Genomic DNA, 72089 nt, shown 5'->3' with positions numbered 1-72089 from the left:
TGTGTTTTTCATGATCACTCAAATTTGATGGAAATTATAAAAAAAATTCTTAATTTTTCTTTCACAGTGCCTAAAATAGAGCCTAGGAGAAAGGGGTATGTTTAAGTTCAATGAAGGTTAGTTCCTTTAATGAAGGACAGTGGAGAGGTGTACTTTGGTAAACATTTTGTCATATTTGTTCATCTATGTCCTCTCCTTACTGTCCAACTGAAAAGCAGTCTACTATTTCTTTCTGTACCCCTCTTCTAGAAGGTCCAGCTGCCACGTGTAATGCTACAGTATTGTATATTCTGCTTTGTAGACTAGAACATGGACCATTTTATGACTCGTGGATGATATCTATTTAACATGCTCCCTACCTTTGGTGAGAGGCCATATGGCTGATGTTATGGGTAGGAAGCCTTTGAAAAGTGGCCTGCCAAGTGGCCATGCCAGCTCTGAGGGGTGATTGTGACTGCCCGCTGACTCTTGCAATGGGGGTGCCAGTAGGCAGCAATAGAAATAATAATCAGCTTTCATGCCATGGGAAATCAGACCACCTGTCACATTTACCACATGTGCTGTGATTTGCTAACTTCTGACCTAAGGAATAATCAATTCTAGGATCCAAAAACTCATGTGCTAATTTTATCCCTATCATATTGCCCACTCAATCAGTTCAGAGAAGCTACAAATATTACTGAGATAACACCTTTAAAAATACTTTGAATTATGGAAAAGAATACTATACTAAAAAAAGATATTTCACAATAATCCATATCACAGCTTCCACAATCATTGAGAGTTTTTTTTTTTTTAATGTTTTGTACCAATGGTAATGACCATTAACTAAGATGGTGATGTACTGGAAAGACCATTGGATTCAGACCCAGAAGTTCTTGGTTCAAGTCTTGACTCTGATATTGACTAGTTATTGGCCCAGTCACATCATCTAGTTTGGGGTTCAGTTTCTCATTTTAAAAATTAGGAGGTTAGGCTAGATGACATCTAATGTTCCTTCCCATTCTAATATTCTGTGTTTCTGTGTACAATCAAAATCCCTGGTAATCTACCTCACTGATTGAAAGCTAATTGAAAATTTGGCAGCTTCAGCAGGGATGTACACTTACACTTTTGTTGATTTGTTAATAAATGTTTATTAAGCACCTGGGTGCTGTCCATTTTGGGAGCCTTTAGACTAGTGCTGGGCAGAAGCATCACTCCCAGTGGGAAGGTAGCAAATTTCGCTATTATGGAAACAGCTGTAGCTAAACCTATTTGACCATATTGTATGCATATTCTTCTATTCAGAAAGAGGTAATTTCAGAGAAACCTATTGTGGCATAAACCGATGGAAAGTGAAATGATTAGAAGTATAAGAGTAATTTTCACTAGGACAGCAATATTATAAAGAAAAGTCACTTTAAAAAACTTAAGAACTATTATCAATGCCACCATATTACCTATATCCCCCAAAAGAGGTGATGGATTCAAGATAGAGACTGAATATTTTTGAACATGGCTACGGTGGGGAATTTGTTTGCTTAACTATGCTTATTTGCTAGAAAGGCTTTTTTTCCTCTTTCTTTTTCTTGTTGCTTAATTGAAGGAAGTGAAACTGGAGAAGGAGATTAGCAATAATGGTACCCAAAAAGGGCTATTGAACTGTTTTTGGGTAGCTATGTGATTCAGTGGATAGAGTGCTGGGCCTGGAGTCAGGAAGACTCCTTTTCTTGAGTTCAAATCCAGCCTCAGACATTATACTAGTTGTGTGACTTTGGGCAAGTTACTTAACCCTATTTACTTCAGTTTTTTCATCAATAAAATGAGCTGGATAAGAAAATGATAAAATACTCCAGTATCTTTGCCAAGAAAACCTCCAAAGGGGTCATGAAGAATCAGACATGACTGAAGAGCAAATACGCAACAAATAACATTCAAACATTTAAACATATATATGGCAGAGAACTCAAGGAAAGTCAGAAGGAATCACAGATAAGCAGGTCAGTTTTGAAAGTAATGAGTAGAATTTATTGTATTCTTTTTTTAAAAAGGGAATTAGAAAAAAATAGAGATTCATAGTTTCCTATAGAATCTTCTTTCTGTGTTCTATTATATATATGGGAATGTTCTTTTTGAGGGGATTTAGTTCAGAATATAAAAAGAAAAAATCATTCCCCTCAGGAGCATGTATCCAGTATTAAAGTTAATGTTACTATCAATGATGATGATGGTGATGATGACATATGTGACTTATTCCTGTACATTTTTTAATGAAAGACTGGGAGAGGCAAATATAGGACACTTGGAAAGGACTGATCTAATAAAGAGAGGGAAGTTTTAGGGAAGTCTATTCATTGGGTCAATTTTCCTATTCCTTAGCTACTGAATTTCCAATGAAGCTGGACTAAGACCTTAGTCCATGCAGTATGACATAGACTTATGAAATAAGAATGAATGATGCATGCATATGTATATATGTGTAAATATGCATATATGTATGCAAACATGTATGCATATGTGTGCATATACATATACATATGTGTATATATTCCATATATGGGTAACTGGGGCTTATATTTATCACACAAATAAAACTGAACTTTATTGACCAAAAAAAAAATTCTAGTTGTATGAAAAGATAGAGCTGGCACGCTGAATCAAGTAAGACCTGGGTTTAAATCCTAGCTCTAACTCTTACTAGTCATGTAACCATGAGAAAGTCATTTAACCTCTCCAAGCCTCAGTTTCCTGAGCTACAAAATGAGGATAAATGCAAAACCAAGCTCATAGGACTATTGTGAAGAAAGTACTTTGGAAATCTTAAAATGTTACATAAGTGTGTTATTATTCATTAAAAACAAATAACAACACTGAAATACTACAATAGAAAAATAGTAAACCTAACTTCTAGTACTAACTTGCCAGTATGTGACTTCATAAAAATACAAATAATTTATTATGACACTTTCATTAGAAGTAGAAGTTATAGAAGTAACAGCAGTTGCTGATGTAGTAGTAGTAGCAGCATTAGTGGTAGTAGTTGCCTTGAAGTTGGGAAGACTGGGTTCATGCTGCCTACAACATATATTACCTATATGACTATAGTTGTTATTATACCTTTGAATGCTCTAAGTAGTATTCTAGAATTGTCATTCTATATTGGTCAAGAAAAATCTATATATCAGGTGCTCAACATGTTGATAAAACCATATGCCCTGAAATTATCATCATCATCATGATTGTATCATACTTGTATAGTGCTTCTGCTCAAGCATTTTACTGGGAAGAGCCTTTCTCTATCCATATTTCCTTATGGAGTTGTATAATTCCTAAGACAAGGAAATTGATTTAAAAAAGTGTGAAGTGCCCTACTCTTTGTTCTGCCACTGGTGATACATCCTAATGATGTAAGAACTAACTTTGTCATGGATACTTATTGACCCCTTAATGCCATATTGATACCATAGACCAGGGCTTCTCATTACCCTTTTTACAGGGGACTGATGGAGAATTTTTGAATTTAAATAGTTATGGAAAGAAAGACTACAGAGACATAGATTTGCTATCCTGGAGATGGGTCTTAATCATATACCCCAGGGATGGCAGCAGACAGAGATAACAAAGATCTTATTCAAACTCTGGAGCTATGGGAGCTAGAAATGAGAAATGAAGGTCACTCAAAGCATGAAACAATAATAATATAAACAAATCCAGATCTTCATTTCATGTCCCCTTTAGCTCAAGATCTATGAACTTACCTAAAGAAAATCCACTAATTTTTCCCTAGTTCATTGAGTATATGGATTGTAGAGGTCTAAGGCAATACTCTAATGTCCCTCAGCTCTTTATTCACTTAGGGGGTAGGGTGTGTGGAATGGATTAAATTCTACTGGGAAGCAACTGTTTAGATCCTTGGGGGAAATGGTATTAATCAGAGAAAAAGTTGTTTGATTCTCTAGCAAGGCTGAGTGCTTTCTCCTTTTGAGGCTCACCTATGGTTGGACTGTAACTCTGAAGCAGTATGTGTATCAGTGAGGAAGATAGTGGTCCACCAAGAAGGGAAACATTATTTGTAGGATTGAGGATCAGTGGATTTTCTGGTAGAGTTAGATAAAACCAATCCTATATCCTTTGTCTTTTTAGTAGTATATGAAGGCTCTTTATGTGCACCTCAACTATTCAGTGCTGATGGATCCATGTTGATTAGCAATAAGGGCATGATCCTGGAGAGATGAGCTGAATAATTCCATAGTATTCTCAACACACTGCCATCAATCAAGGCTGAAGCCGTTGACCATATACCCCAGCTTGAAGTCAATTCCTCTGTAGTCAAACTTCCAACTGAAGAAAAAGTTTTGAATAAAATTAGGCTCCTTTCATGTGGTAAAACACCTGAGGCTGACTCCATTCCAGCTGGGATTTACAAGATAGGGAATCATTTGTTCATACAAAAGCTGACTGAAATTTTCCAGGTTATATGGCAAGAAAAAGTCTTTCCAGGAGTTCAAGGATGCACCCATTGTCCATCTCTATAAAGGTAAAGGAGATAGATCAATTACAGAGGGGAGCAGCAGCAGGGGTAGTGGCGGTGACTATTTTTGGAGCTCTAGGCCCACAGATTGTGGGGTGATTGAGTGGCTGACAGTATGCCCCCCACCCTCACTGGAAGCAGAGATCTACCTTGACAAAGAGCTCAAAAGTCAAGTAAATGGCTGGGTAAATGAGCAAAAACTGGAAAACAGAATCAGACTATAGAATCTTACTTTGGTGACAAGGAAAACCAAAATATACAAATAGAAGGCAACAAAGTCAAAGTTCCTACATCCAAAGCCTCCAAGAAAAATATGAATTGGTCTAAGGTCATGAAAGAGTTCAAAAAGGATTTTGAAAATCAAGTAAGAGAAGTAGAGGAAAAATTGGGAACAGAAATGAGAGTGATGCAAGAAAATCATGAAAACTAAGTCAGCTACTTGCTAAAGTAGACCCCAAAAATGCTGAAGAAAATAGCACCTTAAAATAGACTAACCCAAATGGCAAGAGATACAAAAAAGCCAATAAGGAGATGAATTCCTTAAAAAACAGAATTAGCCAGATGGAAAAGGAGGTCCAAAAGCTCATTGAAGAAAACAATTCCTTAAACATTAGAATGGAGCAGATGGAAACTAAAGACTTTATGAAAAATCAAGAAATTATAAAACAAAACCAAAGTAATGAAAAAAATAGCAGACATTGGAAAAACAACTGATCTGGAAAACAGATCCAGGAGAGACAAGTTAAAAATTATTGGACTACCTGAAAGGCATGATCAAAAAAAGAGCCTGGACAGTCACAGATGGGTCTCTCTCTTAGTCACTGCTGGCAAGATTCTTGCCAGAGTCCTCCTTAATAGGTGGCTCATACACCAGAAAGATGGTCATCTCTCTGAGAGCCAGTGTGGCTTCAGAAATGGCTGGGAAATGGTCTATATGGTGTTTGCTGCCCAACAACTCTAGGAGAAACTTCAGGAGCAGAACAAAGGTCTGTACACAATGTTTGTAGATCTGAATGAGGCCTTTGGTACAGTCATAAGTGAGGGCTTATGGAAAATTTTGGCAAAATTTGAGTCCTAGGGAAATTTATCAGTATTATACAATTAAGGATAGTATGCTTGGGGGGGTTCTAGATGATGGACAATGCTCTCAGGCTTTCCCAGTCACCAATGGAGCAAAGTAGGGCTATGGACTTGCTCCTGTGCTTTATAGTATGATGTTTTTAGCAGTGTTGTTAGATGCCTTCAACAAGGATGAAAATGATATCAAGGTTAGCTACCTCACTGATGGAATATTATTTAACTTGAAAAGTCTACAAGCCTAAAGTGGAGGGAGAGTTGGTTCATGAGTTTTTGGTTGCAGAAGATTGTGCACCCCATACAGCCTCTACGGCTGAGATGAAACAAAATGTGAATTGATTCTCTGCCTCCTATGCTAATTTTGGCCTAACAATTAACACCAAGAAAACACAGGTTCTCCACAAGCCACCAACACATCATCTGTACATGGAACCATCAGTTACAGTAAATGGAGAAATATCGAATGCTATGAATAAGTTCACTTATCTTGGCAATATACTTTCCAGGGACTTACACATAGAAGTTGATGCACACATTGCCAGAGTTAGCTTAGTGTTTGGGAGGCTCTGAAGGAAAATGTGGGAGAGAAGAGGTATTAGACTGTCTAACAAACTGAAGATCTTCAGAACCATCGTGCTGACCTTATTTTATGTTTTTGAAACCTGTACAGTATACTGTCCATGAAACTAAATCACTTCTATTTGAATTGTCTTGGGAAGATTCTAAAGATCACCTGACAAGATAAAGTACTGGACACTGAGGTTCTTTCTTGAGCTAAACTGTCAAACATTCAGACTCTACTGCAGACAGCACAACTTGATTGGCTGGGCATATTGTTCGAATAGCAAATATATATCTGCCTAACATTCTGTTTTATGGAATATTCACACAAGGCAAGCACTCACATAGAGGTCAGAAGAGGCAAAATAAGGACATGCTGAAGGTCTTTCAGAAGAACTTCGGAATCATGGGAGACACTGACAAAGGACATGCAACATGGTATGCCTGTATCAAAGAAAATGCTGTGCTCAGTGAGCAAAGCAGAATTGCAGTAGCTTAAAAGAAATGTGAGATGCTCAAATTCAGAGACATCTCCACCCCAAATGTTCATGTGGACTATTTGTGCCTGACCTGTGGTAGAGCCTTCTGAACTTATATTGGTCTAATCAGCCACAGTTGGATACACTGTAACCTGATTCGAATATAGTGATGCCATTTTGGTCCTCTTTGAGAACAAAGGACAATAACCAGCCAACCAAACAATCCAACTAAACAAACAAACAATCAAACAAACAACCTACCAGTAATATTTGTATGAGAGCTGAGAGCCTTTTTCATGTTTTCTTCTCCTTTTTTGGGGGGGTGGGGGAAGCCTGGATATAATCCAAATTCATATGTTCTTAGAGTGACTATCTGGGTAGGAGAACAATCCAAAGAGTTTCTTCTCATTGAGAAGCCTCCCAGATTGAACTCTTATTTATGTAACCTCTAAATTTCAGTTCCGAACTATAGTTTATACATTCCGAGCCATAGTTTATACATAAACTAAGAAATTTGGATTAGATGTCCATTCAAATCCTTTCTCATTCCAAATTGTTTACAATTCTAATCTATTGTTACAATAGAAATGTCCCAGTAATTTGACAATTATTCACAATTATCACCTCAAAGAGGATGCTAAGACATAAGGGTTCCCCTGTTCCCTGAGGAGGTCAAATAGTAGATGTGAAAAATCCCATTCACTGAGGTCATTGGATTTATTTTGATATTCCCCAATTTCTACATGTTCTTTACTTTCTCTGCCAAAAACAATCTCCTCTGTAAAATGAACTAAGATGGTCTCTTTGACTTTCCAACTCTAAGATTTTATTGTGGTTATTACCTATTCTTAAGATACTTGACATATGTTAACAAATTTTTTAAAAAAAGAGAGCGAAGATATTTTCCAGAATTGATCTTAGCATGATTTGTGAAAATAAATGACAATTGAAGAAATAAAGAAATGCGGACTTTTTTTAATTGCATGAGGAACTTCAAAGTTGAATGCAGGAAGAAGGCAGGATGTGGTTCTATTTGTTTAAAATTGTTTAACTGTTCAGGTCCAAAGGGTAATATGAATACCAAAAGGAATGACTTCCAGGAGGAAAAGAAACTTTTGATGGTTGGCCTAATAAAATTAAACTACATATGAGCGAAACTAAGTTCTAATATGGTTCCAACATTGCTCTGCACAGATCCCGCTAGCTGGATGATCTCCAGGGCTCAGGGCTATATTCAATGTAAGTGCCATGTGTCATCTGCAAACCAGATAGTTGCTGTGTGGGAAAGACACATTAGCTTGCTTGGATCGGTTACTACCGCAAGATGCACTAGTGATTCATTTCCTCCCAAATGGATACTTTTATTTTGATGCACTGGGCTTTAAATGCTTGGTTTCAAATGGACCAGGGAGGTATTAAGGACGACTGGGTGATGAATGCTTTACTCTAAACAGGTCACATTTTATCAGGTTGTTTGTGTCACTGAAAATCACTGCTCTCCTAAATGGATTATATTTTTACTTTGAAATCCTTTTAAGTGAAAAGGAAGTGGCAAGCAAGTGTAGCTAAAGCCCTTGGGCTTGAGGACTACCTGGCCTTTAACACTCAAATGCATGGGATCCTTTTTTGATATAGTCTATGAAAGGTAAATGTACCCTGGATTTTCCACAAAAATGTGAAACCTCAACATCAGAGGTCTATCTCTTTGCACTTGGGCAGATGTTTCAGCCTTGTATTCTGCATCCTTAGATTTAGGGCCTCACAAAGAGTTAATACAGCTTGTTTGGCATCAGATATCTGTATAATGAGCTTTTACTGAAGTAATTAAAATTTGTTTATAATTAATACAGATGAATTGGTTTCTGCACAATAATAGTTAGGAGATTAACAAAGGCCACATTTTGGCAACAGGACTACATTCTTTTCCAAGTGCTGTGGGACTTTATCCAATGAATGTCTGTCCAATCCGGCTGACTCTTCAGAGATGCCATATGGCAGAGCTATGCATTACGGTGTTTTTTTTTTTTCTAAAAGGCAGCCATATGACATAACTGATCTTCAAAACGTTGTCAGAAGGCATTACCTAGGTAGGCTGTGAGCTGCTTTCCAAAAACTTAGCAAGCACAGGGGCTATTAATTATGAGCAAAAGGAATGTGCGGGCACACGCTGGAAACTTGGCATTCTTTCCTCTCTAGTCGCAGCTGATCATTTCTCAAGCCATCCTTGCTTGGAAAGCAAGTTTTCCCCCTCCCCCTCTCAATATGAAATGAAAAAACTTAACAAATTCTCTCTAAAACATTTATGCACCCATTCCATTGTCAAAATGACCAATCAATTGGCTTCCAACTAGCTTTTTTGTTGTTGTTGTTTAAATTTCATGTTGCATTCTCTCACCATACTCGATGCTTTTCTAAGAATAAAAAAATAAACTGAGATTATATAAGAAAAGACTTACATTTGAAGTCTTATAAATGATTTAGGTACTAGGAGGCAGCATGAAACAGTAGGGAAAAAAATGGCTTTGCAGTCAGAGGATCTGTGTTCAAAACTACTTGGGTAACCTTGGGCCAGGTACTTAACATCCCTCAATCTAAGCATCCTTATCTATAAAATCATACCTGAGGTCCCTTTTGTCATTGATTCTGTGATGTTGCTGAGGGTACAAGAGAGTCGGGTTACTGTGCTGGCATGTTGATCTGAATATGACTTCTGGAATAGCCATAGTTTAATTCAATTCATTAAGCATTTATTTATTAGGTGCCTACTCTGTGCAAGGTACTGGGGCTAAACCCCACAGATACAAGCTGATCACAGATATGAGACAATAGTAGGGAAGAAAAGAATGCAAGGATTATTTTTCAGATTTCACAGAAAATCAGTCTGCATAGGGAACAATGCCTAATTTTTTTTTAAACCTACCATTAACATTTTTGTAGGTGCCACCACTTGGCTGAAGTAGGTTTTATTTTTAAGCATACTGTATTGAAATTTGCAAACTCCCTGGAATCACAGACAGAACAAATAACATCACCAATTCCTTCTCTATCACTTGTAATTTTAATGTATTAAGAATCATCAGTTTCAAGAACTAGGTGAATCATGTCAAGGGCTGAATTATCATTTGAATTCTGTCTCCTGGCTTCCCTTGCTTCTCTGTTTCTATTGGGGCATTCTAGGAATTTGCTTAACTAGTGACAGCCTTCTCTACTCTATGATGTTGTGACTTCAGAGATGTGGGGAAGGCCTTATGCTCAAGAAACATTTTCTTTTAGTAGATGGAGGGTGTTGGAAAGACCACTGGTAGAGCATTATTTTATAAGCTTTTGATCATTGTTAAAATGAAAAAAAAAAAACCTTAGTAAAATAGCTCTCTCTAGTCATTCAATTTTAACAGATAAGACTTTAAATCAGGGTTTTTAAAGCTTTTTTTGTGTGTCATAGCAATCTACTAAACCTTATGACCCCTTTCTCAGCATAATATATTTAAATACATAAAATAAAACATATAGGATTATAAAGGAAACCAGTTCATTGAAATATAGTTATCAAAAATTAAAAAAAGAAAAACACATGTTCAGGGACCTAGGCATTAAATGCCTCCTCTGAGTGAGGCTTGTTTATAATTCTTCTCTTCAAGACTTAAAATGTCTTTCTGTTTAAGTTTGCTTAATGTTATAAAAAGGGATTGACTATATCTTCAGTTACTCCACATGAGACTCAGTAGCTACACAGACAAAAAAAAAGTATCTTGCCTTCAAGGAGCTTATGCTCTATTAGGGGAGGGGGAGCATAATTAGACCACAAATATTTATCCCTTGGCCTGAACCAAGAATATGAGTTCAGGGTTAGATAGCAGGGTGACAAAGAACCACTAGTAGTGTGTGGAGGTAAGTAGAGGAAAGAACTATCAGTCATTCAGTCAATTATTATTTGGGGTGTAGGGTATGTTCAGGGAGGATCAGTGCCTTGGTGTGATGGCTGCTGAGTCCTTTTTGGGCTTTTTCCACCTTTGGTGTTCACCTTTTCCACCCAACTGTGGCTCCAAGAAGTTGCATCATGTGCAGTGGCCACACCCTGGGAAACCATTTTGGCAGATGGGCCAAACCAGGTTGAGGGTAACCAAGAGGTCTCAAATCCATTGGTGAGTTAGGGGAATGTCTACCCCAAGCATATGAAGACTTCATCTGGTGGAATGGGCAGATGAGAACAATTTGTTACAACAGCCATGAAGACTGCTGAAGCAGGCGATGTAGAGTGCTTAGACTTTGGCTAGACACTGAAGACACCAAGGTCATCCATTGCATCCTGAGCCATCATTGGTCATCTTGACTCTGTCCTGCCACTAGACTATGATGGATCTGGAGGAGAGAGAGGGAGGCTGACAACTTCGTGCAATTCTGTCTCACTTAAATCCAATTTACACATGAATCAAAAGATGTGGTAGAGCATTCTGAGCTTGTATTGGTTTGATCAGCCACAGTTGGACACACTGAAGCTTTACTTTATCATGGTAAGATCATTTTGTTCCTCCTCGAAAACGAAGGGCAACAACCAACCAATTGCCTGCTTTGTACCAGACACTGTGCTAAGTGCTGAGGATTCAAAAATAACAAGATATGGTCCCTGATCGCAAAGAGCTTACAACTGAATGGGGGAGACAACAAACAAATACATACAAAGAAAGCAAATTACAGGATGAATAGGAAATAATTAACAAAGAGAAGGCACTAGAATTGAGGGGTTATGGAAGGCTTCCAGTAAAAGATGAGATTTTGGTTGGAATTTAAAGGAAGACAAGGAGGTCACTAGTCAGAACAAAGGAGAGAGAGCATTCCAGGTAAAGGGGCAGTCAGAGAAAATGCCTAGAACCAAGAGATGCAGCATCTTGGTTGTGGAACATACAGGACACCATTGTCATTGGCTCGAAGAGTACTTGATGGGTAGGGGAATAAGGTTGGAAAGGTAAAAGAGAGGGCTTAAGTTATGAAGGGTTTTAAATAGCAAAATTTTGTATTTTACTTTGTAAGTGATAGGGAGTTACTTGAGTTTCCTGAATAAGGAAGTGACATAATATGATCTTTGTTTTAAGACAGTCACTTTAGTGTCTGAATGGAAAATGGATTGGAGTGCAGAGAGACTTGAGGCAGGCAGACCCATCAGCAGGCTATTGTAGTAGTCCATGTTTGAGGTTGGGGGCAGGGAAGAAGCATGCACCCGGGTGATGATCGTGTTAGAAGAGAGAAGAGGGCAAATTTAAAAGATGCTGTAAAGGTGAAATCGACAGGTCTTGGCAACAGATTGAATGTGGAGGATGAGAGATAGTGAGGAGTCCAGGCTGACTTCTAGGTTGAAACCAGAGAGACTGGAGGATGATATTGCCCTTTATGGTAATAGGGAAGGCAGGATGGAGGTGAGGGGGTGTGTGTGTGTGTTTGTGTGTGTGTGTGTGTGTGTGTGTGTGTGTGTGTGTGATGGTTTCCAGGGGAAAAGACAATGAATTCTCTTTTGGACATATTGAGTTTAATACTTCTACTGGACATCTAGTCTTGAGATGTCTAAAAAGGACTTGGAGATACAAGATTGGAGGTCAGCAGAGAGACTGGAACAGGATAGATAGATTTAAGCACAGAAATAGTAATTACATTTACCGGAGCTAATGAGATCACCAAGTGAAGCAGTATAGAGGGAGAAGAGAGAAAGAAAGAGCCAAAAAGAACTCAGGCAGTTGTGGGTAGAGAAACCCCATTTCCCCATCTTGACATTTTACCCTAGGCCTTGATAGTTTAGACATACTTGCTACCACTTAATCTAGTCTATCACATGTTTCAAAAGTTCTATACTGGCTATATATTCTGAGACTTGTTCAAGTCTTGCCAGTTTGGATGATAACTTCTCAAAAGCTTCTTGCTGTGTGTGAACATTTTTTGTCTCTGTATGGAAGTTTTGTGAGCAGAGAGGAAGTTAGGAATGAGACACATTGGACAGAAAAGTGACAGAGAAGGAGGCTAGGTGGTGGTATACTGGAAAGAACATAGTTTCTGGGGTTGGAGGAACTGCATTAAAATCCTCCTTCTGATATTCACTGAAGGTATTACTTTGGGCAAGATATTTCATTTATTCCAGCCTCAGTTTCCTCATCTGTAAAACCAGGGGTTTGGTTCAGATGACCTTTGAGGTTCCTTCAAGTTCTAAATCTATTATACCAAGATTTATAAAGGTGAACTTTATGTTGATCTTTGACATCTGGTACTTGGTGAATACATTTTATTAGCATCCCAAATTGTAAGAGATCTTCAAATGGAAGCTTTCAGCTGCAACTGACAGTAGGGCCAAGATTTCTAAAGCACTGGCACTATGCCTAGCACATAGTAGGTGTTTAATGGATAGTTAGATTGGACTCAATTGAAACCAACAATAAAAACTATAAAAAAGGGATAAGATGATTTAGTTCATAGCCTATATTTACAACTTGGAGGGACCTCAGAGACCATTTGGTCCAATCTCATTTTACTCATAAAGAAACTGAGAATCAGAGAGGTTAAGTTCATGGTCACACAGATAAGCAGGGGTCAGAGGTAGGATTTGAATTGAGGTCTTCATGATTCCAAGTCAAAAAATCTATACATTTTACTGTAGTGACTCTTTAACAACTTATGCCATGCACATATGAAGTAACATAGGCGATCGTATTAAGCGATATATTGTATGTTACTAGTAGTTTCTTGGAAAAGATATTGGAGTGGTTTTTTTTTGAACTGGTTTCCTTCTGTTTCCTTATCCAGTGAATTAAAGGAAACTGAGGTTAAATGACTTGCCTGGGGTCACACAGCTGAGACTGGATTTGAGCTCAGGTCTTCCTGATTCCAAATCCAGCACTCTATCCATGAAGCCACCTAGCTACCTTTCTCTTTCTTTACTTGTAAAACATGCCAGAAGCAAAACAGTAAAGTCAGCATTGTTTTTGTCCCTTCCAATTTCATTTCTATAATTTCTCTACCTCTTGCAACCTTTCTTTTTTCCTATCTCAGGTTCTCACTTCTTCTACAAGTTTGCATTTCCTCAAAATGCTTCATATCCCAAATTATCCCTCAACCTCTCCTTCCCCTAATCGTAACAAACTCAATAAAAAAAATCCTATATTCTCATTTGTGGATCTCAGTCAATAGGAAATCAATCTGATTAAAATAATACACTCTTCCTTGTGAATGACAGGTAGACTTGCACCTTTCAGGTTGCATTTACTACAAAGTGAAACTTCTTAACCAGGAAAAATTGTATATTTATTTCAATATAATTGGTTTCCTTTGTAATCCTATATTTTTTAATGCTTAAAAATATTATTCTGAAAAGGGGTCCTTAGGTTTCAACAGAATCCAAAGGTGAATCTTTGACCCGCAAAAGATTCAAGAACCCATTCATCAATTGGCCAATGGCTGAACAAGTTGTAGTATGTGATCATGATGAAATACTAGATGATTTTAGAAAAAGCATGGGTAGATTTGCACAAAATAATGAAGAGCAAAATGAGCCTAACGGAGAGAACTTTGTATACAATAACAATATCCATATACACATATGCACATACTACATGTCTAGAATGGTGTATGCATATACACATACATATATACACATGTATACATATATACATATATGCATATATAAATGTGTGTATAGATATATATGTCTATATATATATATATACACACACAAACATATTTGTGTCTAATGGCAGCCATCTTGCGGGGGATGGAAGATAGAGAGGAAAATAAAAGGAATTTACATGATAACTTCATTATATATTTAAAAGAAATAGCAATTTGCCCATAATGGGTTTACAGTTTCATGTACAATCATCTTTTCCCCCTCATTCTACTATGTTAAGGAAATGCTTATTTTATTTCTTAAGTTCAGAATAAAATATGTTTTTTAAAAAGAACCCTTACTTTCACTAAGTCTCTAATCTTTATCCCCTTTACCTACTCTAGGGAGCAGTCAATAGCCCTCCCCTGAACCACCCTAACCTACCAAAGGAGATTAATATATAGAATTTAGAAATTGCTTTATAATTTTCTAAGTATTTTCAAACAAATTACCAATGTATAATTTTTAATTAACAAATTATTTTATTTAATCCTCACAACATATCAATGATGTGACATTGAGCAAGTCACTTAAGTTCCCTTGGCTTCAGCTTTCTCATCTGTAAATAATATTGGATATCCTGTGAGACCAATAGCTCTCTGATCTGATGATCCCTATGAAGAAAGCTGGACAGGGATTATCATCCCATTTCACAGAAAAAGAAACAGGATCTGTAAAGCTAAGTGACATGTCCAACTTCACGGGGATAATTGTGTCATTTACAATTTAGTACAAGTTACTTTTCTGCCAGCTTGAGCTCAGAAATGATGGTGGAGGTGGAACCAGGATTAGCTACCAGGTGTTCTTGATTCTAGACAAATGTTTTTTCAAAGTACCACACTGATTTTCTGAGGAAGACTCAGCTACCTGTTACTTCCTTTTAAAATAGTTGCCTAATGTCACCTCTGTGTTCAGCAAGGCAAAGTGAAAAATAAAATCAAAACTGTGGTATAAGCTAATGTTTAAGGGAGTTTCATGTGCTTTGTTTTGTTCCATTTTATCCAGTATTGGTGCATGCTAAAATCTTCATTCTTGGTAGGATTTTTAGTGAGACAATAGGATTTCCCTACTATGATGGTAAATGTATGATTACACATTCATAAATTCTTGCTAGATCTGTTTTTTTTAAATTGAAAAGCAAACATGCTAAGCTTTTTATGCTGATTGATGCAGGCGGTCCCAGTGTGCCCTCAAAGGTTGTATGAGATGGAGGTTGAGGCATGGACAAAGGGATTCAGAAAATTGCATGCATTCTTTAATTATAGAACTCTTTGCACCTGCATTTTTTGGGGTGGAGATCAAGAAATATTGAAAATGTGCATATGCTGCTGAGGTTCTGAGAAAATGAAAAATAAGAAAATTGTAAAGGCAAAAAAGAAAAGCCATTTTATCCCACCATTATACTACATGTGAATCTTCCCTGAAATGAATGAGGCATTTAGCACAGAAAGATGTTCATGTACAAATAGAATAGGTGGATTAATTACAGCACATTTACTACCAATTCATTTTTTTTAATACTGACTACAGTGATTTAAGCATTCAAAAAACTAAGCACTCACACAAACTGTGTCTCCCGAGACCATGTGCTTTGTGCTGATCAATAATTATTCTGTTAATTATGGAGATATAGGGGAAAATTAGGCTATTTATAATTCTGTGAGCACAAGGAGCACTCTTCAAGGCTTAAAATGTCTTTCTGTTTGGGTTTGTTTAATGCTCTGAAAGGTGATTAGACCACATCATCAATTAATCTTTTGATAAATGTGGCTTTTTCAAGCCAAGCAAATTTGAATATCTGGAATAATTTTTTTAAGTGAAATTATTCCACATCAACATGACTTCTCTCTGAGTTCCAAACATTGCTTAAGCATTTTCTTTAAAGGATTCATCCAATAAACATCCTGAGCATCCCTGATATGATACTGTAGAAGAAGAGGTAATACTGTAGAAAGTACACTGGCTCTGGACTCCAAGAACTTAGGTTCAAGTTTTCCCACTGATGCCTACTGTCTGTGTGTACAGTCTTCCTGGCTCAGTTTCTTTTCAATCCCTTCCTTTTTAAAATGAGGAGGGTTAGCCTCTAATGTCCCTTCTAGACCTTAATCTATGATCCTACAAGTGCAGGTTCAGAGGTGGAAGGATCTCAGATGCCATATAGTCTGAACTTCTCATTTTACAAATGAGGAGACTGAGTCTTTGAGAGGTGATTTGTCCAAGGTAAGTAGATGTCAGAGGCAGGACTTGTACCTGGGTCTACCTGCCTCTAAGACTCACACTCTGTCCACTACCCCCAGCAGCTACAGAGGTTTTGATGTTCTCTTGTCATTATTCTCCTTTGAACAGACACATGTACAACAACATTCTTACAGATGCATGTATATATCAATTTCTAGTGATTTCAGTTTGAAAGGAGTAAAAATGAAAAGAAAACCATTGGCAGTCCTAGGACCTTTTGCATTCTTCAGGCCTGTAGTAAGAGCATAATGTTTTTAGATACATGACTTCTATTAACAGCTAAAACTCTTCACAGTTCAGAAAATTAAAAGGTCAGTGTGTTTGGTGAAACTGACAGCTTTAACTCTGCCCAATCAATGCCCAGCACTTTTATTCTGCTCACAGATTGTTATAACTCAAAAACTGCTAGTAAATAGAATTCTTTTTTTTTAAGACTTTAGCTTTCTCTTTTTAATTCTGCCTGAGCAATAACTTCTATAAAGTCTCTCCTCTAGAACTACTGAATGACTTAGGATAAAACAGAGGGGGAAATGTGCTTCTCTGCATTGAAACTGCCAGCTTCTGTAAGAATATTTAAAACCTCATTTAAAACACATAAGCATCAAAACATTTGAAAAACAAGCTTATACTCTTATTTCCTCCAGTCCGCCAGTTGCTTTAAGAAGGAAACGTCAGACGTGAATACATCTACATATCTGAAAGTATGCAACAATTTCATTTTAGGGATATCCAAGATGTATATCATCGTTTGCTCTGACCCCTCAGCAGCCTGACTTGCCAGGATGGTTTGCAGATGGCATAACATGTCATGACACTCACATGGCTTCCTTTTGAGCATTCTGCCCTCATTGTTTCCTTTCAGAAAATAATTTTCAGTTTCAGTTGCCCAACAAAACTTTGCATGTTAGGCAATATGTTATGTGTGTAATCTTTTATTGTTAGGTACTAAAATTAAGCTGATTCTGGCATGAGGATCACCATTTTCTATGCAGCAAGCCTTCAAAGTTAAATTGTTCTTTGCTTTTGATTTCTAAGGTCCTTCTCCCTGACAAAATTAACAAACATATGGAAATAGAATCTTACATTATTTCATGTTAAACCTCCTGCCTCTGGGTCTTTGTATAAGCATCCCTCCTGGAATCTGGAATGCACTCCCTTCTCAAATCAGCCTCCTAGATGTGAGAGAACAGAATCAGAAATCTAGAGCTGTGGGATGGAGTCAAGATGGTGGAGTAGAAACAGGGACCAGCTAGAGCTCTCTCCCCAAACCACTCAAAAAAATCTGTAAAAATGACTCTAAACAAATTACAGAGCAGCATAAGCTACAAAATGACAGACTGAAGCAAATTGCCAGCCAAAGACAATCTAGAAAGTTGATGGGAAGAGTCTATTTACTAGACTGGGAACAAGCACAGTTTGTCATGAGTCTCTCCAGTGTGGATGGAGTGGGAACAAGCCTTAGAGGACTGAATTAGAGGTGGCTGATGTGGCTTCCAGAGTTCTCAACCCACAAATGCTAAAGACAGCTTCAAAAGTCACTGGGAAGGGTCACTCACCTGGCTGATGGTCCTAGCCCCAGCCCCAGGGCAGCTAAAGCCACTGCTTAAGTTGAGGTTGCTTCTGGAGACATACATTTAACAATGCTCAAAAGTCAAGTATTTGACTGGGAAAATGAGAAAATGGGAGAAAAAGAAACAGACTATAGATTCTTACTTTCTTGATGAAGAGGTATTTTCTTATAGCATTGGTGACAAGGAAGATCAAAACATACAGCCAAAAGACAACAAAGTCAAAGCTCCTGCATCAAAAGCCTCTAGGAAAAATATGAATTAGTCTCAGGCCATGAAAGAGGTCAAAAAGGATTTTGAAAATCAAGTAAGAGAAGTAGAGGAAAAATTGGTAAGAGAAATGAAAGTGGTACAAAAAAATCATGAAAAATGAGTTAACAGCTTGCTAAAGGAAACCCCCCCCCCCCACCAAAATGCTGAAGAAAATAACACCTTTATTAGACTAATCCAAAAGATAAAAGAGGTCCTAAAAGCCAATGAGGAGAAGAGTGCCTTAAAAAAGCAGAATGGGCCAAATGGAAAAAGATGTCCAAAAGCTCACTGAAGAAAATAATTCTTTAAAAATTAGAATGGAGCAAATAGAAACTAATGACTTTATGAGAAATCAAGAAATTATAAAGCAAAACCAAAAGAATGAAAAAATAGAAGACAATGTGAAGTATCTCATTGGAAAAACAACTATGGATCCAGGAGAGATAATTTTAAAATTATTGGACTACCTGAAGCCATGATAAAAAAATAATAAAAACTTAGACATCATCTTCAAGAAATTATCAAGGAAAACTGCCCTGATATACTAGAACCAGAGGGTAAAATAGAAATCTAAAAAATGTAGTGATCACTTCCTGAAAGAGATCCCAAAAGGAAAACTCCTAGGAATATTGTAGCTAAATTCCAGAGTTCTCAGGTTAAGGAGAATATATTATAAGAAACCATAAAGAAACAACTCAAGTACTGTGGAAACACAGTCAGGATAACACAGGATTTAGCAGCTTCTGCACTAAGGGATCACAAGGGCTTGGAATAAGATATTCCAGAGGTCAAAGGAGATAGGATTAAAACCAAGAATCACCTACCCAGCAAAATTAAATATAATACTTCAGAGGAAAAAGTAGAATTTCAATGAAATAGAGGACTTCTAAGCATTCATGTTGAAAAAACCAGAGCTGAATATAAAATCTGACTTTCAAATACAAGAACTAAGAGAAGCATGAAAAAGTAAACAGGAAAGAGAAACCATAAGGGACTTATTAAAGTTGAACTGTTTACATTCTTACATGGAAAGATGATATTTGCAACTCATGGGACCTTTCTCAGTATTAAGATAGTTGGAAGGAATATACACACACATATGTGTGTATATACATATATATGTACATGTGTGAGTATATATACATATATGTGTATACGTATATATATGTGTATATGTGTGTATGTATGTGTATGTGTGTGTATATATAGAGAGAGACAGAGGGCACCAGGTGAGCTGAATATCTAATATCTAAAAAAGAAAATTAAGGGTTGAGAGAAATGTACTAGGAGAAAGAGAAAGGGAGAGGTAGAATGTACTTGATCATCTTATATAAAAGAGGCAAGAAAGAACTTTCACAATGGAAGAGAAGAAGGGGAAGGTGAGAGGAAATAAGCCAGCCTTCTTTTCATTGGATTTAGCTTCAGGAGGGAGTAACATACACAATCAATTGGGCATGGAAGTTTATCTTACCCTACAGGAAAGCAGGGGTGAAGAGCATAAGATGGGGGGATAATAGAAGGGACAGCAGATTGGGAGAAGGGGTAATTGGAAGCAAACACTTTTGCAGAGGGACAGGTCAAAGGAGAGAACTGAAAAAATGTAGGGCAGGACAGGATAGAGGGAAATATAGTTAGTCTTTTACAACATGACTGTTATGGAGGTCTTTTGCATGACCCCACATATATAACCTGTATCGTATTATTTGCATTCTTAATGAGGGTGGGTTGGGAGGAGGGAAAGGAGAGAAAGTGGAACTCAAAGCTTTAAAAATGAATGTTAGAGGTTGTTTTTATATGCAACTAGGAAATAAGATATACAGGCAATGGGGTATAGAAATCTATCTTACCGCATGGGAAAATAGAAGGAAAGGGAATAAAGGGGGAGGGTGATAGAAGGGAAGGAAGATTGGAGAAGAGGGCAATCAGAATATATGCTGTCCTGGGAGGTATGGGGGAAATGGGGAGAAAATTTGAAGTTCAAAATTTTGTGGAAGTGAATGTTGAAAACTGAAAATAAATAAATTTATTTAAAAAAAGAAATCTAGAGCTGTAAGGGAACCTTATATGATCTCTGGATCATCTAATCCAACTCCCTTGTTTTAATAATGAGGAATTTGAGGAAATCACTTCATATTATTGTGTACATGCTTTATATCTATTTTCCTATATATAGATAGATACAGATAAAGATATAGATGATATATAGATATATACATAGATGTAGACTTGGATATAGATATAGTTATGTATATAGGTATATGGAGAGATATAGATGTGGATGTCCAGTGGCAGAAGTAGAGGTATAGATGGGCAGCTAGATGGTACAGTGAATAGAGTCCTGAGCTTGGAGTCAGGAAGACCCATCTATGTGAGTTCAAAGCCAGCCCCAGACACTTACTAGCTGTGCAACCCTGAGCAAGTCACCTGTTTGTCTCACTTTCTTCATCTGTAAAATGAGCTGCAGAAGGAAATGGTAAACCGTTCTATTATTTTTGCTAAGAAAGCCCTAAATGAGGTCACGAAGTATCAGACGTGATTGAAAAATGACTGAACAACAACATGGACATAGGTTTAGACTTAGATATATACATAGGTAAAGATGTTGACATAGACAATGATGTAGATATAGGCATAGAAATAGTTATAGATATAAGTATAGATAAAGGTATAGATACAGACAGACACAAGTATAGATATAGGTATAGGTATATAGTATAGACATAGACTGGGCATAGACATAGATATTGTTATAGATAGTCATAGTCATAGATATAGAAATGGGTATAGACATAGACCTAGATATAGTATAAATATGGAGGTAGGCAAAGACATAGATATAGGTATAGACATAATTGTAGTCATAGACATAGATAGAAATACCCCTAATAGACTTAGGGCAGTATGGTATAGTGATTAGTGTACTGAATTTGGAGGTATGAAGTGATAGGGATAAAGACAGGGACAGGGATCAGGACTAGATCTTTGCTTTCATTGATATAGGATACTCTCAAATAAAGAATTTCCCTCTATTAGCTAGGTGGCATAGTGGATAGAGTGCTAGACCTGCAGTCAGGTAGACCTAAGTTCAAATTCAGCCTTAGTCACTATTTGGGCAGGTCACTTAACCTCTGCTTCACTTACCTCATCTATAAAATGGCAATAATAATAGTACCTGCTCCCAGGATTATTGGGAGTCTAAAAGGAGATAATATTCATGAAGTACTTTGCAAATCTTAAAGTGTTATGATTATTACCAGTGCAGGTAAGCAACTTCTCTGCAATGTAAAGTTTTATAGGGCATCAAGAAGTTTAATGTTTCCTGTAGGGTCCCAGAACCAGAATATGTGAAACTTGAACCCAGGTCTTGGCTTTGAGGTCAGACACTTGGTAGCTATGTCACCACAGATATTTCACTTAATTTGTCTGAGCCTCTTTTGTAAAATGGAGATAATAGTATCTGTGGGCAATGATCCCACTGTGTTGTTGTAAGGAATAGTGGATATATGAAGTGCTTTGCAAATTTTAAAGGGCATATAAATGTCAATTATTATTAAGATACACTCCTTGAGAGATGGGACTGTTTAGCTTTTGTCTTTTAGCTTTAGTGCTTAGCACAGGTCCTGGCACACGGTTTAACAAATGTTTGTGGAATTGGATTTAATTATCTGACACAACACCACTCAGAGATGCTACCTCTTCAGACGGTCAAAACAGGCAGTCTCCTGTAATCTCTTTAGGAACAAGGAAAGCTTTTAGTGAAAGTTCTCATTGAAAATCTTAAGAGAGGTTTTCTCTAAACAAACATGATGACAAGCCACTGCTAAAAGGTTGCAACTGTGAAGTGTTGGTGGGATAAATAAACACTTATTTTAGTTGCTTTCATCCCAAGGATCCCAGCGTGCTTTTCAATCCCAGAGATCATTTCATCCTCCACTGAAACACAGTCTAGGGTGAAATGTTTAACAGTGCACAGCAAGTGAGGAATGCCATAACCCAGTGACATTTCAGAAGATGGTGAAACTAAGGATGCTGAGCAAGAACAGAAATATGACCTGAACAGAGACAATATGCCTCCATAGAAACTTCTGGAGGATATTTATAAAACTCACTCTTTCTGTTTCTACCAAAGTCATGGATCTGGTTTCAAACAGAAAATTTTGTACAGAAGATAGTGTCATAGAGTGTCATATCTAGGAGGGATCTTTCAGATTGTCTAATACAATTCTCTTATTTCCACAGTTGAGGCAAGGAGGGCATATGACTTTCCTAATGTACCACAGATAGATAATAGCAGAGCAGAGATGATGACAAAAAAGGAAAATGACAAATGATGACAAAAAAAGAGGAAAACAGGTATGTTAGTGCAATGTGGGTAGAGTTGCTTCAGCCATTTTGGAGAACAATTTAGAACTATTCTGAGAAAGTTATTAACCTGTGCACGTACCCTTTTATCTCTCTCTACTGCTATTGGAACTACATTATTAAAAATCAGAGAGGAAAAGCACCTAAGTGTACCAGCATATTCATAGCAGTTCTTTTCATGAGAACAAGAAACTGAAAACTAAGAGAATGTCCTCCTTTTGGAGAACAGCTAAACAAATTGCAGTGTAAGAATGCAGTGGGATATTATTGTGCCATTAGAAATGATGAAAATTACAATTTCAGAAGAAACTAGGAAGATCTTTATGAATAGTTGAAGAGTGACCAGAGGTAGGAGAACAATGTGTAATGTACAATGATAACAATATAGAGAAAAATAATTTTTAAGACGTTAGAACTCATCAACATAATAATGAGAGAGGTGATGAAATTAAAATGATGAAAGAGACATATTTTCAGACATGAGTAATGTGGGAATTTGTTTTTGCTAGACTTTGTATGTATGTATATATATATATATATATATAGAGAGAGAGAGAGAGAGAGAGAGAGAGAGAAAGGAATTTGTTTTTCACTTTTAAAAAATGTGCTCAATTGTAAGGTGTTGGAACAGATTAACAAAAAGAAATACTTGCTACTCAAAAAATTATGAAGAAAAACCTAAATACTTAAAAAAGTGACCTGAGTTATCAATTGCTAAATAAAGGCAAAACAACAGAAAGATTTTAGCTACATTTAGGACCTTTTAGGATAATATTAGCTCATAAGATTATAGATTTAAATCTGGAATCTACTTTTGAAGTTTACTAGTCCAATCTCTTTTTACATTTTTTATTCACAAAAATTTTTCTCTCTCCTACCTACCTTATCTTCCACCTTTCAACACTGAAAAAAGAAAAACAAAAAAAAAAAATTCTTATAACAATATATGTAGTAAGGGAAAACAAATTCCCACACCGGCTCTGGTCAAACTGTATGTACCCTGAGTCCATCGCCTCTCTGTCAGGAGGTAAGTAGAATGATTCATCATCTGTCTTCTGGAATAATGGTTGGTCATTGCATTCATTGATCAGTTCTGAAGTCTTTCAAAGTTGTTTGTCTTTATAAGCCAACCTCCTCTTTTCAAACATGAAGAAACAAAAACCTAGAGAAGTTAAATGTCTGGCCCAAGGTCACCTAGTAGTAAATGGAAGAGTAAGAATTCAAATGAGAATCCTCTGATACCAAATTCAATGCTTTTCCCTCTCCACCATCTTGCTGTTGCCACTCTGACAAGGGCTCGTTTAGAGAATGTGAATCATCACTGAGAACCCACACAATGATGGAAAGTGGAAGCAGGATACCTTTTTATGAGTTTAAAATTCAACTCAACTCCACAAATGAAGGATGGGTTTAATACGTATTTCCATATCTTTAGCATTAGTATATACCATACAAAAATACTATGCATTTTATAACAATTAGCAATCATAATCAGCAGCTGTACCTAGGTATAATTCTTATCTTTTCTACCTGAAAAACCATAGCGATAGATATATATGATTAACAGACAACCAATTAAAGATAGACTAGGACAAGAACAGTTACAAAGTTAATTACCTATGATTATCTTACAAAAGGAGGTGATTACATACCTGAATGACAAAAGGAAAGTATTCAACGAAGACAAAAAAGCACACTGCTATAAACTGATAAAAACAGGGTCACCCTTTGTTAAATTAGAAATAGCATACTTTAGTCTATGTTTTCACAGTAACATTAAAATAACACATTTTCCATTTTCTTCAGCATAAATGCTTCTACTCAAAAGAAATAGTCTTTATTAAATCTTCTTTTTCTTCTTTTAATTCCCTTCTCCTCTACCCAGAAAAGAACACCTAACAACAACAAAATCTCTAAATCTACATACCTGTTTTTATGTTTAAAGGAAGTCCTTTAGAATTCCATATAAGGGGCACTCAATTAAAACTGAGACATCATCCACATTTTTTTTAAAAGATTTTTTACATCCTCTTTTCTGTCTCCTCTCATTCATCTTGAGCCTCCTCCTACCCTGCTCCACTCCATCTCTTCTAATGCTCTTTGGAGAGTTTTGGAAACCAGATGAGCTGATAACCTTATGTAAGCTGGCAGATGTTTTATGTTTTCTTATTTATATACATATCATTTCCTCCAAAATATTGTAAGCTCCTAGAGGACAGGGATGGTTTGATTCTTGCCTTTGTACCCCCTATACTTAATATGATGTCTTTCATATATGTGGTAAATGATCAATGTTTTTGGAATCCAGTTAAACTTTAAGAAGTCTGATATTTTTCCCAATTGTGTCTAGTTGTGGGGCTAGGTCTATCAGTTGTGTGTATTACTCCTGAAGTAACAGGAAGTGGTATTTTTTCTCAGAGAGAACACATTTCAAATGCCATCTGAAAAAGCATGCCAAGATGTCTGTCCACTCATGCCTAGTCATATGGTACAGATAGAGTATGGATGATTGATATTCATAAGTCTATTTTGCAGAAATTTCTGGGGAGCTCCCTTATTTTCTTGTCTTACTGTAGTGTCCTCCAGCATGTCAGCAGCAATGCTGAGTACATCTACCATGACAAAGCACATCGTTTTGAAGGAATTTGATCCATTATAACTTGTATAAACACATATAATTACTTATTTTGAATGAATTTGCATCTGCTTAAAATGTTTATTTCAAATTACTTGCACAAGTACTGCCTTCCTCCTCAAATAAATTTTGTCATCTACAAAATGCTTTTTCCTTTGCCATCATGCCCTAGCTAAGATAATGGACAGGGATTTCTTTTTAAAAAGCGTGGACTTCTACAGACTGATTCCTGACTTCGCAAATTTGATTCAGGTATTTGCAAGCAAACTGATTTGTAACAAACTGATTAAAAAAGACATACACGCACATCTATACATATATATGTATATGCATGCACATATACACATATGTACGTATATATGTTGTACCAACATGTAGTTCAGTTTCATTAATTTCAATGAATATTTAGTGAATACATACTGACAGCCTTGGTATAAATCCTGCCTCTGACATACAGTCCTTGTGTAACTCTGGGCAAATCATTTACTTTACAGTGTTCCAGGCCTCTCCATCTCACTATAAATAGCAAAAATGGAAACCATCTTCGTTGCCAGAGGGAGTTTTCTCATTTGCAGTTCCTTTTTTTTATTATTATTTTATTGTTTTCAGTGTTCTACAATCACTTCCATAAACTTAGATTTTTCCCCTTCCTTCTCCCCTCCCTACCCCTTCCCACAGCACTGTGCTAGACATTGGAGAAGATCTCAAATAAAACATCACAAGACATGTTCCTGACCTGACTTGATAATATCAGGGATGGAGGAAGTATCTTTAAACCAGGCTTTTAAAGGATGTATAGTAATTGATAAATCAAGAATACATTAAAGACATTGGAAGCAGCATGAGTAAAGGTGTAGAAGGAATATTCAAAACATTGTTAGGTGATAAGTAATCTAATTTGCCTGGAGCATAGAGTAAATGAAAGGGAATAATGTAAATTAAGGCTAGAAAAGGAAGGTGATACATAATTGCAATGGACCTTTACCAAAAAGTTTAAACAGGAAACAAGAGTACTTACTACTAAAATTTTTTGAGAGGAGATATGACATGAGTAGATCTCTGCAGAAATTTAAATGATAAGGCTTGCAGGAAGAGGAGAATGAATGAAGTGGCACTAGGGGAAAGTATTAGCTTGAGTTTCGACACAGTAATTTGAAATGTTTATGGGGGTAGATATTGACAGTCAGAAATGTCTGGCAGTTAGAAATTCAGATCTGGCAATTAAGAGAGGTAAGGTCTAGACATGAGTACTTGGAAGTTAATTACATAACAATGATATCAGGGAGAAACAGTAGAAAGAGAGAAAAACATAGGTCAAGAACAGAGCTTTGACCAATATATGCTTTAAGCTAGAAAAATGAGGGCCCACAAAGGATGAATAAAGAGATAGAAGAGGATCCTTAAGAATGTTGCATTTCTGAGGCCAAGAGAAGAGAGTATATCAGATGAAGGGATTGGTTGCAAAGAAAAGAATTAAGACTTTAAGATGGTCTTTATATTTGCCGATGTGTGGCTCGTTGGTGACTTTTGAAAAAAAAACACTTTAAGTAACTTGAGGTTGAGGATACTGGAAAAAGAGGGCCATGTTTGCTTAACCAAGGTCCTGGTTTAAGCAGGAGGGCATAGAATCAAGAGTGCAGATAGGATTCTCTACTGAAGAATAGGGACTGATCAGCACCAGCGATGATAAAATTCAAGATAGACATGCTGAATGACCTTTCTTGTGGCCTCAACATTACAAGCCCTGTGTTTATTCAGCAGAAAGGAATATGGAGATGTAGAAATCAGATAATCAATTTGAATTATGTAGAATTTAGACTGGATAATTCAGTCCCCAAAATAGCATTCATGTTCATACACCTACTCTGTGACAGTTGCCACATTTCCACGGTTCTTTGTAGAGGCTATCAAAAAAAAAAAAAAAAACCCCAAAAAACACAACCAAATGCTGAAAGTAATAGAAATGACCACAAAAACTTTAGACATGGCCATAAATGGTAGAAACAATATTTCAACAGTTATTCATTAAAATTATTTGTTTGTTTACTTATTCATCTATTCATTGATAAATCTTCCATTGAATTTAATTAGATGAATTTTATCTGGTTTGTCTGTCATCAATGACTTAATTATTAATAGAACAAGGAAAATCCTACTCTAATTCTGGTTGTTTACTCTATAGGAGAGAGACTACCGGGAAGCTGAAGGCTCTCTTGAACATCTGAAGGGTCGTTGTGGGAAAGAGAGGCTAAGTTTTGTTCTATATTTGGCCCTGGAGGGCAGAAATGGGAGCAATGGATTGAAGTTAGAGAGACAGATATGGAAAAACTTCCTAAGAATTAAAGCTAGCCAAAAATGGAATGAGGAGTGAGTTCCCAATCACTGGAGAATGTCAAGCAGTCTGGATGACTATTTGCCAGGGATATTGTAGACAGGGGTTCATAATTCAGCTCTGGGATTCTATTATTCTAACCCAATAATTGCCTCATTCCCCCCCTTCTCTTTGTGCTATTGTATGTAGACTCGAGTAGTCCTGTTGGTCGAGTTAACACAAATTTCATAATGTATGCATTAAAACAGCATTTTCTTGGAATAAAAAGCTGATTTCACAGACCCTAAAACACACCAGGAACTAAATACTGCTTATCCATTCAAATCAGAGGCATTTCTGATGCATTAAAAAAGGGAAAGAATAGACAAATAGTATGGTCTAGTGCACCTGGTAAATAACAAAACTAATCAAATCTTAACCCAGTGAACAAGTAAAACCAAATCCCAATTCTACTCAAGTTCAGGGTTATTCTCTCTCTCTCTCTCTTTTTTTTTTTTTATGGAGGGGGAGGGACCATGAGTTTTAGAGGAAATATACCTTAAAGAGCAAGAAGAAAATACTCCAAACACTACAAAAACATGTTAGGAATAGAGCATTTTGCTTAGATTTTTCAATATAGTTGGCTGAGAAAGAAATTTGGATAGGCTCACACAAGTTACATGTAAACCATGGAACAAGTGATTGCTTATCTGAACTCCTAAACCTTTGGCAGCATGCCCATCTCCAGGGCAGACTCCATTATCTTTTGCATAGAACAGAATGAGGTGATCTGAACCTAGAAGTATATTTCTTCCCTAGATGCATATGTACAATTCCTATTAATTTTAATGAGAATTATGTTTGCACATTGAGGCAGGATAAATCCCCTAGGGAGGAATTTTGTCCTTGGATGCATATGTGTAACTTCCATTAAAAAGACCAAACCCAGAGGGACCTGTATATGGGCATCTGAGGGCAAGACCTGACCCTCTCTATAAAAACACTATTTGAATCACAGGTCATTCAAGATATTTTTTTTTTTTTTGGGGGGGGGGGGTGGTGGTCATGAAAATAAGAAGCAAGTGAACATTTACTTAGATTTGGATTCTTTATTCAGATGGCATCCAGGGCTGCAGTTGAAGCCAGTGGGATCTCAGGCACACTCAGAGGAATGTGTTCATTTACATTGTCTTCTAAAGTTATAATCAGTACCAAATAAAATATTCAATCCTGGTAATTAAGAAGATGTCTCTCCTGAAAAAAAAAACACCAGGATGAGGGGAGATTCCAAAATATGGAGTTCTTTAAAAATCATATGATTTCATTTCTATCATTACAGATAGATAAATTATGCTCACATTATATTAATGAGTAAGAGCTCAAATGCCACTTCCTTCCTTCCTCAGGATTCACCAAGGATTATTGTCCAACTTAAGGCTTTTCATCAGTGAATCCTGTGTGATAACTTTTTAAGTGGCCCTAATATATAATGAATAATCTCAGGGCAAAGATCTGTTTGAAGGAGATATGATTGATGGTCTATCATTCCTAATTCACTGTTTATACTGGTAGCAAGCCTATTGGGAAAATGCCTCATTCATCAGGGTATTAGTGAATTCAACCAACGTATGGCACCTTCATTTTAACAAACTAAAGGAGAAAAGCTAAATGGGGAAAATTGACAACCATCTCTGATTCTATGATAATGCAATTAGGCTGCTCCTCTCCAGAGCTTTTGCTAATTCACAAAACAGCTTCAGTCGGCAGGTCATAAATATATGATCATTTTTCACACTTTGAAAAGTAATAATGCCTTGACATGAATCAATAAATCTTGGTGAAACCATTTATACTTTTATGTTAGGCATGCAAGTCAGTTAAAAAAAAAAAAGCTAGCATGTATTAAATCCAACTTGCTATCTAGTCTGTGTTTACATAATCTAATTTAACCAATTCTCAAATAAAAAAAAAGAATATGTGAAACATTTCTAGTAAACTTAAGTAAAAGTTCCCTTCCATATTGAGAAAGTAAGATGTGGTGCATTAAAAACAGTTTTAATTTGCATTCACTAATGCCCAGTATTTACAAAGATGCCGTGGAGAGAGCTAGTTACACTCTGTCTAAAATTAGATGGTTTCTATATCAATTTTTGTATCTTTTTTGTAAGAATTAAGTGTATAAAAAATTCCCTGGTCATGGACCTCACTATACAACATATCACCAATCTAAAAAGTAATTCACTATGAAATGACCAAAAAACATTAAACAAATGCCTGTTTGTTAGGCCTCAGAAATCCAGTTTTCTCATCTTTATAGGCCAATCAGAGAGAATGATGTTACTAGATACTGCACATATACTAAAATCACATGCACTTGATAACAAAACAATTTCCTAATGATCCCAGTTTTGCATGTTCCATAGGGAATAGGGATATGGGCATGCTGACAAATAGGGCAGGTAGCTAGGCAGTGATGTTTGCTTAAGTCTAAATTATCAAATGTCTACAAATTGCCAATTTAAAGGGGTTAGATTGTACAGTTCATGGCATTTTATTTTTTATTCCTGAAAAGCCTGACAATTTTCTTGGATGAAAAGTGAAATGACACTAAGTCATAAAGATACCTGCTGTGCTATCATTCCCATTAAATCCTCCCTTTTGTTTATTCAATACCAGTGGCTGCAAAAAATGACGCGTTTTATAATGAGAATGGACACAAATCACATTTTCGTCAAAGTACCAAGAAGAAAATGTGTTTTTAAATTATAAAAACAAAACAATAACAAAAACCCCACAATAGAAATCTATGTATGGTTGATGAGTTTTCACAACCATTTGGAATTACTGATGAAAATAAATATTGCACAGAAAATTGATTTTGAAGTGTCCCTGCCTTGTGCCTCATCTCTATTATTTGATATTTGCTATGGTAAGTAACTGACATGATACATTATGTCTATACAGGCCACGGCTATATAATGAATGCTACATCAAGGAGATATTGGGCAACTATTTCATTAATTTAAATCTAAAATTTGTTTTGTGCTGTGAACAATTTATGCCTTGAGTTCATTTCAATATAACAAACATTGATTAAACACTTCTTGTGTGGTAAACCTGAAGTAGGCACTGATGATGCCTCAAAAAAAGAAAAGTAGTTACTACCCTCAAGGAACTTATATCCTACTGGTGAAAATACACAGAATACTAGTAACTGTACTTAAGTACTTAATGTACTAGTAGCTGTACTTAGGTACTTAATGTACTAGTAACAAAACTCAAAGTAAGTATTCACAGTGCATATTTTCTGCGGTACCCTATTTTGTAGAAATTTGGACATTGCCTAATATACCAAAATTTATAGTAAGTCTACCATTCTGAAACGTAGTCTCTGAAATGTCAAAGTATTCAAGTCAGCAGGTTTGTATATGTTAACGATTGTAGCAGAACATGATAAGCAGGCCACTGCTGGTGATGAAAGGAACAGACATGCAGCCCCACTTACCAAAGACCTATACTGGATATAGTAAACAATTTTGAACTCCCTAGACCCATTTGTTATAGTTAGTCCTGGTGTGAGTTCCAGGCAAGAGATGACATTCCCACCCAAATGACCGCATTCATTTCAAAGCAGACCATGAGAAAGTGACATGAACAGACTCCTGAAGTTACTGGACTGCGTCATCTGCTCCATCCCTCTAATGTTGATCATGGGGCTGGAGGAGGCCTGGCATTTATTTTATAAAGGTTCTTGCAAGGAAAATATTTGGATTAATGATATAATTTAGTGGCAATTTAGTGACAGTAGGTCTAATCTCAGCAGAGTGACAATAGAATTGAAAGAGTAAACCAGTGGGATGTACTTGATTGTGGGCTGTTGGGCCAGCAGCAGGGAAGCTGCAGGGGTCACGCTGATTGGCATTGTCACTTTCCCCATTCATCAAGCAAGGCCAGACTTCCCGAATCATTTACCAGATGGGGCAGCTCGTCAGTTTAAACACCTGATATGAAGCCATCCGTCATCTGATAACATGATCGTTGGGCTGCAGCTGGCTTGGTGCTCTGCAGTCTGAGTGCCCATGTGATGGACTGGAGCCAGGGAAGCAGGCTTAGCCGGGTTGCACTCCCTTGATAGGATTTGCAGTCCTCCACTGGACCATGGAACAGGTGGAGGCTGAGAGAGAATGAAAAAATTACCATGTGTTGCAGGGATTAGAGAGCACACACTCACCACTCCACTTGAATACCAATCAAAACCAGACAACCTTGAGCCAGACCAACTTAAGGCCATGCTATAATATATAGAATTAAAAGGTAAACCTGAAAGGTGAAAAGCCCTGATTTCCTGGAGAAAGACTAATTTGATATAGACATAATATATTGTATAATATGTGTATATGTGTATATATCATATACTTATATACATATATATGTACATACACAAACTGTATTATCTAACCAAAAAGGAAGAAAATTCTTCAAAGCATAATTTTTTAATAAGCATCTTAAAATGAACATTATTTTTATTTTTTATGAAGGAAAAAAATGTCATCTCCAGGGAATCATCACAGATCCTGTTATTTTATACTCACCATGAAGAAAAACTGGTGCAACAAAGAGATGCAGACAAAGAGACAAATTATGCTCACTTTAAATGAAAGTGCTTAGTGTCATAGTGTGAAATATAATTATGCTGATTAAAAATGGTAGCCGTTAAGAGAACCTAGCAAGCTTACCTGAGCAAGGATTGACCTTGCAAAAGGGTACTGGACTTTAACTGCATTCTCTGAGATCACTTTAAATGGTGGGGGAGGGGGAAGCAGGAAACAGGGATCTCATTTTTTTTTTTTTTTGTTCTCTTTGGTGGACCACACCATTAAACTGCATCTCCCCTCTCTTTATTATAAGAAATTGAAATCTCTGAATAGAAGAGTTCATAACTAAGACAGCAAGCTAACTAGTAAAGACATAATCCTCTTATGTCCTAAACAGAGCAATACAAAGGAGTTTATTCTCCTTAGCATATGACACTGATCAATTACCATTGCTCTAACCCACTCTTTCTCTGGTCTAGGTGATTTGCTGCTCTGTGCAAATATTGAGTGATCTGTCCCTGAGGGTCCATTCAATGTCTCTACCTCAGACCCCAAAGACTCCTGAGGTGTTCCCAAGGAATGACATAACATGATGGACAGGGTATCGATTGTGTCTGGGTTGAAACAAGGAGGGTGATTCCTTTTTTAAGTCTAGAACACACTCATATTTTATGCCCCATTGTAAAAGATGCTGGAGCATCTTAATTGTTTAGGGCTAAGGTTCTCTTTGACCAAGGATTTTTTTTCTTCCTAAAAGGAACAAATAATTACTCAGTGAAAAGAATCAATATTAAACAAACCTAGAGGCAATGAGATATAATGGATAGATTCTAGAATAGACTCTAGAAGAGCTGGGTTCAAATGCCACTACTGATACTCTACTAGCTGCATGATCCTGAGTAAATAACTTAAGCTCTTTGTGCTTCAGGTGACTTCCTCAGATTTGAGTATTATGTCACAGACAGGCTGAATTCCTGTTGACAGAAGAACTTCCCACACTGGGAGTTTTCCAGGTTGCTGAAATCATAGATCTTTTGGTTATGAAACATCTGGATGAATAAAATGGAAATTCTTTTAAATTTACTCTAATACAGCACTTTATTTTAAACTTTTCATTTTATTTTAAACTCAAACACCAACTGAAGAAAGGCATTTCTATATACATGGTACAACAGAAAAAGAGGATTGTACACAAAGCTGCATATTTCTATTACGTACAGCTTTCTTTTTCTTTTTTAGTATATAAATTCAACCTGCAACTTCCATAGCTATTCTGTTTGTCTGTTTCTCTCTGGGCAGCTTTCTGCTTTCTTCTCTGCATTTAAGGACAAAAATATCCCATGATTCTCTTTCCTTTTTTTGTCTTCCTTCCTTCCTTCTCTCTTTTCCTCCATTTTCCTTTTCTTTTTTCCTTCTTTTCTTCCTACCCCTCTCTTTCCTTCCTTCCTTCCTTCCTTCCTTCCTTCCTTCCTTCCTTCCTTCCTTCCTTCCTTCCTTCCTTCCTTCCTTCCTTCCTTCCTTCCTCCCTCCCTCCCTCCCTCCCTCCCTCCCTCCCTTCCTTCCTTCCTTCCTTCCTTCCTTCCTTCCTTCCTTCCTTCCTTCCTTCCTTCCTTCCTTCCTTCCTTCTTTCCTTCCTTCCCCTACTCTCCATTGCCCTTCCATACCAACTCCCTTGGGAAGTGAAAAAAGAAATATAAAGCTCTTATCATATTCATAGTCAAGTAGAACAAATTTCTGCATTACAAGAGTCTGAAAATATGTACTTTACTCTGCTTATTGGCAGTTATGTGGCTAAATGGATAGAATGCCAGGCCTGGAGTGAAGAAGACTCATCTTTCTGAGTTCAAATCTGGCCTCAGGCACTTACTAGCCATGCAAACCTGGGCAAGTCATTAAACTCTGTTTGCCTCAGTTCCTCATCAGTAAAGATCTCCAGAGCTGGAGAAGGAAATGGCAAACCACTCCAGCAGCTTTGCCAAGAAAACCCTAATGTTGTCACGAAGAGTTGGACACAACTGAAAAATGACTGAAATTTTGTTTCTTGGGTCAATCACATTTTTGTAAAGAGGTAGGTAGCGTGACTTACCATTAGTCTTCAAGAGTCACTGTTGATCATTGGATAGATCAGTAATTCAATGAGATAGGTACTATGATTATCCCCATTTTATAGACAAGAAGCTGAGAGAAGTTGAATGATTTGTACAGGGTCACAAAGCTAGGAAATGTCTGGGCTAGAATTTGAAGTGATGTCTTCCTGACTCTAGCTCCAGTCCCTTATCCATTTTGCCACCTGCCTGCATCAGAACTGAATTAATACTACAGATGTGGTCTAAGAAAAGAGAGTGGCAGGATTTATTTCTGGAAGGTATTCTTCTCTTAATGTCAGTCAAGTTTCCATTAGCTTTTTTTGGATCCCATATCAAATTGTTGCTTCATACTTAGCTTACAGTCTATTTCATCTCTCCAGTCATTTTCAAAGAAGCTGTTTATCATGTCTCTCATAGTAATACTATCATGTGATAGTAACACTACCATGTTCTCTTAATGCAAATAGCAGGGTGGAATAGTTCAATAGTTCAAAAGAAGCCACTTATAAACTAAAGCATTAGTGCTACATAGCCAGTGAGACTAGACATATTTTACCAAATATTCCATATCCAAAGTATGGAAATTTTTTCTCCTAGCATCTTAGAAGTTTCTTTTTCTGGGTGGTTATAGCAAAACTCATAAAACCATCTACGTACCCTCTTAATGAAAGGTTTGAGTCTAGCTTGGTGATAAATGTACTTCTATTGGTGAAATCATAGATGTTTGAAAGGCTGAAATATGTAATAAGCTCTTTTATTATTGTCCCTACTTTACAGATAAGGAAACTGAGACAGATGAAGGTTAAATGATTTGCCCAGGATCACACAGTGAGAAAATATTTGAGTCTGTCTCTGAACTCAGATCTCCCTGACTCCAAGTCCTCTCCTCTACTTGTTGTGCTTCTTAACTGCCTCTTAAGCTAATATTGCTTGAGGTCTGGACATGCTATTCGCCTTTCATCCCTACCCCTTTTCATCATTTCCCTTGATATCCTATATCTTCCAAGAAAATTCTATTATTTTATCAAGTTCTATAAAGTATCCCCTTGGAAATTTGATTGGTATAGCATTAAAAGTGTAGATTAACTTTAGAAGTATTGTCATTTTTCTTATATTGGCATGGTCCAGACATGAATACTGAATATTTCTTTAGCTGTTTAAGTTGTTCTTTATTTCTTTGGGAAATAAATGAATCTATCAAAGTCTTTTGTGTGCTTTGGTAGATCAACATAGTCAAATGGATTATGCATTTTGTAGTCATTTGGAATGGGATTTCCTTTCTATTATTGGTTCTTGGATTTTGATGTTACAGAGAAATGCAGTTGATTTTTAAGGATTCATTTGGTTGACTGTAACTCTGTTGAAGTTCATAATTGTCTCAATTAGTAACTGCTGATTCTCTAGGAATTTTGATGTATGTTCTCATATCATTAAGAAATAGAGATAGTTTTATTTCTTTTTTTTATTTCTTTATACCTCTAATTTGTTCTCTTGTCTTATGGATGTTTTTAGAATTTCTAGCACTATATATCAAAAAATAGTTGGGAGACTGGGCATCCTTGCTTTATTCTTGTATTTATTAGAAAAGATTCTAGTCTATCCCCATTGCAGATGATGGCTGCTGCTGTTTTTCTTTGCAATATTTGTCACTCCTGGTTCTGCTCACTTCACTTTGCATCAGTTCATAAAATGCAAATTCATAATTCAAACGTGAAAATATAATCCCATTAAAGTAACTTCTGTAAATTGAGAATGTAATCCTTAACAACAACTCTAAATATATGAGATCTGACAGTTTTCCTGAAAGAGCATGGACATTGATTATCAATCCAGTGCCTGACCCAGCAGGGCCAACTGAACAGCTGCTAGAATATATATCACAAGTACCAAGGAAGCAAGAGCTTGAAAGGAGAGCAGGGGGACATGGCTACTACACTGCCTCACAAGAAGAGGACAGTTCAAAAAGGCTCCGATCTGTGTCTTTAATCTAGTCTCCTCTTTCCTCTTATCCCACCCCACTCCTCAGATATGTTGTTCTACAACACAGTTTCTACATTCCAAGTTCTGAGGGCTAATTCTAAAGGTCAGTTAAAGTGCCCCTTTCTAAAGGAAGAGTTGGTTTTGAAGTAAGGGAGCTCATGTCCTGTTAACAGTCAAGAGGATACATAACCCTCTATAAAGTCACATGACTAAGTGAGGCCTATTGTTCTGCCTGGGGATGAGGGAAAGGGGTTGAATTCTTTATGCCCCCACTTCAAACAGCTAGAAGGTAACTGGGTGTCAACGGATAATTGTTCAATTGACAAAGATGGTATAAGTCCATAACTTAGCAGAATTTATACGCCTGTGCTACTGCAAAAAATAGGAAGCAGCAAGGTGGTACAGTGGATAGAGGGCCAGGAAAACTCATGTTCATGAGTTCAAATCGGGCTTCAGACACTTACTAGCTGTGTGACCCTGGGCAAGTTACTTAACTCTGTGTACCTCAATTTCCTCATCTGTAAAATGAGTTGGAGAAGGAAATGATAAACTCTTTCAGTATCTTTTCCAAGAAAACCCCAAATCGGATCACAAATAGTTAGACACGACCGAACAACAATTACAAAACTAATAATTAAAGAATCACTGGGTCTTCTTTTGCCCCATGAAGACTTAAAGAGCTAAATTTTAAAATATATAAAACAAAGTGGGCATTTAATCTTTTAAAAGCTGGAGATAACTTTTTGATGATTTCACATTCCATGCTTATTATTATGTGCCAGAATATGGGCACAGAAGAAATAAAGGTACAATAAAGAGATTTTTTAGTGCAAATGGAGGCATGTTCCAATGGAACAAAAGCAATAGATACCACATATAGCCTGATTAAAAATATTTTATCTAGATGGTTATCAATACCTACAAATTTCATTATTGAATTAAGCAAAATATAATGAGTACTTCCATAGAGCAGATAGCTTCCATGAATCTAGGTTGCAGGACACAGTTTTAATGGGGTGAGGCATAGAAAAGACTTACACCATTATATAAAGATTAAATATGTTTTAGAGCAAGATGTTCTCTTGCCTGTGAGAAGAACAGTTGTAGACATAGGGCATGAGTTGTTAATCTGGAATTCATTAACTTGCTTTTTTAAATATTTTGATAACGATTTCAATAGAATTGGTTTCTTTTGTGATCCTACATATTTTATGCATTTAAAAACTATCCTGAGAAGACATTCCCCAGCCTTTGCCAGATTGTCACAGAGGAATCTATTCAGACAGTCAGCTACTGTGTACTAGGCACATCACACACACACACACACACACAGACACACACAGACACACAGACACACACACACACACAGACACACACACACACATACACACACACACATACACACAGACACACACACACATACACACACATACACACACACACACATACACACAGACACACACACACATACACACACACACATACACACACACACACATACACACACATACACACACACATACACACACACACACACAGACACACAGACACACACACACACATACACACAGACACACACACACATACACACACATACACACACACACATACACACACACATACACACACACATACACACACACATACACACACACACATACACACACACATACACACATACACACACACATACACACACATACACACACACATACATACACACACACATACACACACACATACACACACACACATACACACACACATACACACACACATACACACACACACATACACACACACATACACACACACATACACACACACAGACACACACACAGACACACACACACACAGACACACAGACACACACACACACATACACACACACATACACACACACACACATACACACACACATACACACACACATACACACACACATACACACACACATACACACACATACACACACACACACATACACACACACATACACACACACATACACACACACACACAGACACACAGACACACACACACACACATACACACACACACATACACACACACACACATACACACACACACACATACACACACACACACACACCAACTTAAGAGTCCCTGCTCCGGGACTTGTAAATGCTTTGCAACTACTGATCTACTACTTTTCACTGCTTTCTTTCCTTTTTAATCTTCTTTCCCAGTTAATGTCTTCAAAACCTTGAAAGACAACATAAGATGTTTCTTTAAAATACAGCCTTCCTGAGAAATCTGCATTAGAATCCTGTCTGACGTTTCCCTGAGCCTCAGTTTTCTTACCTGCAAAATGAAGAGATTAGACTAGAGGACTTCTAAGGTCCCTGCTAAACTAAATCCTATTAGGATAGTATGATTCTAATCTTGTAAAGTGACTGGGTTAGTGGAATCCTAGCTGAGACTTGGACGGTCAACCTCTGACATGATTTGTACACTCTAGTCTAAGGCACAAGAGCACTGCTAAAAAAACACGAAGTTCACACTTTATTTATACAGTGTTGGAGAATCTACATCAACCATGGTCAAATTTACGGGACAAAAGCTTCCCAGCTTCAGAATCTGTAGCAAGATGTGAATGTGTTTTCAATTAATCAATGAGGTGTTGAACAGCTGTATTCATTAAAACATTTTGGACTTTGATGCCAAGTTTTTTTTCTCTGATGTCATTGGCCACTATGATTTTCAGCTCTCTCCTTTCTTCCCTTTTTCCTTTCAAGTCATTTGCATTATTTATTTAAAACATATTCACATCTCGATGCAAATATTGGAGCTGGGAATCTTTGGTCCTTTAACATGAGAGGCAGCATAGTATAATGTATTACAAGCAAGCTGATAACCTTCTGTATAACCTTGGGTAAATCATTTAACCTCTTAGTACCCCAGGCAAAATTCTAAGACTCTCAAAGTTGTAGAGTAGGTGTTGATTTACATTGTTAGAAGGGGTCCCTTCTTGGAGCTCCCAGATTCATGAAATCACATATCTAAAGCCCCTCAGCCAAAGAAAAATATTATTGGCATATTTCAAGCAGGGGACATTGGAAAACAACATCAACATCTTTGGCAATAGTATTTCTTTTTTTTCCCTAAGAAGTAAAAAGCTTTTGTTCCTTGAAGAACATCTCCAAAAATTGTTTCACCTTTAGCAATGTCTTTATAATTTCTAAAAGCATATATCCAGATCACTTGCTTGCTAATGTTTTGCAGTCAGGTATGTAAACATTTTAAGAGACTTGCTCTTGCTTTGTCATCCCCATTAAATCATCAACTATGTCTTATCCCTGAAGTGTAGATGCCCACAAATCTTCTGTTTGTCATCATCAACTGCCTGCTGGACATCTCTACGTAGACGTTCCACTGGAACATCAAATTCAACATTTCCTAAATGGAACTGATCATCTTTGCCCTTAAACCTGAACCTCTTTTAAATCTGATGAATTCATCCCAGTCTTCCTAGTCACAACTTCAGAATCATCCTTGAATCTTTCCTCTTCCTAATTCTGTATGTTCAAAAAGTTTCTAATTTTCGCCTGTTTTAGCTGCAACATCTCTTGTGCCTGTTAACTCTTGAATCAAACAGCCCATTCCTTAGTTCAGGTCCTCAATTTTTTTTTCCAGCTTCCTAATTATTTCTTCCTGTTTCTAATTTCTTCTCCCTTTAAAATCACTCTACATATAAATGCAAAATAATATTTGTAAGGCATTATTAACATGACTGTCCTCTGCTCATTGGCCCACTATTTCTTGTCAAATAAAGTACAAACTTAGCCTGGCATTTAAAGTCCTCCTCATATTAGCTACATCATAGTCTTCTAGTCCTTATTACACCCTTTCATACATTCCTTGTTTTATTTAAGCTTTGCAGGTAACTGCTCCCCAAAATTTAATCACTTGTCCTTGTAGAATTAACTCTGTAGTCATCACCATCTCTCTGTATCCTACCCTCTTTTAAAACCCAATCCAGGTGCCATGTCCCCACCCCCACCCCCTTTAAGCCTTTCCTGATCCTCCTAACTCATGTGCTCTCTTTTCTGGAACTATCTTGTATTTATTTTTCTGTGCACATGTTTTATTTGATTTCCCCTTCCCCCACCATCACCTCTTCTTTCCCCTGTGCCTAGGACAGTGCCTTATACTTAGTGGGTGCTTAAGAAATGTTTGTAGAATTATGTTGAATTTTATTGTTCAGATAGATTCTTGACTTCGTTCTCACCTGTGGTCCCTGACCACCTGACTTGCCTTTGCTTCTTTACTCAGATTTCATAGTCTTGACCCTTGGTTAACTTGGCCAAGTATTTCTTCTGTTCCTGCTCTAGTTAGCAAGAATAACTTGCTCCCTTAGACATGATCCTGACTTTTCATTTGCAACACGTCTCTCTCCCTTTCCCTCCCCCTTTCCCTTTCCCCCCTCCTCCTCTCTTCCTCTTTTTCTCTTCCCTCTTTTCTCTTCCCCCTTTCCAGTTTCCCTCCCTCCCTCCCTCCCTCCCTTCCCCCTCTCTCTCCCTCCCTCCCTCCCCCTTTTCCCCCTCTCCTCTCCCTCTCCTTTTCATTATTTCTACTTTTACAAGCACTTCAGGATGAATGTCTGCTATGTGCTCAACTCATACTGAGTGGGAACCAAAGAACTATATATAGCAGTCTTTGACTTCAAAGAGTTTACAATCTATAACAAGAAAATGTTAGTGCAAATAGAATAATTTGAGGCAGTAATCTTAATATAATCAAATATCAAAATGTGTGGTAGAAACAATAAGTAAAAAACTAACATTGTACTTTATACAGGAGATACTTGTAAAAGTAGTTCTTATTTAACAATGGTCCAAATGAATTTGATGCTCTACAACTTTTCATTAAAAATTAAGCTCTTTATTTGCATTAGCCTGGATCTCCTTTTCCCCTGCACTTGACCTCAAGTTTTTCGTAGCTGTCAGATCTCTCTTGTCTCATGGATTCCATGACATATCCTAGTGTCACTGAAGAAACAGCTCTGATGCTTAAGTCTTAAGCATTAACAATATTCAAAAATGTGACCATCTTTTCCCATCAACCTTAACAGATATTTTAATTAAACTGCCAGTGCAGCCAGTGATAACATCCGTAGTTATTTTTAGAAATATGAGATACATAAATGCACATTTGTTTCAGCATTGTTTTCCTTTTCCAGGTTTGGGGATGTTTTTGTGCAGGTATCAGCATCTACCTCCTGGAAGCTGTAAGTTATTTCTTTGTCCATAAGTGGTTTTAGAGTATTTCTCTAGGAAAGCTACCTTTAAAGGGGTTTCACTAGATCTCTTGAGTAGCCCTGTCATCAGGATTTGTCCTCTTCTTAAATGGAACTTGGCCTTCTGAGAGACTTTAAGGCAGAAGAAGCAGGAGGCAGGGCAATGCCTTTGTAAAGGATTACAGATTGAGAGCTAGAAGGGACTTCCAAAGTCATCTAGACTCTCTCTCTCTCTCTCTCTCTCTCTCTCTCTCTCTCTCTCTCTCTCTCTCTCTCTCTCTCTCTCTCTCTCCTTCCTCCTTTTCTCTTCCCCCTCTCTCTTTCTCTTCCCCCCCTTCTCTTCTTCTCTCCCTTCCCCACTTAGGCAGCACAGTGGTTCTTGGATCCCAAGGGCTCCCCATATTAGTGCTGGATTTAGTACAGCTACTCAATCAGCTTTAGCCCTATCTCAGCTCAGACCTGAATTCACACAACCCACCAGCCTCAGCCTCCCTTGCTAGCAGCAGTTACAGCCATTTTCTGTCATGTTTGACTTCTCTCTTCCCCACACTCCCTCCATTTTACAGATAAGAAAATTAAGATCAAGGGATTAAGTGACTTGCCCAAAGTGTCATAGGTGGGATTTGAACTAGTGTTCTGTGACTCCCAGAATCAGGGCTTTTTTCACAGAACCATTAAACATCTTAGAAAATAAAATTTGCTGCACATGTATAGCTTATATCTGATTGATAACCATTTCAAGGAGTAGGGAGGGGAAAGAGGGATACAATTTTGAACTCAAAGTGTTAAAAAAATGTTAAAAATTGTTTTAACATGTAATTGGGGAAAAACAAACAAAAAAGAGAAAATTAAACTTGTCTACTATTCAGTCCAATGCAGCAAACATTTACTAAGGGCCTACTACAATTTGACAACTCTGTGTTAAGTGTTAGGGCTAACACAGACCAAACCCTCAACGTCCATGCTTCCTACCACAGTATTCACTGTCACATTCATCTGCCTGGGTGGAATGGAGTATATCTTTTAGTGAATTGTTGAAGCAAATGCCAACATTCTTTCTTTCTTTCTTCTTTTCTTTCTTTCTTTCTTCCTTCCTTCTTTTCTTTCTTTCTTTCTTCCTTCCTTCCTTCCTTCCTTCCTTCCTTCCTTCCTTCCTTCCTTCCTTCCTTCCTTCCTTCCTTCCTTCCTTCCTTCCTTCCTTCCTCTCTTTCTCTCTTTCTTATAGATTTCCTGTGATAACATACTGATCAAGAGGTGTCTTGCTCTCTGCAACTCTACTTCTTACCAGCAAGCCAGGACTCTCCTCATTGGAAATGTCACCAGGTTTCCAGCTATGAATGAACATCTGCTCTGTGTTCAGCACATAGCTGGCTACTGTGGAAAGATCCAAAGAAATATGTATCATAGTCACTTCAAAGAGCTTACAATCTGCAAGAAAATACATGTGCATATAAAATCATTATAGAATGCTCTTCTCAGATTTTTTGGAATCTAGGGTATGTCCTGGATACCTAAACCTTCTGGGATCACTGTGATTTACTGGATCTCTTCCCTTTTCCCTGTCTCTCCCTACCACGCCCTCATTAACAACATAGTAAATGTCCAGGTTAATAAAAAAGATTGACCATAAAATTCTACAAAGAAACATATAATAAGCCCATGGGGATGGAACCGTAACAGATGAAAAAGTTAACAGTTCACCGCTTACAGAGGTTATTCTTATTTCATCTTTGTCCTCAACAACAGTCACAAGGCATTTTCCAAGTCTCCTTTTGCTGTCTTGTACCTCTTTCCGCTTCTTGGGAGGGGCCTTGAGATGAATTCAGGTCCAAGTCTGATGCGAAGCAATTGGCTTGTCAAGTCTTCAATGCATTGTCCTTTAGGCTGGACTCTAGGTCTCTGAAGTCCCTGCTAGCTTTAAGTCTATGCTTTAGGCCCCAGCACTTCCTCAGGTCTCCGAATGGCACCAGAGGGCCGTGACACATGGGAAGGAGTCTGGGAAGAAGGAAAGGCTTTTTTTTCCTTTTTTCCTATTAAATGCATGTTGCATAGAAGAATTAAAATGAATGGGAGAAACCATAAAACAAAACAAAGCCAAACATAATACAAAAGGAAATGATCTGTTTCTATCTGCAGCACAATTCCGTACTTCTTTCTCTGGATGTGGAAGGTGTTTTGCCTCAAGAGTCCATTGGAAATTTTTTAATTCCATGCATTGCAATGAAATAATAAGTCTACCAAAAAAATTCCTCTCACACTGATTGTTGCTGTGTACAAAGTTCTCCTGGTTCTGCTCCTTTCACTCAGCATCAGTTCAAATAAGTCTTTCCAGGTTTCTCTGAAGTCTTCCTGTTCATTGTTTCTCATAGCACAATGGTATTCTATTACATTCATATACCACAACTTGTTCAGCCATTCCCCAATTGATGGGTACACCCTTGATTTCCAGTTTTTGGCCACCACAAAGAGAGCTGCTATAAATATTTTTGTACATGTGGAACCCTTTCCCATTTCCATGATCTCTTTGGGATAGAGTCCCAGAAGTGATATTGCTAGGTCAAAGGGTATGCATATTTTTATAGCCCTTTGGGCATAGTTCCAAATTGTTCTCCAGAATGGTTGCATCAGCTCACAGCTTCATCAACAATGAATTAGTGTTCCCACTCTCCCACATCTTCTTCAATATTTATCACTTTCCTGTTTTCTCATATGGGCCTATCTGGTAGGTGTGATGTGGTACTTCAGAGTTGGTTTGATTTGCATTTCTCTAATCAATAGTGATTTAGAGCATTTTTCATATGACTATAGATAGTTTTGATTTCTTCCTCTGAAAACTGCCTGTTCATATTCTTTGATCATTTATCAATTGGGGAATGACTTGTATTCTTGTACATTTGACTCAGTTCTCTATGTATTTTAGAAATGAAGCCTTTATTACAGACACTAGTTGAAAAAATTCTTTCCAAGTTTTGTTTCCCTCCTAATCTTGGTTGCATTGGGTTTGTTTGTGTAAAAACTTCAGTCTAATATAATCAAAATTATCCATTTTGCACTTCATAATGTTCTCTATCCCTTGTTTGGTCATAAATTTCTCCATTCTCTATAAATCTGACAAATACACTATTCCTTGATCCCTTAATTTGTTTATAGTATCAATCTTTATACCTAGATCATGTATCCATTTGGACTTTATTCTTGTGTACAGTGTCAGGCATCAGTCTATGTCCAGTTTCCATTACACTGTTATCCAATTTTCCTAGCAGTTTTTGTCAAACAGTGAGTTCTTATCCCAGAAGCTGGGATTCTTGGGTTTATCAAACAATAGATTGCTATATCCATTAACTACTGTGTCTTGAGTACCAAATCTATTCCAATGATCTACCCTGCTGTTTCTTTGCCAGTATCAAGTGATTTTGATGATTGCTGCTTTGTAATACAATTTGAGATCTTTTAGGGCTAGGCCACTTTCCCTAGCATTTCTTTTCATTAGTTCCCTTGATATTCTGGACCTTTGGTTCTTCCAGATGAATTTTGATATTATTTTTTCTAGCTCTAGAAAATAATTATCTGGGAGTTTGATTGATATAGCACTGAATAAGTAAATTAATTGAGGTAGAATTGTCATTTTTATTATATTAGCTTGGCCTACCCACAAGCAACTGATGTTTTTCCACTTTATTTGTGCAAAAAGTGTTTTGTAATTGTGTTCATATAGTCCCTGGGTTTGTTTTGGCAGGTAGACTCCCAGATATTTTATAGTGTTTACTGTAGCTTTAAATGGGATTTCTCTTTCTATCTCTTGCTGTTGGGCTTTGTTAGTAACATATAGAAATGCAGATGATTTATCTGAGTTTATTTTGTAACCTACAACTTTGCCAAAGTTGTTTATTATTTCAAGTAGTTTTTTACTTGATTTTCTGGGATGCTCTAAGAGTGATAACTTAGTTTCTTCTTTGCCTATTCTAATTCCTTCAATTTCTTTTTCTTCTCTGATTGCTACAGCCAGTATTTTTAATACCATATTGAATAACAATAATATTTGTGATAATGGACATCCTTGTTTCACCCCCTGATCTCCTTGGAAATGCATCTAGCTTGTCCCCATTGCATATAATGTTTGCTGATGGTTTTAGGTAGACACTCATTATTTTATAGAAAGTTCCATTTATTCCTATGCTTTCCAGTGTTTTCAATAGGAATGGGTGTTGTATTTTTCAAAAGTGTTTTTCTGCATCTATTGAGATAAGCATGTGGTTTCTGTTAGTTTTGTTGTTGATATGATCAATAATGCTAATAGTTTTCCTAATATTAAACCAGTCCTGCATTCTTGGTATAAATCCTACCTGATCGTAATGTATTACTCTCATGATAAGTTGCTATATTCTTTTTGTTAAAATCTTATTTAAAATTTTTGCATCTATATTCATTAGAGAAATTGGTCTATAATTTTCTTTCTCTGTTTTGGCTCTTCCTGCTTTAGTTATGAAAACCATATTTGTATTATAAAAAGAATTTGGTAGGACTCCTTCTTCCCCAATTTCCCCAAATAATCTATATGGTATTGGAATTAACTCTTCTTTAAATGTTTGATAGAATTCATTTGTAAATCCATCTAGCCCTGGAGATTTTTTGCTAGTGAGTTCATTGACAGCTTGTTAAATTTCTTTTTCTGAGATGGGGTTATTTAAGTATTCAACTTCCTCTTCTGTTCATCTGGGCAATTTATAGTTTTTAAAATAATCATCTATCTCATTTAGATTGTCAAATTTATGAGCATACAGTTGGGCAAAGTAGTTTCTAATTATTGTTTTAATTTCCTCCTCCTTGGAGGTGAGTTCACCCTTTTCATTTTTGATATTGGTATTTTGATTTTCTTCTTTCTTTTAATCAAATTGACCAAAAGTTTATCAATTTTATTGATTTTTTTTCATAAAACCAACTCTCAGTTTTCTTTATTGGTTCAATAGTTTTCTTAATTTCAATTTTATTAATCTCTCTTTTGGTTTTCATTATTTCTAATTTGGCATTTACTTGGGGATTTTCAATTTGTCCTTTTTCTAGTTTTTTCAGCTGAATGCCCAACTCATTGATGTCCCCTTTCTCTATTTTATTCATGTAGGCATTCAAATATATAAAAATTCCCCTAAGAACTGCTTTTTGCAGTATGCCATAAGATTTGGTAGGTTGTCTCATTATTGTGATTCTCTTAAATGAAGTTGTTGATTGTTTCTATAATTTGTTGTTTAACCACTCATTCTTTAGGATTAGAGATTATTTAGTTTACAATTAGTTTTTGGTTTATATTTCCATGGCCTTGGATTACATATAATTTTTGCATTATGATTTGAAAAGTATGCATTGATTATCTCTGCCTGGATTGTGAGGTTTTATGGCCTAGTGTGTGGTCGATTTTTGTATATGTGCCATGTACTGCTGAGAAAAAGGTATATTCCTTTCTATCCCCATTCAATTTTCTCCAGAGATCTATCATATCTACCTTATCCAGAGTTTTATTCACCTTCTTAACTTCTTTCTTGTTTATTTTGAGGTTAACTTTATCAAGTTCAGAGAGAGGGAGGTTGAGGTCCATTACTAGTATAGTTTTGCTATCTATTTCTTCCTGTAATTCTCTTAACTTCTCTAAGAATTTGGATGCTATACCACTTGGAGCATATATTTTTAGCAATGAAATTGCTTCATTGTCTATGGTGCCTTTTAGCAGGATATAGTTTCCTTCCTTATATCTTTTGATTAGATCCATTTCTGCTTTTGCTTTGTCTGAGATTAGGATTGTTACCCCTGCTTTTTTTTTTACTTCAGCTGAAGCACAATATATTCTGCTCCAGCCTTTTACCTTTACCCTGTATGTATGCCCCCATTTCAAACATGTTTCTTGTAAACAACATATTGTTGGATGATGGCTTTTAATCCATTCTGCTATTCATCTCTGTTTTATGAGAGAGTTCATCCCATTCACATTCACAGTTATAATTACTATCTGTATCTTTCTCTCCATCTCCCTTCCACCAATTTATACTTTTAGTTCTCCCTTCTCCCTTCCCCCCTACAATAGTTTTTAATTTTTGACCACCACCTCACTCAGTCTTTCCTCCCTTCTTTCAGCCCCCCTCCCTTTTAATCCCCTTTTCCTTTACTACTTCTTCCTTCCCTTTTAGCCTCCCCTCCCTTTTCTTTCCCCCTTCCCTTTCTACTGCTCATAGAACTAGTTGCATTTCTATTCTTAACAGAGTTTGTTGCACCCTCCTTGAACCTAATTAAACAATGCTCATCTCCCTCTCCTCTTTCCCTCTACTGTAATATATTTTTGTGCCTCTTCCTGTGATATAATTTGCCATTTTCTGACTCCTCCTTTTCACATCTCCCATTACAATCCCTTCACACTCTTAAATCACATTTTTATCATGACATCATTTACTTCATACCACTCCCTCTATCTGTGTATATCCCTTTTATATATCATAATAAGTATACAGTTCTCAAGATTAACAAGTATCATCTTCCCTTATAGAAATGTAAACAGTTTGCTCATATTGAATTACGAGGTTTTTTTTTTTCCCCCTTTTTATGCCTCTCTTGAGACCTGCTTTTGAAGATTGAATTTTCTACGGAACTCTGTCCTTTTCATCAGGAAGGTCTGGAAATCCCTTATTTCATTGAATGTTCATCTCCTTGCCTGAAGTATTATGCTCAGCTTTGCTGGGTAATTGATCCTTGGTTGTAGTCCCAACTCCTTTGCCTTACAGATTATTATATTCCAGTTCCTTTGATTTTTTAATGTAGAAGCTACAAGGTCCTGTGTGATCCTGACTGTAGCTCCTCAATATTTGAATTGTTTCTTTCTGGCTGCCTGCAGTATTTTCTACTTCATTCTGGAATTTGGCAATGATATTCCTTGGTGTTTTTAGTTTGGGATCCCTTTCAAGAGGTGAACAGTGGATTCTTTCAATGACTATTTTGCCCTTTAGATCTAGGACTTCTGGGCAATTTTCCTTGATGATTTCTTGGAAGATATTGTTCAGGCTCTTTTTTTCATCATGACTTTCTGATAAACCAATAATCCTTAGATTTTTCTCTCCTGGATCTATTTTTCAGGTCAGTTGTTTTTCAATGAGATATTTTACATTTTCCTCTATCTTTTCAATCTTTACATTATGTTTGACTAATTTTTGATGTCTCATAGAATCACTAACTTCTACTTGCCCAGTTCTAATTTTTATCAAATTGTTTTCTTCAGTTAACATTTTGCATTTCCTTTTCTGACTGTCCAATTGTTCCCTTTGAGGAGTTATTTTCTCCAGTTATGTTTTGTACTTCTTTTTCCATTTGTCTAATTTTTCTTTTAAATCCTTCTGTGATTTCATTTTTCATATTTTTAAGGTCATTGGTCAGTTTTTCATCTATTCTTTCTAATTTGGCTTTTAAAATCCTTCCTGAGCTCTTCCAGAAATGCTCTTTCTGCTTCAGACCAGTTCATATTCCCTTCTGAAGTTTCAGAGGGGAGTACAGACTCAATGCTGCCCCCTTTGGTATTTGTGTTTTGGTCCTTGTCCCCATAGAAATATTCTGTTTTTTTCTTTTCTGCTTAGCTTCTTACTCATGATGATCAACCTTCTCCTGGCTTTTAAAGTAGATCTCTGCATCTGGGGCACAGAGGGCTCTGTTCCACAGCTCTTGTGCCTAAAATTTGAGGCTTTCTGTGTTGTGGTCTCTGGTTCTTTCAACTAGAAGCTAAAATGCTGCACTTACCCGATGCTGAGCTGGCTGATGTTGGAAAGCAGAGGCCAGGTGAAGTCTTTTTAAGTTTCCCTAGAGTTACCCTGGAGTTAACTGTGTTAAATGTGGGGGAGGGAATGGTCTGACCACAGGAGGTCTCCTCTGCTGAGCTAGAGCATAGGCAATCTCAGGGGTTGGTGATCCCGTCTGTGCTGGTGTCTTCCCTATTCCCCCAAGATGGTGAGGCATGCCTGGGGTTCTGGTGTTGGTGGTTGTGGTCTTCACCCTCCTGGAGCTCAGGATCTTCTCCCAGTTTGATGAGGTGGGGCTCTCAGGGACAACTCCAGTCCTGCACTGGTCCCCTTCAGCCACAGCAAAAGGGACCCTTCTTAGCAATTTTTCTAGCCTCACGGGCTAAGAGACTGTTTGCCCCTTGTGCTGCTCCCACTGGTCCAGGATTTTTCTCAGGGAGATATTCACTGGGCACTTCAAGGTCAACAAGAGGAGAGAGATAGCAATTACTGATCACTCCACCATCTTGGTTCCTGGAACTGGAAATCCAAGGCTTTTCTTCCTAGGGACCTTCAGTCTAGTTGTTATGGTTAAGGCCTGGGAAACTGTAAACATTCACCCCCCTCAATCTCCCAGAAAGAACGTATTTCTGGGACCTTCCTGAATCATTGTCATCACCATCATCATCTTCATCCTCAATTCTATTTATAAAGTACTTTCCTCACAATATCTGTTGAAATAAGTGGTATTATTGTTATTTTCTCCATTTTGCAGATGAAGGAACTTAAGGGACTTCCCTATGAGTGAACGAGAAATAGCACAGCTAGGATGAGAACCCAGGTCTTTTGACTTAGTATAGTCAAAATTGCACATAGTTGATGCTTAATAAATATTTATTGACTGACTATGTAGCAGACCCAGTGCTTTTTCATATTCTAGCTGCCTCTCTGTTTCACTGCTGATTCTTGGAAGCTGCATTCTTTCTACCCCCACCTCCATTATAGGCTGTTTCATGAAATAAATTCACAAGCCAGATCTTTCAAGTAATTCAACCATTATTGAGGCTGTAGTATGTCAGTTTGAGTCATGTGGTCTGGATCAATGTTGTAAAACAGAAATAGAAATGTGACCACTAAAACATACAAAAGGCTTCCTGTGCACCTCATATTGACTTAGAAAACCACAGGTTAACATTGTCAATGTTCTATCATATTTTTATAATACACAACACTTAGCCCAGTGCCAGCAATTAGTCGGTGCTTAATGAATGTTTATTGAATAGTGATATATGATATTTTTTAGTAACTATTTCCCAGTTACATTTTAATCTGGTTCCAGCAGCACTTGGGAGTGTTGGACCACAATGCTGGCTACATGGTCCCTGGGCTGTCTGTGAAGCATCTGGTCAGGACCACCTATGTTCCCATAAGCCCATCCCTCTGTCATTACTATGGACTAGACCAGGGATGGGTAACCTGCAACCTCAAGGCCACATGTAACCCTCTAGGTCTTCAGGTGTGACCTTTTGAATCCAAACTTCACAGAACAAATCCCCTTAGTAAATGGATTTGTTCTGTAAAACTTGAACTCAGTCAAAAGTATGCACCCAAGAATCTAGAAGGCCACATGTGGCCTTGGGGTTGCAAGTACCCCACCCTTGGCACTAGGTCAACTTGATACGTACCCAAGGGTTGATAAATATTGGGCATTTTTTCCTTGATCTCAGCTAAGGATTCACTCACTTTCCCATTTCAGCATTCAAATGGCTTGTTGCAGACTAGATTCTAAGCATGACCCAAATCAATCCTTACATCTACTTCTGCCTGTCTGACCAATTTGCCAAACAGCATACCTAGTGAGGTTTCGTAGCACCCCTGCCTAAAGCATATTTTTGAATATCCTGGTCATGGCTTCTTGCCCTGACCTCTAGCTACCCAGAGTATCATTATTAGAAACAGGGACTGGTTCTTCTTTGTTGTAGGGAGCTTCAGGTTAAGGACTACCTTCCTCCACCAATGCAGATTGTTCCCTTCTCTGCAACGCTTATGGACATAGATTGCAATCTGAAGCACGGTATGGGTGAGTTGAGCAATTTTTTTCTGTTCTGACAAGAGAAGCCCTGAGGTCTTTCCTTCCTAGACTGATTCTTTTGAGAAAGCAAACTAGGTCATCTTTTGCCTCAGTTCTTATTTCTTTAATCCCTGAATGGATATTGTCTCAGACAAATTGAGAACTGGGAAAGACCTTAACTTAAAAAGGTCAAAGTCTCTCATCGCATCTGGGACCATAGCTAACTGTCCTGACCTATGTCTTCCCAGTGGACTCTAATGACTCTGGAGGAGACAGTGAGGTTGATGATTTTGCACAGCTCTGCCTCACTTAAATGAAATCTACTTGTGAGTCAAAACATCACCCCCCTAAGGTCCTTGGTCTTCTTTGAGAATGAAAGATGAACAACAATCTAAGTGGTAGAGTCATTTGTTAAGGTCCCCCAGGCAGAATACGTCAGAGATGGGATTTGAACCCAGGTCTTCCTGGTTGTCTATCTACCATACTAGAGGGGTCAAGCACATGGCCCACAATACTTCTGAGTGGAGGTGAACCAGATTAAAATGTAATTGGGAAATATTTAACAAAATAAAGGAAAATAGAAGAAAACTTAGATTAATTTGTGGTTCTCTAAGTCAATATACCATCTTCATTTTCTTGGTGTTTATTGTTAGACCAAAATTAGCACAAGCAGAAGAGAACTGATTCATACTTTGTTGCATCTCAGCTTCAGAGGCTGCATTGAGTGCATAATCATCTGCAAACAGAAAATCATGCATCAACACTCCCTCCACCTTGGTCTTGGCTTATAGCCTTTTCAAGTCCAATGGGCTGACCACATTGTTTGAATGCAAAACATACGCTTGCAAAAAAGAATATTTTATGGAGAACTCACACAGGGGAAGCTTTCACATGGTGGTCAGAAGAAGCAATACAAAGACACTCTCAAGTTCTCTCTTAAGAACTTTGGAATTGATTGTGTGACATGGAAGACACTAGCACAGGATTGCTCAGCATGGTGTGCCCACATCAGAGAAGATGATGTGCTCTCTGAGCAAAACAGAATTGAAATAGCTCAAAAAGAATGCCTGATGCTTAAATTTAGAGAATCCACTTCAAATGTTCACATGGACTATTTGTGCCCAACCTGTGGTAGAGCATTCCAAGCTCACATTGTCTGATCAGCCACAGTGGGACACACTGAAACTTGACTCTGGCATAGTGATGTCATTTTGGTCTTCTTCCAGAATGAAGGACAACAACCAACCATGAGCCATCAGTGACTTTTATGCACTGTTTGGTGGCCCTTGGTTTTTCTATGAGTTTGACACCCCTGGACCACAGTCTGCTGCCCCTTTATCACAGTTAATCAACAGTACAAGGTGGGCAGCTAGAGATAGCTGGAACAATGGTATCCATCTTTCCTGTATTTAATTTACGTGATATGTTCATCTACCTCACTTCATGGAAGATAAATATAAGAAAGTTGGAATTTAAACATGTAAAAATGAGAACTGAGTCATTTGTTCTACAAATGGATTCACATTTGGATTCCTTTAAATAAATATTCAGCTCCTATGCATCTAAAATAGGATTCAATTAACAAAAGTTTATTTATGTGCAACTTTTCAAGAATGTAACCACTGAATTATTAGCAAGGTAAAATATTATCCTTCTTCATTGCTGAAGAACAGTAGTTTACCTCTGAAAGTTTTAATTCTGAGGCATCTGGACTCCACTTTCCATACACTTCCATCTGTGCCTATGGAGGTATGATCTTTCAAGCCCACAATGCATTTGTTAAAATGTGTATCTTTAGTGTATATGAAAGAAACAGCACAAAGCAGAGCCTGCTTCTCTGTGGAGCGTAACAGCCAAGGATGCTATGTCCTGTATTTTGCTCTGAAATGCAGATTTTCCATACAAAAAGAAATTCATTTTAAAAGGGTGAATAGGATGTGACTTAAAAAAATTCCAACTTGTTAAATTTGGGTGCTGAGAAAAATCCAATACAAAATCGTGTCTGGGTTCCTGGTAGCTTTTATTCGATTGTGCATTGGGTACTTTTTCATTCACTGTAAGCCCTTGCCTTTGTTCTCTTAAGAGTCAAACAAGTGTCTATAGAGTAACAACCATAGATCTTTTCTCATCTGTTTTTCCTCTTCATCCATCAGCCAGGCCTTCTTTTCTCATCTTCTTACAGCTCTGCTTTTTTCCTTCTTTGAAGTCATTTACAAAAGAAAGTCAAACAGTGTTCTCCTTCCTTGATTATACCTTATGATTTTTGAAGGCTGACCTGCCTTAGTATTTGCTTTTCTTGGAGAAAGAATAAGCAGCTGCTTAAATGCTTTGACCCTGACCCTTGTCCTCTGACCCTGCCATGGGGTCTAGAATTCCTATAACATATTGAATTTGTACATTATTTCTGCTAGTTAAAAAAAAATGCAATCATAATGGATTTCATCCTTACTACTAGATATATTTCACTGGGTTTACTTAACCTCAGTTTTCCTATCTCACTGGAAGCCTGCACCCTGTCCTGGTTCCCTGGCTCCAATAGGTGAGTTTCATTTATTTATTTTCCACTTTATCTTGTCTCAGCCCAGGCCCCTTTGATGCTTTTGTAATTATCCTTCTTTCTTCCTTCCTCTCCTTCCAGCTCTTCTTTAGATGCTGTCTTCTCCCATTAGGAAGTAAGTTCCTTGAGGGCAAGAACTATCTTGCTTATATGATATGTCTCTAGTATTAAGCACAGTTTCTGACACATGACAAGCACTTAATAAATGTTTGTTGTTTCTATTTATCTGTCCATCCATCCATCCATCCATCCATCCATCCATCCATCCACTTATCCATCTATCCATCTACCCATCTATCTATCTATTAAATGAAGGTATTTGACTAAATGTCCTTACACGTCCCTTCTGGTTATAGTACTATGTTTTATGATGAAAGCTCTGTGATTTCATCAAAATGGGTGTATCCTCTACAGATGTAGATGGTCACACATCTATAAAATGGATGATTTTTAAGAATGCCAGTGGGTGAAAATTTTAACACTCTGTACTCAGCCTGGTGATGGGCTTCTACAAACATTGCTAGGTTGTTCCTTGGACAATAGTCTATCACTGGGTTGTATGAAATCCTTTCCAGCTTGGTAGGATCTTCCAGAGTTTGTACTCCATTATTATAGCTTTTGAAAACCTCAGGCCATCTCTAATACACTATAAAGAATTTGAAGAGGTCAAAATTCTAATAATAATAATGGCTAGCTTTGATATATCACTTTAAGATTTACAAAGCACTTATAGATATTATCTCTTTTGATCTGCAAAATAACCCTAGGAGAAAGGTGCCATTATTATCCCCATTTTACAGATGAGGATACAGAAGACAGAGATTAAATGACTTGCCTGGGGTCACACATTTAGTGTCTGAGATTGAATTTTCATGATTCTAACTCAATCCTAGCAAAGGCAGTACTAATAGCCCACACATGAGAGGAAAAAAAAATCAGTAAAATTAGTCTGAATTTTGAAAAGAAAAATGATATTTTGAAATCTGTCCTAGAACCTCTGAATTGAAAGGGATTTTAGAGAACAGAAACAGCACAATAGACCCTTCAGATAAACTCATATCTAAAAAGAAAGCACTCCTACAATATACTTAACAGGTAGTCAGGGGGTAACTAACTGCCTCCCAAGATAGCCCATTCTACTATTTCTTTTTTTAACTTCCACCCATTATTTCTCTTTTTCATAGTGTACAGAGTGCTATCTTTGGAGGCAGAAGGACCTAAGTTTGTTTTTAAATTCAACTGTGTTTTCAATGAAGAAAAATTGATTTTTTTCTTCTCACTTCCCCTATTGAAAAAATAAGAAAGAAAAGAGAAAAACAAAACCTTTGTAACAAATATGTATAATCAAGCAAAACAAATTGTCACATTGGATGTGTCCAAAGAGTATAGATTTTAATCTGTACTCAAAATTCATAACCAGTAATCAGTTGGCAATTGCTTTGATCAGAATTCTTAAGACTTTCAAAGCTATTTGTCTGTATAATGTCATACAAATTATTCTCCTGGGTCTGCTCACTTCACCATGTATCAGTTCATATAAATTTTCCCAGATTCTTCTGAAAGTGCCTTTTTCACTTATATACTTATATACTATACTTATATACTATAATTTAATTATATAGAACCCCAATTAATAGGGACCCCTTAATTTTTCAGTTCTTTGCCACCACAAAAGGATGCTGTATTTTTTCTGTATGTACGTATAGGTCCTTTCCCTGTTTTGTATCTTTTTTTGCGGGGGAGGCGGAATAGGCCCACCAGGAAGACAAGGGTTTGAATTTTACCTCAGGTACTTACTAACTTTGTGATTCTTCGACAACATATTTAACCTCAACCAGACTCTGTTCGCTTATCTGTAAAATCAGGAAGTTGGTACTGATCACCTCTGGGGTCCTTTTCCAGCTCTAAATCATCAATCCTATAAAGAACAAGATGGAATATTTTCTTTTGTTTTTAAATTTTTTATATTTAAAATTTCCAGCCCGGCTCTGTGCCTTACACAAGAAGGCGCTTGATAGATGTTTATTCAACTGAATTGTGCTGTTTAATTCCAAATGAAAGCCCTTCAAATAATTGTTTACATTTTATAAGAATAATCCGTCCAGAAATAAGCACAGCTCATGTCCTTCTTCTCCCACCAGTTTAGTGACTGAACTAAGCATTGATGCCTATAGGCGCCATAGTTAAATAAACCCATAGATCAGTTAACAGAGGAGACAATTTAACTGAGAGAACTAGTGGAAGGTAGAGTTTCAAAGTTGTGAACCGAAATATGGAAACAGAAGACAGGGAAAGAAATGTGGCAACAAAGAAGGTCAAAGGCCATTCAACCCAGATACGAGTTTGTAGTTCAGAATACTGAGGGGGAAAGCCAATTGTATTTCTAATCCAGGAGTGACTCAGAAAGACAATTTTCCCCTTTATTCATTGAAATGATGATTCTTCCTCCCTCCCCCACTGTTAATGGTTCCAAACTAAATGGAATGATCCTCTAAAATGTTTTGAAATTTACTGAGGGATGTCTGTATATGTCAGTGAGGCGTAAAGATATTTCTATGAGGGTTTTCAGCAAGGATTTCTTTATACTGTTCAGTAAATGAACCAGAGTTGATTAAAAAAGAAGTGATATACTTTTGGATAAAATGCAAGAAAAGCATTTCTATTCTAGTTTTATTTCCTCTTTTATTGGAATTAAATTTTATTCGTTTTTCAATTAATGTGCACTTATTTTCTCTCATTTATACTCCCTGCTTTACAATGAAAAATGAAAGGAAAAGTAAAACAAAATCTTTGTAACATATATGAATAGTTAAGCAGACCAAAATTTCACCTTGTCTATGTACAAAATTATAATCTCATTCTACGTATTTAGTCTATCTTCTCTCTGTCAGGAGCTGGGTAGCATTTCAGCTTTAGTCTGCTGGAAATCATGGTTGATTATTGTGTCGACTGTCTTTCAAAACTGTACCTGTCAGAGCTGTAGACCCTGCTACTGGGGATACTAAGGCTGGTCGATCTCATGTGCAGAAGTACTATGTGGTAGTAGGGCTAACAATAGTTGGGAGTCTGCACTATATCTGGCACCAATATAGTGAGACTCCATGAACTAGGAAGTACTAGGACTCCTAAGGAGGGATAGACTGACCCAGGCTAGAAACGGAGCACATCAAAGTTTCCATGATGATCGGTAGCAGGATCAGGTCTGTAAGTAGTCACTGAATTTCCAGTCTGAGTGAGATAGGGACACCCAATCTCACACAACCTATATCTTATATAAAATGTAATGTAAATTAGAAAACTCGCATGAGCTGATACAGAGCTAAGAAAGCAGAAGGAAAAGAACATTCTTTTTTTTTTGAACTGTCAGTTTTATTTTTGTTTTTTAAAATATTATTGGTATTTTATTTTTTTCAATCATATGTAAAGATAGTTTTTAACATTCATTTTTGTAAAATTTTGAGAATGTTCTTAATGGCTTCAATAATATAAGGTCACAGAAAAAGACAAGACTACATAAAAGACAACAGAATCCATGCCAAATATAATGGCCAATGTTAATTCCAGATGACTGAGGTTAAAATGTATGTTCTTTTTTTCTTTAAGAAATATTAGACTATAAAGTGGAAAGTTGCATGTCAGTTGCAATCACTAGACTAGATGGTTTTGTTTAACTTTTTTTTACTGAGGTCTTACGTAGTGGTTGTTTATTGGGAAATGACTGATGTGTCAAAACAAAAAAGCATCAGTGAAAGAAAAAAAATGTAATGTGAGAATGTTATCTAAACCCTGGGAATGGAAGGAGAACAAGAAAACAGAAGGACTGCAACAGAATGCAGGAATACAGAAACAGGTTTTATGAAGTTGCTTCAAAATAGCACGTGGGGAACAAAAGGCACATAGCATTTTCACTTGATAAGACACTTATAAATTATAAAAATTAAGATAATCCTATATCTCTAGCATAGAAGTAGATTTTCAACCATTTGCACTGTTATTATTAATATACCAAAGAACAGAGAAGACAAGAAGTCCCTTGATTCAAAGACGCTCAGAATCAGAGCTATTACTAGGGTGAGACAGTGAGGGCTTTTTCTCAGGGCACCAGGAATTTAGAACATAATAAATTTAAAATACTGATTTTTAAAGATTGCAAAAATGTTCTTTCTTTTGAGAATATTTCCATGTTGTCTTCCCATGAGGCCTCTTTCTGATCAGCTCACCCTGCCCTAAAGCTTGATTACTAGACAATAAGAGACTCTTCCTTGCATTGAAGAGAATGCTACAGATAATAGTACCATAAGTTTGTATGATGCTTTACAATTTACAGAACACGTTCAGCCTTATATCAAATCTGAGAGGGAAGCAGAGCAGGCATTATTCCCCCTTACCAGGTGAGAAAACTGCCATCCTCAGAGTTGCCCAGTGTCAGAACTAGGGAGTTTGGGAGCTTGAAAATGGATTTTTTGATTCTAAATACAGGTTTCTGGGATCATCCTACATTGGCCCACTTGGAAGTTAAGTCAAGTCAACAAATATTTATTAAGTACTTACTATATTCCAGGAATTGTGCTAAGCACGGGGGATACAAAAATGAGCAAAAAGAAAGCCCTTCCCTTCAAAGAGCTTCATTTATAAAGGGGGAAAACAGTATACAAAAGCTAAAAAACAAAAGCAAAAACAAAAACGCTCCCAAAATCCTTATGTAGGGACAAACTGATTAAGAAACACAAATGTAATAGTGAAAAAATTGAGAAGGGTGGCCTATGAGTACTAGATCTCAAATTGTAGAACGAAGTACTGATTATTAAAATAATTAGGTATTAGTTTAAGAGAAAGATGCTAATCAGTAGAATAGATGATAATAAATATAGAGAATAAATCATTTCAATAAGCATTTATTAAGTGCCTATTATGTTCTAGGCACTTTACTAAGCACCAAGGACATAAATACAAGGGAAAAGAAAGACAGGGTTTTTTAAATGATATTTTATTTTTTCCTCAATTACATGTAAAAATAATTGTTAACATTTAAAAAAAATTTTTGAGTTCAAAATTTTCTACTTTCTTCCTTCCTCCTTCCTCTCCTTGAGATGGTAGTCATTTCCATAGAAGTTATACATGACCTATTATGTAAAACATGTTTCCCTATTAGTAAAAGAAACAAATGAAGAAACACACACACACACACACACACACAGTGAAAAATAATATGCTTTGATATGCATTAAGATTCCATCAGTTCTTTCTCTGGAGGTGGAAGGCATTTTTCATATGTCAGAATTCAGAACTGTCTTAGATCTTTGTATTTCGGAGAATAGCTAAGTCATTCATAGTTGAACATCATACAGTGTTACTGTTACTGCGTATAATGTTTTCTTGGCTCTGTTCACTTCATTTTGTATCAGATTATGCAAGTCAAAGAAAGACAGTTCTTGTCTTCAAGGAACTTACATTCGTTTAGATCTTCCAAATTAAGTCAAAACAATCTGACTAATAAGTTCAGTCAAAATGATTTCCCTAGTAGCAATGTAGAAGAGCAAGACTGTAGCCATTCACATGTATTTCCTCTTGTTCTCTTTCCACAATGAATTTATTTAGGAATGGAATTATTTTATCCCTTCAGTCCAAACTCTGAACAGTTTTCTATTGTGCATTCATTCTAAGGCAAATCACCATGCTCTTTGGACTAAAAGGCCGGTTGCCCAACATCCAGTGTAATAAGGACCTCATATTTTACAGTTTTGCTTATGACTTCATTGTTATTGCCTCTACCCAGTACCTAACTCTACACTTGGCTCTGTGACCTATCCCTTCCTCCTCCTGCAGATGAAGAAAAGGTCACTGCTCTTGTCAAATATGCCACCCTTTCTTAAAAACTGATATTCTTATCCTAGGGTATGTAAATTTGGTTTAAAAAATATTTTGAGAGTTCTCCTTCAATATCATTGATTTCCTTTGTAATCCGAGATATTTGATCTTATACATTTAAAAACATTCTGACAAGGAGTCCGTAGGCTTCACCAGACTATTATAGGAGTTCATGACACACACAAAAAAAGATTAAGAACCACTGACTTAAAGAGTGATTCTGGTTTACATTGCCTTTTTGCTATCTTCACAGCAAGGTGGAGGCTGGGTGGGGAGAAACAGTGGGAGGGAGGGAATTTATGGGAAGGAGTAAGGAAGAATCAGACCATTATTATATTCATTTTCCCCTTTTTGGCTTTGTTTAATTTAAATCCTCTCTAAGTCACAGCAGACATAGGAGTCTTTTGAGAAACTTAACAGCGATTTCTGCCCGGTCTCAGAGGGGGGAAAATGCTCTCAACTCAGCATGAAAAAGACAGATGGTATGAAATTGTTTAAAATATGAATGAAGTAATACTTCTGTAGGGCGTGGGTGTGATTGGGTAGTGAGGAAAGGAGCTCCATCCAACTAGAAATGATGAAAGAAAGTAGAACCTGGTTCTTACCGTTAAAGATCTTCAGTGTGAATAAAAATTGGAGCAGTTTTTCAAAGGGCAGGCCAGAGTCATGCTTTCCAGAGGAGTGGAATGTATTAGTTGATATACTGTTAAAAAAAAAAAAGCAGAAACACTTTTAATAGATGGTGGCTTCTCACTTTATACAAGTAATACAGCATTGTAGAAAGAATAATGATCTTATAGTCGAATAGTCTGGGACGAAGCTGTAGTTCAGACATGCCACTCACTACCTGTTTGACCCTTGGATCAATCACATGACCTTTCCAGAGACACACAGCACAGTGGATAGAACCTTGGACATGGAGTCAAGAAAACCTGCATTCATATCTTGCCTCAGATACTTAATTGCTATGTGACCCTAGGAATGTCATTTAACCTCTCTCAGCCTTAGTTATCTCATCTGCAAAATAGGGATGATAATAGCACTTACTTCCAAAAGCTGCAAAGATCAAATGAGATATTTACAAAATGTTTTCCAAGCCATCAAGTGTTATATAAATGCTAGCTTTAGCAGTTGTTTCTGAACATTTATTTCCACATCTACAAAACTGGGATAATGATATCTGCGTTATCTCCCTCACAGGTTGTTATAAAAAAAGTGTCTTGTCGTAAAGCATGAACTTTCAGCTGTTATTAGGAATTAGGAGAGTAAGAGTGATTCACTCTGCTGTTTATTGCCTTTATGGTGATACCAGGAACCATTCCTTCAAGTAATCCAATCCAATAAACATTTATTAAGTGCTTACTCTGTGCCAGGTACTGTGCTAAGTACTAGGGATACAATTAATGAAGACAGTCCCTGCCTTCAAATATGTTACAATCTAAAAGGGGGAGACAACACACAGAATGAGGCAGGAAAGGAGGTGGTGGGATGGTCTGGGCACAGGGCACCTTATTATGTGGAGTTGAAACCAAGTAGGGCAGTAGACACAAAGTGGAGTGAGTCCAGTTTCTGCCTTCTATAAAGGAGGGCATTGGGAGGAGTTTGGTATTCTACTTTCCAGCCTTCCAATCAAAGATGAGAGGAAGCTGAGGGAAGTGGTGTCCGTGAAGAGTCTAGTTAGTAACCTGGTGATGAGATTGGAGATGTTGAGCTTAATGTCTCAGTGGCATCTTGGGTAGGGCAGTAATTGCAAAGTAGAGTGAGATAAAAGATATTGCCTTCAATATAGCCACTTTAAGACTTTACCCACTTATTCCAATGATGCTGTCACTGCTGACAACATTGTTGGAACATTTCAGCTTTCTCATCCAAAAAAATGGGAATTATAACAATCATTTCTATAATATTTTCCTCCTAGGCTTTTTGTAAGTCTCAAATAAATATAAAGCACTTTGCTTCTGTCTAAGTGTTAGCCGTGCACACAGTAGGTGCTTAACAAGGGCTTACTGATTGGTTATTGTTACTATTATCTCTCCCAAAGTTGACTTTCGAATCTGAAGCACATTCTTTTGAATATGATAGCAGACTCTAATAATCCGAGAATAGATCTGATTTTTGGAAAAACCCAGTGCCATTTAGGCTAAGACAGGCAAGTAAACATTCCTCGGAGTGTTTTTCTTTTAAGTGGTCATGCTGGGAAAACTACATTTGTGTTCAAACTTTGTTGCCAAAGTTCACAATTTTGGGAAAATTTTGGGAAAAATTTTGAAAAAATTCCTCTGGAAGTGCCTTCATAGACAGGTCAGCAAACCACATGAGGAAGTCAGATTATAAGATCATAAAGTCATCAGTCTTTCAGAGGTAAATGAGACTTGAGGGGGAATCTAAATGAAGCCCCTAATTATACAGATGAGTGATCTGAGATGTTAAGTGACCTGCCCAAGATGACAACAGAAAACCAACCTTGTGTGCCTAAAGTGATCAGGATATATGAGAACAATACCTGGAAAAGTAAAGAGAGGCAGAAAATTTGTTGAGGGGAGAGATGGAAGATGATGGGTCTTCCAGGAAACCAAGAAGATGAGAGGCTTACAAAGAGGAAAAAAAAGGAGAAGAAATGCAACAAATAGAAAAAGAAAAATTCCAGTGAAGGAAAGAAGAAAAAAAAGGGAAGATGTCTTCCTTCTCCAAGAAAAGGAAGGGGCTGTGTTTATGAAGTTTAAAGATGTATGCAAGATTGGTCTCACTTTGCTGTAAACAAAGCTAGAACGGTAGAATTGCAAAGACTTTGTTAGTTTCGGTTTTTTTTTTTTTTTACTCCCTATTGGCTTAAAGTAAGCATTTGAGGCAATGTAATAGGTTGAACTGATGATGAATAAATTGGGGTTACAAATACCTGCTGTTAATCACTACACGCCTTACCTTATTCAGAGTTCTTCCTTTTGTTAGTGTAGATTTTGCTTTTGCTTCTTAAAGAAGTTGCCTTCTGTTCTGACCCTAATTTGTTTTCTTGCCCCTTTGAATAGTCTGTTGTGGGAGTGAATGAAGCCATTTTTGGGCAGAAGAAAAAGGCTTCAAGAAATACAGGAACATGTGTGGAAAAAGATGGTTTTGATTTTTCAATTTGAATATAATAGCATCTATTAAAACCTCATGAGGTCAGATCCTCATTCTGTTTAATGCTGAGAAATTCCCATAATGTTATACAATCACAGAATATCACAGAGAATAGAAAATATGAGACTCTTATAGAGGAACGCAAAATAAATATCGAGGTTGGATGCAGTGTTACAGAGAATCTGTAACACCTTAACCATGTGAAATGGGTTTAGACTCATTTTGCAAATTAACCACCCTACCCCCCACAAAAAGATAATCTTGGGTAAATATGGAAGAGAGACAGATGGGTTTCCTAGAAGAAATGATTCAGTCTTCTATATTTGGGCACCACTCCTTCATTGGGTGTAACAGTTTAAGTATGTATAGAATTTATTTGAAATACCTGGTTTATTATTATTATTTTTAATAAATGACAAGGAAAGAATGAAACAAATGTTTATTAAGTGCTTACTATGCACCAGGCCATGTGGTATTATAGAGGAAACATAAATTATCATCAAAGTAAGTAAAATTAAGGTACAATAAGAATAATTTCTAATTAAATTTATAATTATGAATGTAACTTTAGTCTTCAATACTACATGATTTTTTTAAATTCAAGATATAGGAAACTATGGAAAGTTCCTGCATTACTTACATAAAAAAGCATTACAATAAGAGATCTAACATGAGTCAACAGTGTGACATGGCAGTCTCTTAGATTACATTGAGGGGTATGTTGTCCAGCACCAGGCAGATGGTAATTCTTACTGAACTGTGACCTTGTCAGACCACATCTGGAGCATTGTGCTCAAATCTGGATATTATTTTTTCAGTTGTCTCAATTCCAACTTGCACATGCAGGTTGAGATGGTGTAGAGGGAATACAAGCAGCCCAAGCAACTCCCATCTCTGACATTGTAGGGCTCTGACCTTTATTCTCTTTCATAATGTCCTCATGTTGGACCTTGGGCGCAACATCTTTTATGAGTGCTGTGGGCCAGCTCACTCTGTAGTGGTTCTGTTACAAGGTATGATGGGGGAAGAGGGAGAGAAATCCTGTTCCATACCTGCTGTCCTCTTGAAGAAGTGTAAGGGAAAAGACAAAGAGCAATTCTTTCTCAAGAAGTGGGTTCTTTTTCTTCAAATGGCTCTTTTCAACTTCTATGAATGGCTATCTTGATTGATAGAACTCATGTGGTCGTAATAGATCTGCCTCTCTGTAGATGTCCTAGTAGATTTTCAAGTCACTTACAGAGATCTGCCAATAATAAGACAATACGATTTAGCATAAACTCCTGTATTTGGTTTTTAATAACTAGTTCATATGGTGACAGCCAGCTCAAGCCTATGGTTCTGATACTATTAACAACAGAGATGTAAGGAGAACATGAAATTAGGACCCCATAATTTATCTGAAAGTTCAGAGAATTTCAGTTTTTATATACCCCTTGCTGTGTCTAAACCCTATATCTGATATGGACACTGCCATCACCTGACTGAAGGAAGACTTTTAAAAAGGATCCATGGGGGCTTGCCTTGAAAAATGTGCCCTTGGTTTCATAAAATTTTCAGACAGATATTTCAAAATAGGAAAATAATTTCACTTTCTATACAATTATCAATGTAATTTTATATGTAAAATCTTTAATCCAATTTTGAGAACTTATTTACAAATATATTCAAATCCCGTTATTTGGAAACTAGTCTCACACACACACACCACACACACTTACACACACACACACACACACGCACGCACACCTTAGATCTCAAAAAAAAATTGATCCTTGGGCTTTCTCAAAATTTACTACTCCATTTAATTAGAAAATTTTCATATCTTTGTCTTATTCCCCCATATGAGGATGTCATCCCCATATCATCCTGAAAGAATGAAATATTTCAAGGCCTAATCTTATACATGAATATATAACTATTAGCAAGCAGATGGCAATCACAAGAATTCATTTACTTAGTTACTTAAGATACCAAATTGATTACAAGTGTTGATTGTAAACAGTAAGATCTTTTGTACTTGCATGCTAATGTATCAACTCAGAGATGTTTTAGTATTTCAATGCCAAAACTTCCACTGTTCACTTGCCCTGATTATAGAAATTTGCTATGAAAGGAAAAAGCAAGCACGTGGTTATGATGATATCAAGATAGTCTGCTCAAAGGCAGACATTAGCCATAATAAGGGAAAAACTCCCCTATCTGTATTTGATTTTAGTCATGAGTCATAATTAACAGCCAATCACATCGCAAAAAGTTCCACATTATTCACCGGGTGTCATTGCCAGGCTCAGAATTAACCAGGTGTGAAAATTTCCAGTTTAAAAAGGAAAAATGCACAATGGGAAACTGACTCAAGAGGATCCTACCTCTACCTATGCCAAAGTAGTCCCCTTAGCTTTTCCCAGGAACAGAAATCCACCTGCAGCAGTTCTCAGACTGCACTCTATTTGGACACCACATGGCATTCCTCTTGAATGGTGGACTATTGGCTTCAAGAAATTCAGACAATGCTGAAATTAAAATTAAGAACAATGTCAAATTATAGCCTAATGAAATTTTACCTCAAATAACAAAATTTCACTAATCACAGCACATATAAGGACATCTTATTTGTCTTTCATTTATAAATTAAGAATAACCACATTCTAGAGTTTTGCACATAGAACAAACAAATGATAATTGGCTCAAATACTGTAATTTCAATACAGACTACTAACATGTACAATATAATAATTTTCATAAATGAGAGCCAAACAATTTACCAGATGAAACTCACTCTTTACTTCAAGTAAACTTTTATATTTTCCCACTCTGACTGGGAGGGGTCCTAGTTTCTCAAACTTCTCAACACATGATTAGCAGGCAGGGCTGACAAGATCTTATGACCTAGCCCAAATAGAAAGTCCCAGGGAACCTCACAGATAAAGACAACTTAAGAGGACTTTGTTACTTTTTCTCCCAATAGTAAGTTATTATTACTATCCTCCACTTTAAAGCAAATATTTGACAGTTTTCAAACATTTTGACCATTTTAGCAGGTCAGATCATAATCTAGTAGCATTTAAGATATGATGGTTTTGCGAATTTCAGAACATAAGAAAAAATGTTTAGAAACACAATAATAACTTATACAATATCATATATTTAAAATATGAAATAAAACTTATTACCAGTCAAGTGATATCAGCTCAGTTGAGTGCATTTCCAAATATTCTTACATAGAAAATAATTCTTTTTGTCACTTTTGGCATTTTATACTTTTTAATACAAGACCAATATAGAGTGCTTTCATATACTAAAATTTATATAGTTTTTGTCATGTGCCAAGCACTGTGCTAAACACTTTATAATCATGTGATCCTCATAACAATCCTGGGAGGTAGGTGCTATTATTATTGTTCTTAACACATAATTAAACTGAGGCAAACAGGTTAAGTGATTTGCTGAGTATGACACAGCTCCAAATTTTGAAGACCACATTTTAACTCAGGTTTTGTGATCCATGCAGTTTCTGAGCATGTATCCTTACTGACAATTTCAAATGTATCTTGCATTAAGTTCTAATTTACCACAATTATCCTGGCAGGAGAACACATCTGAGTGTAAATGAGATCACATTATTATTAAATTTCAGAACAAATTTTGACCAAATAAAATCTGGATTTATGATTATTAGTGGTAACAGTTAACATTTCAATTTTTCCAAAGGCCCAATGTTTTCAGTTAGTTTGTTTAAAAAAAAAAAAGTCATGGTGGCACTCCCAGCTTTTCAAAATCTTTTTTTTCTTTTAAATCATCCAAAGAGCCAAGCCAATTCCATTTGTTTTCTTACTAACCCCTCCTAGATACTTTAAAAGGATAGCCTCACCACCCTAAGGGTTGAAACACACCCTTCAAGGACAGAGTGTGAGCATGCCACTTAATTTCATGCTCCAAATATATTTCTATATTCTCCATATCATAAAGAATAACCAAATAAAGTTTCTCATATCCCTCTTTTCTGCATGAGATTAAAAACTCCCTCAAACCTCTCTTTCCAAAATCTTCAAACCCTTTACTTTTAAGCCTATCAATGCAAAAAGATTAAAACTTTATTAACTTATTGACAATAATTATCATTAATTTTAATAGAATTTATTAATAATCTTTAATTCATTTCCTTGTATTCCTACTGGCTTAACATTTCTCTCTTCCTTTCTTTGTTAAAGCACTTAAAACTGCCTCTTTTTTTTTCTTTCCATATTATAATCCAACACTTCTCTAACTTTGTTTTATTTGGTTAATTCCTCTAGCCTTATTTCCCAATCATATCTCAAACTATTTATAAAACTAATCTTCATTCCACTGAATTTTTCTTCTATAGTTTAGCACACATTTTTATAAGACAAAACCAATTAAATGAAAGACTATTGACCTTGGGGTTCTTAAAAGCTTACAAATGTATGGTCGATATCTTTTGGTGACTTTATTTCTAGTTTTCCTAAACAATTAAGTTATTTATTGTATCATTCATAGAAGAAATACAGTTGTAACACAGTCTTCCAGATTTAATTTTACTTACATTTAAGTTGTTCTCTGATTTAAACAAGCTTCCCTTTTTTTCATGACCAATAATAGGCAGTTCTTAAATTTAAACTGTTAACTTCAAAACCATGTCTCTCCTCTTTAATCAGTGAAATCATCTTCAATTTTTGCATTATAACAATAAATCCATCACACTCCAGGGAAAGAGTAATAGAAGGTTAAAGTCCTTTTTTTCCATGTAACTTCTACAGTTTTATTTTTATTTTCTTTAAAACAAATTCTACTAAGTTGTACTCCAAAACTCACTAAGATATTTCAGTCACAATTTGCAAATTCACAGTAGAGAATTTATATTTGTCACAAATTTAGTCTCTATTTTACAATGCCATAAATTTCTGCAGACTAGGGGAAAAGATTATATTTTGTTATGTCTTTATCTCTATAATCTTTAACGTGGCTAAGATTAGAAAGCAGAGAGAGAGAGAGAGAAAGAAAGAGAGAGAGACACAGAGAGAGAAAGACACAGAGAGACAGAGACACAGAGAGACAGAGACACAGAGAGACACAGAGAGAGAGAGAGAGGAACTATCTCAGAAAAAATTTTCACTCTTTTTCCTTTGGCCAATCAGACCACAAGACCAGTTAGTTTGATATCCCAAGACAGAAAACACAGACAACATGATAAGACAGACACATAGATTCAAAAAGTCAGTACACACAGTTTTCTAAGATCAATCTTAAAACCTTTAATTTGCAGCAAAGAGTCTCTTCTTGAGGTCAAATTGAGATCCATTGAGATTCTTATATATTTTAGACCAATTGTTGCATAATTGGAGATCTTTATTCTTAGTAATCCCTTCTGAATGAAGTTTCCCCTGTTCCCAGTACAATCAGAACTTTCCTATGGGGATTCTATCAGTTTACTACAGCTGGCCCTCATGATACCCTCATCAGGAGACCACTCACCTCAAAGGAGGTAACTTTGGATGTGGAGGTCTGGAGAAGGGTGGTCTTTTGCCTAGGAAGGCCCTCAGTAGAACTCTTACCAAAGTATTCTAGGACATTCCTTCAGCTAAGTTTCCATCATTATCACCTGGAGATTTATAGTCTCAATCTTTTCCTTGATCACCATAACTATTATGGTCGAATAAAGATATCAAGTAGTTACCTCCAGAAAATGATCTATTTAGCAATTGTGTGTGGTTGCAGAAACAAAATGGGCCCAAGGTTCGTGGTAGCCAGGAATATTGACCATTGATTTCTATACAGTTAACATGCAATTTGGAGGAAGTGAAAAATAGGATTATAAGAACTGAGACATCTGTTTTCTTATTGGTGGAGACGATTTAGAAACACCAAAGTGAGAGGCCAAAGGGTAGTTTTGTGATATTCCTTTAGTGGGATGACAGTTGGGAGTGGGAGTAATCTTGTGACTTCTCCAACAGGTGACTTCCAAGAAGTTGCAAGTTAACTTCACAAAATAATGAGTAAGGGCAAAATGGAATCACCAATGCTATTTTATTGTAAGAAATGGAAGAAACAAAGACATATAAACACTTTCTTGTACTTCTTTTATTTTTTCCTTTGCATTCTCCCTTCCCCTCCACCATTAATTATTTACTTTTCCTAGCAAAACAACTGAGGTACTTCTGGTACTTGTCCACATTCTCAACTCTGGGTATCTCTTTAGTGACTTGAGAAGGCTCATGCATTGTCCTTTCAAGTGTCTCCCCAGTGCTTCTCATTAAAGAGTTTCATCAAGGTCCTTATGGCACAGTTCTTAGATAATTAGGAAACGAGGAGTTCTTTGTGAGGGTGGAAGCCTTTCATAGCTGGTGGACCTGGATGTTATACTTGCTTTCAAATACACTGCTATATTATTCAGGAGGGAGAAAAAACCCTTTAACAAAATTATCAAAAGTTACTACTTGTGTTAGTGTGTACCTGCCTCAAATCAAAGTTTCAAGTGAAGAAATGAAGGAAGGGAAAAATTAGCTTCCTCTTTCAGAAGATCATTGGTCCAAAGAGCTCCTGGAGGACATGAGGATCTCTCAAGAGTGTTAGGGACCTGGAGTCAAGTAGAAGCTATCTTCTTCCATTTAGAACTGTCTTGAGTGAAAATTTTTCTAATGGTTCACTGTTTCACATGGGGCAGGCAGGGCAGGAACCTGCAGCCTTGAGGCCACATGTTCCTCACCTTTGGGCATCCCAAGTTGAAAGAGAACAAGCAGGGCAACTTAGAAAGAAGTCATATATATTCAGAAAATCCCGAAGTATGTGTGGACCAATTAAAAAGGGATTGATTAATCAGGGATTCAAGGACATGAGGCACAGTTTATGTTATAAACTTGTACTTTATAAGTATCTCTGACAAGCTGCTTAGATGCAACATATAAACAATCAGTCTAAATCTGTTCTAAGGAGAAAAAAAACATGGAAGAACTTTCCATATGGGTTCTAGATGAATTGCCAGGCACTGATAACCTAAGGCTTCAACATCCGTATTTCTCTTATCAGCTTCCATACTTATTAATGAATGCATAAGTACTCAGTACTTCTCAGTACTTAAATATTCAACCATCCAAATATTATTTCAAAGACTCTGGTCTGACTATAAAGGAAACACATCTGAAAACTGACTACCCAATAAAAAGTCTAAAAAGAAAATTAAAAAAAAATTAGTTTTTTCTCCAGTGTATTTCTGCCAACCCATAGAGTACTCCAAAAGGTATGATACGTGGTGGATAGAGTATTGGACTTGGCATCAGGAAGACCTGGTTTCAAATATTGCCTACAACCTTGACTAGTTGTGTGACAAGTTATTTAACATCTCTAGGCCTTAGTTTACTTATTTGAAAAAAAATGAGGTGGTTGGACTAGATGATTTCTGAAGGCTCCTAGCTCTAAATCTATGATCCTGTAATTCTAAATATCTTCCATTTGAACCCTGCAATATAGAGTTCCCTTAGACCATCTCCTCTTCTGTAACTTATACCTACAGTTTCTGACAGAGATTCTCCTATCTTGTTTGACTCTAGAGTAGGCAGGCTCACTTTTTAAAGGCCAAAAAAAAGGCATAGATGATTCTTCAATCAGCCAGTGGATAGCTGAATAGATAGAAAGTTTGACTGAGGAAGTTCTTCATGCTTCCTAAAAGGACAAAGAAATCTGAATACTTCTCTGTTCTTATTTTCTACCTCCTTTACATTCAGAAGCATCACTGATAATCCAAAGCAAGGGTTCTTAGTCAGATATTATTTCAATAACTATATTTCAATATAATTATAATCCTATGTATTTTGCCTTTTGCATGTAAATCATTATTTTGTGTTTACAAGACTGCAAAGGAGTCCATGACAAAAAAAAAAAAAGGTTAAGAACTCCCTATTTAGAGGGTGTCAAAAAGAAGTCAATCAGGATGGTGATGAAACTGGAGATAATGATACCAAGATGTCATGATATGGTGAAAAGAGTACTTTCTTTGGAGGAGCCAGGTTTGAATCCTGCCTGTGGTAGAAGCAGTTTTTAAGCCCTGCCTCCATTTAAGTTAGGCTATAGCATTTCCTTAACAGGTATTAAAACTATCCAGACTGACTCAGGGCGCAATGTAGTGTTGACATCACGTTTTGCTCCCCTGAGTACAGAAGAGACAGAAGAAGCTCCTGGTTCTTTCTCTCTGATGTTTGGCTAGTGGAAAATGATAGAAAATTCATACAAGGGAGCTTTGTTTAACTGAATCAACTAGGGGTACTGCTATACTTGTCCTTGATACTTGTCCTGTGGTGGCTAAGTAATCTCCTTTTATCAACTGTTAAATCACTTACCAGTGTCACATTTTGTCCTCCTGTCAAATGTAATTTACCAGGGGACTGGCCTGAGTCAAGCCCAGACCAGAAAATTGCCTCTGATATTGATTATCTGCATGGCCTCAGTCAAGTCCTTTGCTGTCCCTGAGCCTCAGTTTCTTTTTCTCTAAAATGAATAGGATGCATGAGATGTCCTATGAAGTCCTTTCTTGATGTATTTCTATGATAGTAGAAGCCACCACCTATGAGGGTAATCTGAAGTCACTGAGGTTGTCTAACTTGGAAAACAGAAGACTTAGGTTGGAGGATCTTAGCTTTTCCCCAATGTTTGAAGTATTATCTTATGGAAAAAGAGACTGAAATTGTTTTGATTGGCCCCAGAAGGCAGAACTAGTAACAATGGGTGAAAGTTGGAGAAAGGCAGATTCAGGTTTATTTATTTTTATCAAGTAAATTTTCCTGATAAAAATTTCCAAAAGTAGAATGATCAGCCTCTGGAAGATGTGGGTTTCTTTTCTCTTCAAATAAAGTTTAGATGGCCACTTGTCAGGTAAATTGTAGAATTGACTCCATTTTTCATACAGGTTAGACTAGGAGATCTTTAAGGTCTTTTCCAACTCTGAGATTCTGGGATCCTGTAAGAATACCTTAAACTTGTATAAATGCTTTATACTTTTGAAATAGCTTCCATCTCTATTACATTATCTGACTTAGAAAAAAATAATTTCTAAGCAGGTAGAGAAGGTACAATTATATTTGAATACTCAATGATCTCCGCTTATGCCAATCCTTCAGTTAATACAGATTTTGAGAACCTAGTATAACATTTCCCACTATGAAA

Source organism: Notamacropus eugenii, chromosome 4 (genome assembly GCF_028372415.1).
Source record: "Notamacropus eugenii isolate mMacEug1 chromosome 4, mMacEug1.pri_v2, whole genome shotgun sequence".
Lineage (NCBI taxonomy): Eukaryota > Metazoa > Chordata > Mammalia > Diprotodontia > Macropodidae > Notamacropus > Notamacropus eugenii.
The sequence above is the reverse complement of the archived record's forward strand: the minus strand, read 5'-3'. Positions refer to the sequence as shown.